This window comes from Pinus tabuliformis, chromosome 8 (assembly GCF_031772625.1).
Source record: "Pinus tabuliformis cultivar Carrire ecotype Pingquan chromosome 8, CPIR1, whole genome shotgun sequence".
NCBI classification, from domain to species: Eukaryota; Viridiplantae; Streptophyta; class Pinopsida; order Pinales; family Pinaceae; genus Pinus; species Pinus tabuliformis.
In genome coordinates, this window is record NC_142294.1 from 302,693,799 (window position 1) to 302,765,887 (window position 72,089).

At 37.2% G+C, this 72,089-nt stretch overlaps 1 pseudogene across 1 annotated transcript; it reads left to right on the top strand.

Annotated features, from left to right (window-relative positions):
• The first annotated feature begins 22,359 nt into the window (after window positions 1-22,359).
• Window positions 22,360-55,942, top strand: LOC149235330 (heat shock protein 90-5, chloroplastic-like; annotated as a pseudogene). The gene is made up of 14 exons (XR_016245873.1): window positions 22,360-22,544; window positions 37,391-37,516; window positions 37,607-37,700; window positions 37,812-37,892; window positions 38,095-38,238; window positions 38,325-38,441; window positions 38,602-38,709; window positions 48,147-48,251; window positions 48,371-48,508; window positions 48,633-48,729; window positions 49,163-49,239; window positions 49,641-49,892; window positions 49,990-50,094; window positions 55,782-55,942. The product of XR_016245873.1 is annotated as a heat shock protein 90-5, chloroplastic-like (transcript).
• The last annotated feature ends 16,147 nt before the right edge of the window (window positions 55,943-72,089 follow it).

The window sequence follows — 72,089 nt, forward strand, 5'->3', positions numbered from 1 at the left end:
AACAAAAATTCAACAAGTAACCACGATGAATGATCTTATCTGTATTGTAGACCATCTCCCTCGAATCCTCTATACCATGACGATACTTACTGTAAAAAAAAGATGAGCTACATTCCATAAAAGAAATCACGACAATTATACTTACTATAAAAGAAGATGAGCTACATTCTATAAAAGAAATGAAGAGAATGTGGGTAACCCTTGATGACGACACTCAGAGCTATAAAGTGCAGGAAGGAAAGGGGAAGAACAATAGAAACGTGAAAACGGAGGAAAATATTTCAAAAAGTCAGTTTCAGAGCGAAATACATAGAGCCAACGAAAAATGAGACGATAACAATGAACCATGACTCTGGATGGGATATGTCTGAACCCCAAACATGGACGTGTTGCCAAGCAAATCAATCCAACGTCCACCTGTCTAGCACCCTTTTCTGGGCCTCGGATCGACTTGGTTAGGCCTGACAATGAGTCGTCATTACACCCACAGTAAACTCTGCATCAAGGAAGAAGGGGGATCACCATCAACCTTCCCATCAGATGATCCACAGAATTCGAAGCACGTGAGCAGGTGCAAGGTAATGAGGATATAAAAACCCAAGTGACATGTTAGAAAATCTCAATCATGTCAAAACAAGAATAATACATGTGGCGCGCGGTTAATCTATGATTGTTCTCGACGTGGCATGATGAGCCACCAACTAAATTGCGGGTTCGTGTGGCTGGTCAACATTTGAGGACTCAATTCATCTCTATGGTCATCTTAGACTCTCGTACTTAATTCATCATTCTGGTTGTTTTGGAATCTAATTCATCATTGTGGTTATTTTGGAATCTAGTCTCTCGATTAGGAATGTGCTTCTTTTGGCTGGTCGAATACATAAAGTAAAATAAAATTTATAGCTATCATATTTCATATTGGCTAGTTATTTATAATTGTCCATAATAGAATTTAGACAAAATCAAAACTATGGGTTCTTATTAGTCTCTTGGCATCCTTCAGTGGTACACATCATAGCTTTTATTGTATACATCATAGCTTTTAATAGATTAAGGTTTTTCATTTTTTGGATTTTATACAATAAATCAATCCCATTACAACAATAAATAATGCATATAAGCCTCATGTTAACTATAAAACCTCTTATTAAACCCTTGATGTTGAGTGATTACATTTCCATTAACATATTGTTATGTAGGATAGGAAATTACATGCCACACATTCTATTGTAATTGTATCATTTGTCTCTAATACATATAGTAAAGAGACCAAGTCTTAGGATCATCAAGTCTTTTCTTATACATTGTAAAAGTTGGTTTTCCCCTCAAAAAAGGCTTTAATTATTTGTTTCTCATCATTTTTAAGACACAATATTCAAGACATTTAGTATCAGAGCTTATGCTTAGAGGGTTTTGTTGCTTCAAAAGAATCATTTCGACATTTCTCGCTAAAAGAATTTTTTTTTATGCTTGATATGGTGAATTTGGAGAATATTAAGGAGAAATCTCACGCAACATTTGATTAAACTTTTAGATCATGGTTTTTTCTAATTTTTTAGGGAGTGTTTTAGGCTATGAAATTTTGAGGGAACGGTGAGGTGAGGTCAGTAGGTACTAGTTACAAAAATTAAAGACTTTTTTTCTCTATATTTTTGGATATATACTCTAAAGAAGTTAGAGCTACTTAGTGCTCTTAAAATTAGTTTCAAACAATTATGTTTCTTGCATTTTCACTCTAATTTTTGCATTTTTACTACAATTTATAGTGAGAGTATCACATATACTTATTCCACACATATAGAAAAAAAAAATTACTTTCCCTAATGGTAAGTCCAGGAAAAATATCCATACTTGATTTAAAGGCTCTTCACTCTAAGCTATGGCTATCACATAACATAGGTGTACCATGAACCCGTTGCCTCAATCAAAGTCATGAGCATACAATTTCAAAGATATGGCAATGAAAGCTATTGGGAATTTTCTGTTTAATTCCAAAACAAAATAATGAATAGAGAACAATGCTTTGTTTTTGCACAGGGAAGCCAAAAAAAAATTGTTTGCTGGAGAACAGAGTTTCACCACACACATAAAAGATTTCTATTCATTAATAAAATTGCTGATACAAAAGCATCTTCCTCTCCCAGAGGGATTACAACCATAGACTGCTTCAAATGCAGTGCCAAAACAATAAAATTTACTCTGTCTTCTCCTGAAAATTTACTCTATTTCAACTGCAAATTTTAACACACTGTTGTGTAAAGATTACATGCATTTACTGCTGTGAAAGAAATCTCCTCATTTCATTCACATTGCTGCATATTTCATTTCTACAACAAAAAGCTTTCTCTGCACTGCTATGCATTACTGAGAAAAATTACATTTACACTGCTGTGTAATTTTTTTCATATGCATGTTGTTGCATTCTTCACTCTACACTTAACAAACAACACTCAAAAACATTACATACTTCTATGCTATACTCATGTAAAATAAAAAACATTAAAATTAAAAACATTTACCAACATTCTACCAACCGCTGTAAATTCCATTAATTACTTTTACTGAAAAACTGGCGGTCAAAATGAAACCTTTACTTCACGTCAATTTCATGTTGCAGGCCTGTACTTCAACCATTGAAATATACGATTTGCAATGTGCAATTTGATCGCATCGCGAAATCGCATTCGGCGGAAGAGCAAAAATGGAGCAATAATCATATGGGTGCGATTTGCGATTTGCGATTTGGATCGCATCACAACATCGCAATCGGCAGAAATCAAGTGAACAGATGGAGGTAGTGGGCATGCATGCGATTTGCGATCTGCGATTAGATCGCATCGCAAGGAAAAAAACATGTAGTTTTCTGAAGTGATAACGTGATAGTTTGAAATTAGATTTCAACACTCCCCTTTAATTTCAACTGCTGGGTTATTAGTCATACCGAGACATTTCCTCAAAAAGTCAAAACTTTTCTGCCCCAATGGTTTAGTCTGAATATCCGCAACCTGCTCCTGAGTTTATCATGTTTTAAAACAATTTCTCCTTTGTTTGCCAATTCCCTGATGTAATGAAACTTTGTGTCAATGTGTTTCGTTCTCTTATGAAACACAACATTCTTGGATAATGCAATAGCTGAGCTGTTGTCACAAAAAATCACAGTTGCATTTGTGTGCTCTTGGCATAGACTCTTGAACATCCTTCTCATCCAAACTGCTTGACATGTTGTTGTTTTAGCTGCCACATATTCAGCCTCTGCTGTAAACAACGCTACAATAGGTTGCTTTTTAGAAGCCCATGAAATAGCTCTTGAACCCATGTGAAAAACATAACCAGATGTGCTTTTCCGATCATCTACACTTCCAGCCCAATCACTATCAGTGTATCCAACTAAATCTGAATATTCTGAAGTAATATATAAAATGCCATACCTTTTAGTACCTTTAACATACCTTAGAATTCTTTTTGTTGCCTGCCAATGTGCTTCTTTTGGCCTCTCCATGAATCTGAAAAATTAAACTAACAACAAACATTATATCCGGCCTAGTTGCAATCAAATACATCAGGCTGCCAACTATACTCTTGTACAAACTACGATCAAAATCCTTGCTGCTGTCATCTTTGCTGAGTTTTAATCCCATCACTGTGGGAGTGATTGCTGCCTTGTTGTCCTGCATATTGAATCTTTCCAACACTTCATTAACATATTTTGCTTGTGAGATAAAAATCCCATTTCCATTTTGTTCTACTTCTATTCCTAAGAAGTATCTCAGCAAACGCATGTCAGTGATTTCAAATTCTTCTTTCATGACTGTTTTGAAATTTTCAATAAAATAATCATCATTACTTGTGAAAATAACATCATCAACATATAACAAAACAATTAGAATTTTACCATCATTTTCTTTGATGTAGAGAGTGGGTTCTCCGTCACATTTTTCAAATCCATTTTCTAGTAGATAGGAATCTATCCTACTATACCATGCTCTTGGTGGTTGCTTCAGCCCATAAAGAGCTTTTTTCAATCTACACACTTTGTGCTTTTGGCCTTTCTTTTCATAGCCTAGAGGTTGTTCAATGTAAACCTCTTCCATTAACACTCCATTTAGGAATGCTAACTTCACGTCCATTTGGTAAACTTTCCACTTGTTTTGTGCTGCTATGGACATCACTGTTCTCACGGTTTCCATTCTAGCAACCGACGCAAAAGTTTCCTTATAGTCTCTCCCATACTATTGCTTATATCCTTTGACAACTAGCCTTGCCTTGTGTGTTTCTATTTTGCCTTCAGCATTACTCTTGGTCTTGTAGACCCATTTAACTCCAATGACTTATTTTCCTTTTGGTATTTCAACTAAATCCCATGTCTTGTTTCTTTATATGGCATTGATCTCCTCATCCATAGCTTCTATCCATTTCCTATCCTTAATTGCATCTTCGAAATGAATAGGGTCATCAACATGACAGTATAAAGAAAACAAAGAATTCATACCTTCATCATAAATGTCACTTAAATTTCTGAACTTCTTACCTCTTTCATTTGGTGTACAAGTGCTTGAAGAAGCACTTGAATTTCCTCCTTGTGGTGTGCTTGAAGAAGCACCTTCATTTCTCCTCAAGGGTGTCCCTTGCTGTCCTTGTGTTGGTGCTGCTGTTTGGGGATGTATTTCAGCCATCTCCTCATCATCTTCATCATGTGACAAAGAGGTTTTAACATTCACTGTCTTCTCTATGCTTCCATCCCAAGCTTCTTCCTCAATGAACTGAACATCTCTACTCACAATGAGCTTCTTGGTGGATGGGTTATACAACCTGTAAGCTTTGGATTCCTCACTGTATCCAATAAAAATTCATTTCTCCCCTTTGCTGTCCAACTTCTTCCTTAGCTGATCTGGAATGTGTGCATAAGCCACACATCCAAAAACTTTCATGTGGGTGACTCCTTGCTTTCTCCCACTCCATGCTTCATCCGACACTCTGTTCATGACTGCTTTTGTAGGGCATCAATTCAAAATATACGCTGCACAGTGTACAGCTTCAACCCAATAATCATTTGGCAAATGCTTTTCCTTTAGCATACTCCTTGCCATATCCATGATTGTTCTATTCTTCCTTTCGGCAACTCCATTTTGTTGTGGAGTGTACCTAGCTATAAACTACTTATGAATTCCATTTTCTCTACAAAAACATAGAAATTCTTTCGAGATATACTCACCTCCTCTATCAGTTCTTAAAATTTTGATATGCAGCCCGCTTTGGTTTTCCACAAGTGCCTTGAAATTGCAAAATCTTTCAAACACTTCACTTTTGTTCTTCAGGAAATAAACTCAAGTTTTTCTGGTAAAATCATCAATGAATGTTAATATGTAGTGGCTGCCTGCAAGTGATGGAGTTTGCATCGGTCCACATAAATATGAGTGGACAATCTCTAAAGGTGCTTTTGCCCTTATGCTTTTCCCTGATGGAAAACTTTCTCTGTGTGGTTTTCCCAAGATACAACCTTCACAACGGCTGTCTGGTTTCTCTATCAATGGTAATCCTCTTACCATTCCTTTTCTACTCAACAAGTTAAGACCTCTAAATTTGAGATGTCAAAATCTCAAGTTCCATAACCAATTTTCATCTTTTGGTTCGCTTTGGAAAGCCTCTTGTGTAACTACTACTATTTCTACTCCATCTTTTAAATATGCTTTCATTTTGAGAGGGAACATCCTGTTCCTTGTCATCTTCACTTCAACAATACATTATTTGCTAGGTGCTCTATCCATGATGGTGCATACATCATTCAGAAAGAAAACATTGTAACCCTTTTGAACAAGTTGTCCAATACTCAAGAGGTTACATTTCATTCCAGGAACATAATAAACATCTGTTATGGTTTTCTTTTCACCTCTCTTTGTTAAGATATTTACCTCTCCTTTTCCCATAACAGAAACTTTACTATCAGTCCCAAGTGTGACTTGTCACTTCACACTCTGATCTAACTTAGAAAATATGGATATGTTTCCTGTCATATGGTTACAGCAACTGGAGTCTAGAAACCATATATCATCACTCTTTGTTTCAGCCATATTACAAGCTAACAACAAATTATCTTGGCTGATATTTTCTCTAGTTAAATTTGCACTATATCTATTATTCATATCATGCTGCTTCTTCCTACATTAATTTGCATAATGCCCATATTTTTTACAATAATAAGATTGGACATTGGATTTTTCATACCTTTGTCCTTGAGCATGATGTTGTCCACTTTGTTGGCTGCTGCCTTGGCCTTGGTTCTAATTTGGATTGCTGCCTCTTCCTTGAGCATTTGCTGAACTATTTTTTCCACCTTTGTTTTGACTTCTACCTCTTCCTCTCTTGTTTCCTCTACCTTGACCTCTTCCTCTTCCAAAGGACATCTGGGTCTTGAAGGCATGGACTAGAGATGAGTTTTCATTTCTACTCAACCTCTGTTCATGTGTTATCAGTGATGCATGTAGTTCATCAACTGTGAAGTTTGTGAGATCCTTTGTCTCTTCTATGGTAGTGACAATCACATCGAACTTTGAGGGTAGGACGCTCAACAGTTTCTCCACAATCCTCCTCTCTTCAAGAATCTCTCCATGAGACCTCATCTATGTGACCAGACCAATCACTTGTGTGAAGAATGTGTCAATATTATCAAACTCCTTCATGCATAAATTCTCAAAATCCCTCCTCAGCAACTATAGTTTTGTTGTCTTCACTTTCTCCATGCCTTCATAGGCTATCTTGAGTGTTTGCCATGCTTCTTTGGATGTCTTTGTTGCTGCTATCCTTGGAAACACACTCTCATGCACTGCTTGATACAAAAATACGAGGGCTTTTGAGTCCTTCTTCTTATTGCTCTTCAACAGATATTTCTTTGACTGAGTTAAATTATTAAACTCATTTTCATCTGCTGGTTCTTCAAAACCATCCTCAACAAATTCCCATAAATCTTGTGAGGCAAACAGGACTCTCATAGTTATTGCCCAGTAGTCATAGTTTTTTCCATTAAATAGTGGGAGCTGAGTATTACCCATACCCATGTTAGTGTTGGTGCTGATGCTGGAGCTAGCCATTCTTGCACTCTAAACTATGCTTCAAAATACAGTCAAGTATTTAAATAACTGGCTTGAGAAATACCTTTGAATCTTTCTTGACTGAGTCTTCACTTTGCTGGAGAAGCTGCTGCAGCAAGAAATCCTTCCTTCAGCTTCTTTGACACCTTCAAAGAGCCTGGACAAGCTCTGATACCAGTGTTGGGAATTTTCTGTTTAATTCCAAAACAAAATAATGAACAGAGAACAATGCTCTGTTTTTGCACAAGGAAGCCAAAAAAAATTGTTTGCTGGAGAACAGAGTTTCACCACACACATAAAAGATTTCTATTCATTAATAAAACTGCTGATACAAAAGGATCTTCCTCTCTCAGAGGGATTACAACCATAGACTGCTTCAAATGCAGTTCCAAAACAAAAAAAAAAATTACTCTGTCTTCTCCTGAAAATTTACTCTGTTTCAACTGCAAATTTTAACACACTGTTGTGTAAAGATTACATGCATTTACTGCTGTGAAAGAAATCTCCTCATTTCATTCACCTTGCTTCATATTTCATTTCCACAACAAAAAGCTTTCTCTGCACTACTGTGCATTACTGAGAAAAATTACATTTACACTGCTGTGCATTACTGAGAAAAATTACATTTACACTGCTGTGTAACTTTTTTCATATGCATGTTGCTACATTCTTCACTCTACACTTAACAAACAACACTCAAAAACATTACATACTTCTATGCTATACTCCTGTAAAATAAAAAACATTAAAATTAAAAACATTTACCAACATTCTACCAACCACTGTAAATTCCATTAATTACTTTTACTAAAAAACTGGCGGTCAAAATGAAACTTTTACTTCACGTCAATTTCATGTTGCAGGCTTGTACTTCAACCATTGAAATATGCGATTTGCGATTTGATTGCATGGCGAAATCGCATTCGGTGGAAGAGAAAAAATGGAGCACTAATCATATGGGTGCGATTTGCGATTTGCGATTTGGATCGCATCGCAACATCACAATCAGCAGAAATCAAGTGAACAGACGGAGGTAGTGGGCATGCATGCGATTTGAGATCTGCGATTAGATCACATCGCAAGGAAAAAACATGTAGTTTTCTGAAGTGATAACGCGGCAGTTTGAAATTAGATTTCAACAAAAGTTTGGAATACACAAATGTAATTTATTTATTCGATTGTTAACAGTTATATTATCCACCTAAACTGGTTCTTAGTTTGCTATGATGTTTGGTTAATTTTTGGTTAAGACTCTACTTGCAACACCTGGAGGCTGCTACACCATCAATCAGCCTAGGGTTATGATTTACGGTCATACTTTGCCAAGTGGGTTAAGGAGGAAAAACTACCTACTTTTCTCCCATTTTTCGACGGTCATTCACGATGTGAGAAAGCTGCGAGCTCTGTTGTGCATTGTTAGGTTTGTTTCCTCGCTTTGTTGCTTAAATGCTTCTTCTGCTATGATTTTAAAGAAATGTTTAATTGAGGTGGCTACACTAACAATGTTTTCCTTGATGCCACACTTATACCAGTCGAGGAACAAACTTACAAACATTTCCACTGAGTTTTCCTTTAAGTACAACTTCTGCAACATTTCGATGTATGTTCTAGTTAGTAAATGGGGTCTAATTTGTTTTGTTCTAGCTTATGTCTTAAACCCCTTCTCAGTAACTTTCATCGTGATAATTGTAATGTATCAGTGAGGATTTGGGAACTCGTCATTCTCAGGTATAATGTTCTACTGGTTTTTGGCTCTTTCCTAGCCTTGGTCATGTTTTTTTTTTGTGTTTCACTTACTTCCTGTTCTTTCATATGCAAGTTATTATCTTCTATGTGGGTAAAATCTTAAGAGCTAAAATATGCCTCCTCGGTTCAATCCTGATTCACTGAATAAACTTGAGGATTCCATTGGCTCTGTGTCTAGCTGATGAATACCTGTTGGTAGCGTGCTGCCTTTCCACAGCTAAGTGTAAAATTTGATGAATTCAGTTCCTTTCCTCCATTTCCTCCACCTTCCTCTCTGGTTACCTTCGCTAGCTTCCTCACTTGATTTTTTCCTCAAAAACCGAAATAGGAGAGAGATAACTAATTCTTTAAACTGTCTAGTAAAAAGAGTGTTCTTTACGGGTTACCGAGGGGAATTCCAAAATTCATGAATGGCTATCTTTTTAACTTAATTAGTAATGTAACTGCAAGTTAAAATCACAATGTCTAGAGGGATGATTTACATCATGAAATTTTGAGGAGATAGAGAAGAGATCTCTAAGTATCTATGGTAAAATAATTTGACGTTGGTTCACTAAAATTTCTAGAAATATTCCTATCTAAGTGAGAGATTATGAGTGGTATTGAATGCAATTTTTAAGAATTTAATGTGGTATTTTTTCTATATCTTTTTCTTTGATACTTTTAACTCTAGAAAAGTTTTATTGATTATAGAAGACATATAAAAGTATTTTAGATAAAAATTTTAAAATTTTATTTGAAAAATTAGATATGTGATAGCTTATACAAGTTTACTTGAGGGAAAATAACAAAATCAACAAGTTTTGGGAAATTTGCTATGTCTTTTAGTTGGCATATCACATTTTGGTCAAACTAGTAGAAATGTAGAGAATAGTCTCAGATATATTGAAAAAGGTTATTCATTGAGAGATTTTCCATATAAATTTATTAAAGATACACAAATTAGAAATAACAATATTTTTTTAATTAAAAAACTCATTTTTATGGGGACTAGAAATTCTAATAAAATAAAAAATATTATAGTGAATGTGTGAACATCAATTTTCTTTTGGTATCTTTGAATGAATAATGAGGACCCTAACACGGGGTGCGATCCCTTATAAAGTAGACACCATGTACATCCTAAAATAACTTAGAGGAACCATGCTGACCAAATGAATAATGAGAACCCCTTACAAAGTGTGTGACCCCTTATAAGGTAGACGCTATGAACATCCTAAAATAACTTGGAGGAACCATGCTTACCATACTCCCTATATTAAGGTGAATATGTGAACAACAATTTTCTTTTGTATCTTTGAATGATGAAGACCTCGGTAGGATTCGATCTCCCTCCTCCATTGTGCTTGATGCCATTAGCCCTTTTGATTGAACCATGATATAAGTCATTTTCATTGTTCAGATAAGTACATATTAACATATTAAATTAATTTATAAATCTATATCTTCAACCCTAGACTGTTTTGAGCTCATTGAACTCATTGTAAGTTTTTTAAATTTATGTGATTGTGTGAACTACCTTTGATCACCTCATGTTTTGAATTTATGTGCTTGAGTGATATGATTAAGTATTTAAAATCTCATATAAAAGTCTTCATATGTTATGTATGTTTTATGTATATATATGGATGGGTGGAAAATTCTTGACAAACTATCTATTGAAATAGACTAAGAGTATTTTTCTAAATATGAATTTATAGGATGAATCTCTATTTTAAATATAGTAATGTCAAATTGCATTTAAAACATAAAAAATAGATTTTTCTCATATTTATTTGAGAAGATAAAAACAATATGGATGATTTAATTATCTTATGTTTTATAAATGTAAAATTATGATCTTTAATTATTTAAAATAATTTTTTACATAAAATCTAACATTTTAAAAGATATTTAAAATATTTAAACTAGTACAATCACATTAAAAATATTAATGTGGTTGATATAGCCAAAAGCTTCATAAATATAACAAAAAGAATTATTGCAACAGGAAGAATGCATTACCAATACAGACATTTACCTTATTAACCATGTATAAAAAGGTTATAGGTCAACACTAACTTGAGGAAAGAAAAGAATTATACATCTTAGTGTAAAATGGATCATTTTGCTAAATAAAATTTGCTTATATATAAATGAATGTAAATAATCATGAGGAAGTTATTACAATTGGAATAATCTTAAATCCCTAATAAATTGGTGGGGGGAGCCACTTGGCATCAATCTAATTTTTAAAAAATTTTAAAGTAATGGACCATTTTGTTAAACAAAATTTGCTTATATATAAATGAATGTTATAAATAATAAGGAGGAACTTATCATGTAGGATGGGAAGCCACTTGGCACAAATCTAATTTTTGTAAATTTATTAAAAGTCAATGCAATCTAACAAGTTCAATAACACACACTACAACTATTGATAAACATTAATACTCAACATACGGTGACCATATTCCCTTCAAAATCAATTTAAACTATCTATTAAAAAAATAAATTAATCCACAAATCTTCATTCACCTTAAATTAAAATAGAACTTAAAACAATTATACCAATTACACAAACTCAATTTTAACGAATATAAAAAAATTCCCAAAATCAAAATGGATGAGCCAGAGAAATCGGAGAGAGTTCCTCTCTAATCTGATGGGTTGGCTTCAAAAGTTTTGTCGAAGATCCCGTGAATGAAGAACATCCAGACAGATCATGTTGGTAAAATATGTTTATTTCGATAAAACAGTAAGTTTGTGAAATATGTTCTTTTCGATAAAAAGAAATATCGCTCTTTGTTTACCGGATTGTTGATTGTTTTTGTTTTTTTGGTTTGTATACTATTAAAATTATAGAAGTCAAGAATTTCAAACATTAAATATTTGTTTTTCGGTTTGTTTGTGATTAAAAATATAATTAAAAATTATCAAAATATAAAAGTAAAAAGAGATTTTTTTATGAGTTTTAAATAAACAATAATAATGTAGTTCGTTATGGCATTTTTAATGAGAAGGTAACAGTTCAATTTCTCATTTAATTATATATTAGACATGTTAAAGATATAATCCTAAAAAAAAATTAAGTAATTTAATTTTTTATATAATTAAAATTATAATTAAATAATCAATAACTTCAAAAGTTAAAAGAATTAAACCATTCCTTCTTATTTTATTGATAATTTTTTAGATTTAATATTATATTATAATTTCAACATATTAATATTATAAAACAATTTCTTTGCATAATTAGATTAGTTAACTCAAAATTAGTAAAATCTTTGAAACAAGACACACACATTCAAATCCCGACCTTAATTTAAGTTAAGGAAGACCAGGTGTAACCCACATAACTTTACTAACTGGTAAAATCTTTGAAACACAGTACACTCAAATACAAATCCCTCCCTTTGTAAGGACTCTAATTTATGTTGAGGGAAAAAAAAAAAGCCTAACCCACACAACTTTCCTAGTTGGTGAAAATTTTGAAACAAAGTATAAACCATTACTTTACTATATAAGTCATTCTATTTTACTATTTAGCACATTCTGTAGACCTCCTTCAATACGCATTCAACAACTTCTCCTTCATCGCTGGTGATTCACATGAATAGTTGACGGGGTGCCACCGTCGAGGCATTGTCAGAGCCGGAAAAGTGTCACCGGATTCCCATTTCGTTGAAGCAATAGACTACACCCTAAATTTTTATTAAATATATATTTTGAACTTCATATAAAAAGGAAACCAATGCTAACTTACAAAATACTCTACCACGCATTCACGCAAAATAAGCAACCTATAAACCGGATTTGGAAATTTGGAAGCAAAACCAGATGACGTACACTTATAGTATTAAAGTCCACGTTGTAATATCCCCATAATGTTGTAAATATTTTGTTGAAATCTAATTTCAAAGGTCGTGCAGCTGAAAACCACCAGACTCCATCGCACTGCTTTTCAGCGAGCGGTGGTATTTTCTGGAAGGGACGCGATAAAACCCTGAGCTGATTCGTGTTGTTAGTACTTTTCCAAAACCATTTTTCATTGAGGCGTAATGTTCGTTTGGTTTCGACAAGCGATATCCGTCTGATTGAATTCAACCCTGTCCACCATTGATGGAAACTAAAGTTGCATACAGTGCAGTCCATAAACATTGCGTGAAGTTTTTGTTTGGACCACCAGTTTCTCCGTAAAAGTAATTAACGTAAATTTATTGTGATAGGTAAAAGTTGGTAGAATTTTAATGTTTTTTTTAATCCACGGCAGTATGGGACGAGAAAACATATATGTTATATTTTTTGTTTGTTGTTTGTTGACTTTTGTAATGGAATGAAAAACGCAGAGCAGTGCGAATATAGAAGAATAGGGGCAGCGTAGAAATTTTTTTTGGTTGATAAAAATGTTATGTAAAACTCGCAGCAGTGAATGAAAAGAGGAATTAGGAATTTTACAGCAGGTTGATTTGAGAATATGGAATGTAATTTTCTGGTGGTGATGTATGTGAAATGAAATACTCAGAAGCGCAACAACGTGAATGTGTTTTTTGTAGAAGATATCTTGGCTCATTTTTGTTGAAGCGATGAATTGTAATACGCACAGCATTGCAAAAGGTAAGAAGTGAAAAGTTTTTTTTACACAACAATGAATGTAATTTTCTGTAGTTGAAGATTGTTTTTAGAGTAGTGAATGTAAAGAAATTTTACACACAATAGTGTAAAATTTGCAGAAGAGATAGAGTAGTCTTTTTGTATGGAACTGGAAGCTCTTGGTGGATCCCTCTATTAAGAGGAAGAACCTTTTGTAACAGGTTGTCTTATTAATGAATACAAAGAGTTTTTATGAGTGTGTGAAACTCTGTCTGCTCAAAAACTAGTTTAGCTTCCTTGTGTTAAGATCCCGTGGAAAACAGAGCATCATTCTCTGTTCTGTTCAGTGAATTTGTTTTGGAATTAAACAGAAAATTCCCAACAGTGGTATCAGAGCTTGTCCAGGCTCTTTGAAGGTGTCAAAGAAGCTGAAGGAAGGGTTTATTGCTGCAAAAGCTTCTCCAGCAGAGTGAAGACTCAGTCAAAATCCAAGGTATTTCTAAAGATTTTTTTTGTGTTGAAGATCGTCAGTGATATTTAATACACAGTCAAGTATTTTTAAGAGTGCAAGAATGGTTGGCTCCAGCACCAACACTAGCATGGGTATCTTTAATACTCAGCTCCCACAGTTTAATGGGAAAAACTATGACTATTGGACAATAACCATGAAGGCTTTGCTTGCCTTACAACATTTATGGGAATTTGTTCAGGATGGTTTTGAAGAACCGACAGATGAAAATGAGTTTAATAACTTGACACAGGAAGAGAAAGATCTGTTTAAGAGCTATAAGAAGAAGGACTCAAAAGCCATCGTATTTTTGTATCAAGCAGTGCATGAGAGTGTGTTTCCAAGGATAGCAGCAACGAAGACATCCAAAGAAGCATGGAAAACTCTCAAGACAGCCTATTAAGGTGTAGAGAAAGTGAAGACGACAAAACTACAGTTGCTGAGGAGAGATTTTGAGAATCTTTGCATGAAGGAGTCAGACAATGTTGACTCATTCTTCACACATGTGATTGGTCTGGTCACACAAATAAGGTCTCATGGAGAGATTCTTGAAGAAAGGAGGATTGTGGAGAAACTATTGAGGGTCCTACCCTCAAAGTTCGATGTGATTGTCACCACCATAGAAGAAACAAAGGTTCTCACAAACTTTTCAGTTGATGAACTACATGCATCACTGATAACACATGAGCAGAGATTGAGTAGAAACAAAAACTTATCTCTATAGCATGCCTTCAAGACCCAGATGTGCTTTGGAAGAGGAAGAGGTCAAGGCAGAGAAAACAAGAGAGGAAGAGGCAGAAGTCAAAACAGAGATGGAAGGAACAATCCAACAAATGCTCAAGGAGAAGGCAGCAATCCAATTCAGAACCAAAGCCAAGGTAGTAGCCAACAAAGTGGACAACATCATGCTCAAGTACAAAGGTATGAAAAATCAAATGTTCAATTTTATTATTGTAAAAAATATGGGCATTATGCAAATGAATGTAGGAAGAAGCAGCATGATATGTATAATAGAACTAGTGCAAATTTCACTAGAGAACATATCAGCTAAAATAATTTGTTTTTAGCTTGTAATACGGCTGAAGAAAAGAGTGAAGATGTATGGTTTCTAGACTCTAGTTGCAGCAATCATATGATAGGAAACATAGCCCTGTTTTCCATGTTAGATCAGAATGTGAAGTCACAAGTCACACTAGGGACTGAAACAAAGTTTCTGTTATGGAAAAAGGAGAGGTAAATGTCTTAACAAAGAAAGGTGAAAAGAAAACCATAGCAGATGTTTATTATGTTCCTGGAATGAAATGTAATCTTTTAAGTATTGGACAACTTGTTCAAAATGATTACAATGTTTTCTTTGTGAATGATGTATGCACCATCATGGATAGAGCACCCAATAAACAATGTATTTCTAAAGTGAAGATGATAAGGAACAGGATGTTCCCTCTCAGAATGAAGGCAGATTTGAAAAATAAAGAAGTAATTGCAGCAGTGACTCAAGAGGTTTTTCAAAGCGAACCAAAGGATGAAAATTGGTTGTGGCACTTGAGATTTGGACATCTCAACTTCGGAGGTCTTAATTTGTTGAGTAGAAAAGGAATGGTAAGAGGATTACCATTGATAGAGAACCCAGACAGCCTTTGTGAAGGTTGCATCTTGGGGAAACAACACAGAGAAAGTTTTCCATCAGGAAAAAGCATAAGGGCAAAATCACCCTTAGAGATTGTCCACTCAGACTTATGTGGAATGATGCAAACTCCATCACTTGCAGGCAGCCACTACACACTAACATTCATTGATGATTTTACTAGAAAAACATGGGTTTATTTCTTGAAGAACAAAAGTGAAGTGTTTGAAAGTTTTGCAATTCCAAGGCATTTGTGGAAAATCAAAGCAGACTGCATATCAAAGTTCTGAGGACTGATAGAGGAGGTGAGTATATCTCCAAAGAATTTCTATGGTTTTGTAGATAAAATGGAATTCATAAGCAGTTTACAACTAGGTACACCCCGCAGCAAAATGGAGTTTCTGAAAGGAAAAACACGACAATCATGGATATGGCAAGGAGTATGTTAAAGGCAAATCATTTGCCAAATGATTATTGGGTTGAAGCTGTACAATGTGCAACGTATATTTTGAATAGATGTCCTACAAAAGCAGTCATGAATAGAGTGTGGGAAGAAGCATGGAGTGGGAGAAAGGAAGGAGTCACGCACATGAAAGTTTTTGGATGTGTGGCTTATGCACACATTCCAGATCAGCTAAGGTAGAAGTTGGACAACAAAGGAGAGAAATGTATTTTCATTGGATACAGTGAGGAATCCAAAGCTTACAGGTTGTATAACCCATCCACCAAGAAGCTCATTGTGAGTAGAGATGTTCAGTTCATTGAGGAGGAAGCTTGGGATGGAAGCATAGAGAAGACAGTGAATGTTAAAAGCTTTTTGTCACATGATGAAAATGATGAGGAGATGGATGAAATACGTCCCCAAATAGTGGCACCAACACAAGGACAGAAAGGGACACCCTTGAGGAGAAATGAAAGTGCTTCTCCAAGCACACCACAAGGAGGAAATTCAAGTGCTTCTTCAAGTACTTGCACATCAAATGAAAGAGGTAAGAAGTTCGGAAATTTAAGTGATATTTATGAACAAGAGGCAGAAAATGAAGGTATGAATTCTTTGTTTGCATTATATTGTCATGTTGATGACCCTGTTCATTTCGAAGAAGCAATTAAGGATAAGAAATGGATAGAAGCTATGGATGAGGAAATCAATGCCATAGAAAGAAACAAGACATGGGATTTAGTTGAACTACCAAAAAGAAAGGAGGTCATTGGAGTCAAATGGGTCTACAAGACCAAGAGTAATGATGAAGGCAAAATAGAAAGACAAAAGGCAAGACTTGTTGTCAAGGATATAAGCAGTAGTATGGGAGAGACTATGACGAAACTTTTGCACCAGTTTCTAGAATGGAAACCGTGAGAGCAGTGCTGTCCATAGCAGAACAAAACAATTGGAAAGTTTATCACATGGACATGAAGTCAGCATTCTTGAATGGAGTGTTAAAGGAAGCGGTTTACATTGAACAACCTCTAGGCTACGAAAAGAAAGGCCAAGAGCACAAAGTGTGCAGATTGAAGAAAGCTCTTTATGGGCTGAAGTAAGCACCAAGAGGATGGTACAGTAGGATATATTCCTATCTACTGGAAAATGGATTTGACAAATGTGAGGGAGAACGCACCCTCTACATCAAAGAAAATGATGGTAAAATACTAATTGTTGTGTTGTATGTTGATGATGTTATTTTCACAGGCAATGATGTTTATCTTATTGAAAATTTCAAAACAATGATGAAAGAAGAATTTGAGACGACTGAGATGGATTTGCTGAGATACTTCTTAGGAATAGAAGTAGAACAAAGTGGAAATGGGATTTTTATCTCACAAGCGAAATATGTTAATGAAGTGTTGGAAAGATTTAACATGAAGGAGAGCAAAGCAGCAATCACTCCCACAATGATGGGATTAAAACTCAGCAAAGAGGACAGCAGCAAGGATTTTGATCCTAGTTTGTACAAGAGCATAGTTGGTAGCCTCATGTATTTGACTGCAACTAGGCTGGATATAATGTTTGCTGTTAGTTTAATTTCCAGATTCATGGAGAGGTCAAAAGAAGCACATTGGCAGGCAGCAAAAAGGATTCTGAGGTATGTTAAAGGTACTAAAGGTTTGACATTTTATATACTACTTCAGAATGTTCAGATTTAGTTGGATACACTGATAGTGATTGGGCTGGAAGTGTAGATGATCGGAAAAGCACATCCGGTTATTTTTTCATGTGGATTCAGGAGCTATTTCATGGGCTTCTAAAAAACAGCCTATTGTAGCATTGTCTACAGCAGAGGCAGAATATGTGGCAGCTACAGCAGCAACACGTCAAGCAGTTTGGATGAGAAGGATGTTAAGGAGCTTATGCCAAGAGCAAGTAAAAGGAACTGTGATTTTTTGTGACAATAGCTCAGATATTGCATTATCCAATAATTCTGTGTTTCATAAGAGAACGAAGCACATTGACACAAAGTTTCATTACATCAGGGAATTGGTAAACAGTGTAGAAATTGTCTTAGAACATTGCAGAACTCAGGAATAGGTTGTAGATATTCTAACCAAACCTTTGGGACAGAAAAGCTTTGAATTTTTTAGAAAATGTCTGGGTATGATTGATAACCTAGCAGTTGAAATTAAAGGGGAATGTTCAAATCTAATTTCAACTCTCGTGCAGCTAAAAACCACCAGACTCCATCGCACCGCTTTTCAGCAAGCGGTGGTATTCTCCATAGGGGACGCGATAAAACCCTGAGCTGACGCGTGTCCTCAGTACTTTTCCAAAACCACTTTTCATCGGGGCGTAATGTTCGTTTGGTTTGGGCAAGCGATATCCGTCCGATTGAATTCAACGTTGTCCACCGTTGATTGAAACTAAAGTTGCATATAGTCCAGTCCATGAACCTTGCATGAAGTTTTTGTTTTGACCGCCAGTTTCTCCGTAAAAGTAATTAATGTAAATTTATTGTGATAGGTAAAAGTTGGTAGAATTTTAATGTTTTTTTTAATCCACGGCAATATGGGACAAGAAAACATATATGTTATATTTTTTTTTGTTGTTTGTTGACTTTTGTAATGGAATGAAAAATGCACAGCAGTGCGAATATAGAAGAACAGGGGCAGCGTGGAATTTTTTTTTGGTTGATAGAAATGTTATGTAAAACTCGCAGCAGCGAATGAAAAGAGGAATTTTACAGCAGGTTGATTTGAGAATATGGAATGTAATTTTCTGGTGGTGATGTATGTGAAATGAAATACTCAGAAGCACAGTAGCGTGAATGTGTTTTTTTGTAAAAGATATCTTGGCTCATTTTTGTTGAAGCGATGAAATGTAATATGCACAACAGTGCAAAAGGTAAGAAGTGAAAAGTTTTTTTTACACAGCAGTGAATGTAATTTTCTGTAGTTGAAGATTGTTTTTACAACAGTGAATGTAAAGAAATTTTACACACAGTAGTGTAAAATTTCCAGAAGAGACAAAGTAATATTTTTGTATGGAACTAGAAGCTCTTGGTGAATCCCTCTATTAAGAGGAAGAACCTTTTGTAACAGGTTGTCTTATTAATGAATACAAAGAGTTTTTTATGAGTGTGTGAAACTCTGTCTGCTCAGAAAACTAGTTTAGCTTCCTTGTGTTAAGATCATGTGGAAAACAGAGCATCGTTCTCTGTTATGTTCAGTTAACTTGTTTTGGAATTAAACAGAAAATTCCCAACATATTTTATTTACTGTAGTGAAAACAAACTGAAGGATTGTGGTTACTATCTGTTTGAATTAATTAATGTTGTTACTTTATTGAAAAAAATGAGAAAGGATTTCTTGGTGAAGAGGAGATCAACTAAATTCTGAGGAGGGAAGTTAAAAAGAAACAGTTGCTGAAACCTAACTACCTCCCCTAACCATGCAGGGCTTCCAAAAAAAGGAAGATGGGGGGAGGAAAAACTACGCTATAGGGACAGGTAGTGGAAAAAAAAGGGAGTAAGATTGGTATGTCTGGTGATGATCAGATAACAAGGGCGCAGAGTGCAAGCAACCTGAAAAAGACAGTACGTCTTTGAGCAAGCTAAGGGGGAGATTTAGTCTCGAAAGATAATCTCATGGTTGAGTGGTTTGACTAGCTATAGAGTCAAAGGTGACCTCTTCTTCTGGAGTTACTCACTTGGAAGCAACCCAGGTATGAGGTACCAACCGAATTCTGTGCTATTATCTGAACTGAGTTAGAAGTGTTATTTTTCTGCAAGCAACAGGTTCCTAGAGCTATAACAAAAATAAATATAGCAAGTTTCTTTATAAATAGAGTTACTATTTCCCAAAGATACTAGTTGTAAGTGCCACCGTCTAGGTGGGACATTCCCATTTAAGAAATTGGTTATATTCTTTGTTTAAAAACTTTGTTCAGACTAGAAAGTTAAATTTCTACTTTATTCAAAAACTCCATTTCGACAGTCTATAGAATGCTGGTAGAAAAGTTATGTAGCAAAGAGAGATATAATTATGTAACAAAGAAAGATTATAATTCTCTTACAGTTCCATTCAAAACGGAAATGAAAGTTAAGACCATAGTGAGGAAAAGCAAGATAGGCCACCTGGGCTTTTGTAATTTCAAATATTAGAACTGCATGATAAAATAAGAACCCTAGGACCTTGTTTAGTTCTTAAATAAAACCATGGAAGCGGAAAAGCTTTCTCTGACGCATGACTAATAAAGAATTGATATTAGATGTCTCATTAGTACGTAACCTAAAGATAAACGCAGAAGCAGAATAACCAAGTTCTGTAGCAGATAACAAGTTCGGGGTATGCGAAGATGGGTCGCTCTGCCCCATGGTCAAGGTTACGAACCACAAAAGGGTCCAAGAATCCCTGAATCCGGAGCAACAACGAACCTATCGGGTCGTAATGGAACTATTTGAGGGATGAGAACCCTCATGATTATAAAGCCATAGGAATTGCAAAATAGAAGGCAATCTTATAAAAGAAATTGGTTTCCAAGGGAAAGTAAAAACACAATGATCCTGTAATGTACAGGCTCTGATATTGACAAACCAGATTTACGCTCAGTAAGAGTAAAGCCAAAACCCAAATGCGGTTATAAAAAAAAAATAACTCTGTAACTGTCATTCAACTTTATAAGTAATGAACAAAATTCTGTGTTGGCCGGAGGCCACATCTCAACTTAAAAACACATAGTTGGCACGAGAATATTTCCATGAAAAATAGAATAGACCCAACAAATAATCACACGAGTTTATAGATAGGCCAAACAAATGTGATATATTAATAACAGGAAAAAGGGTTCAATGCATGTGGGCGAAGCCCAGCTATGCACCCGCTCATTCACATTTAACTGAGAGAATTTTAAACAGTTCTTCAACTTGGAATCTTGATATAAATACAAAATAATAAATTAACTAGAGACAGGATAATATTGTGTAGCAAAAATCACCGAATCCATAATAGGAACAACGCTCTTAACTAACGAAAACATATATAGAAGAAAACCCCAGAAGGAAAGTCCCTTCACTGAACTTGGGAAGAACCCCTTGAAAATCCTAGCCAAATGATTCTGGGTGCGGTCATTAAGACCGAGAAGTCATAAAATTTGCTGAGAACCGTGACCCAAATATCACCCTAAGTCTTATTCCTTCAGCCCGAGGGCACCAGGCCGGGATGAACTCATACCTGGAAACCCTTAGAGCCCAACGCTGGAGGAGCGCCTTCCCACCAGATGCAGCCAAAAGATTTGAGGTGGTCAACAGGCATCCTGCATGGAGCCATAGCCACATGGTATTAGAATAATGTGACTAATAAAAACTAATACATAACAGCTGAGACAGACAGGAAAAAAAAGTAAGGGGAAGACGCCAGAAAGCTTCCAATATAAATATGACTTACCTGGGAGATGTCGAAGCTGCCACTGAAGGAGCATCCCTTCATCTGGTATAGCTTAGAGCCATAGTTGTACCCAGAACATCCTGCGAGCAGCATGAGTTCCACATAAATGAAAAACATATTTAGATAAATTGTATACGAGAAGCGCTTACAGATATGTAAGTTTATGAGGGTAGCATGAATAGTCAGCGAGGAACACATTTTACCTGAAGAGTATTGAACACTGCCAAACCTTGAGTCTGAAAAAAAACTGGTAGATTGATCAAAATCTTGTGCGTCTAGCACACTGAAGCTGCTAATGGAAGAGCCAAACCAGAGCAAGCTCCATGGGAGTATTTCCCAACAAATGAGGTCATTCTCCTTGCATTCCAAAGATGTGGTGGGTTCTTAGAAGATCACTCTCGTCGGATCGCGGGAGATGTTTTGCACCATTGATGAGGGCGAGTTTCTAGATGGCAGATGAGACCGGACAACCTACCCGGCCATGTACAGGATGGAGTAGGCAGAGTTAATAACATTCACAGCAGGCATGGCAAGCCACGTGATGGCCTAGCATAAAGTGCAGAATGGAGTATATATATGCAAGCCGCGTGGACTCCCCGGCATGAAACCAATCCTTAGAATTAAATTACGTATAAATGATGCTAGTACAATAATGATTAAACCAAAATCTAGAGCTACGTATTTACCAAGATTACATAATGTGGAGAAACTTTATAGCCACAGTAATTTATGAGATATGTAATTTCCATAAATTAATAAGGTGGAGACATTACAAGTGGTATCAGAGCCAAGTTTCAAAAATTGTGGCCTCTGGAAAAAAAAATAAACAGATAAAGTGCATTCATTTTATTTCCATTTCTATTGTGTATTTAAAGAAAAATAGTTAATGCGTTAACCCTTCTTCTGTTACTTTTCTTATGTTAAGTACAGGAAAATAGAAGACTGCCAATATGAGAAGAGCAGACAATGTTTCACATAGGTTTGTGGTGGGTCAAGGACCTGCAACAAGCCCTGAAAATAACCTAGATTTATGGGTACAGCTTGGAGAGGAGGCTCACAATACGAATCTTGCCATATTAGAGACAGTGCAGGAGTTGAAAAATGAAATGGCTCGATTGCGGGAGGATAACGCGAGGTTAACCATGGAATAGGAAAGGATTATAAAAAGCCTATCGGACAAGGAGAATCAACAACCCCTGAATCCCAGCGCTGAGCAGCAAACACCACAACAAATCGTTGTGATTAGCATCCCTTCTTACTTCTTTTTTTGCATATAGAGCCCATTTTTGGTGTTATTTGCATCCATTTATCAAATATGGTGCAAAACTTGACACAAAATTTTCATCAAGTTTTGCACCAAATATTACACCAAGTTTAGCACCAGGTATTGCTATAGGTTTTGCACCAAATTTTATGCCAAGTTTTGTGTCATCCTTTGCACCAGGTTTTGTTCCAAGTTTTGCATCAAGTTTGGCACCTAATTTTGTTTGACATACTTTTGCATCCACTTTTTGCACCTACACTTGCATCAACTTTTGCATAGACTTTTGCACCCTTTTTTGCATCCTTTTTAAAATCATTTTTTGCATCCTTTTTCCACCAATTTTTACATCGCGTTTTGTGTCTAGTTTTGCATATAATTTTGCATCTAATTTTGTTGCATCCACTTTTCCATATTGTTTTGCATCCATATTTACATCCTCTTTTGCATCTATTATTGTGCCCACTATTGCATCTAATATTTTTGTACCACAGTTGGCGCCTATTTTGGCACCTCCTTTTGCACCAACTTTTGCTTATAATTTTGCATCCACGTTTGCATCCTCATTTGCGTCTAGATTTTCATCAAAATTTACATCTATTTTTGCATCCCTTTTTGTATCCACTTTTGGATTAGGATTTGCATTGGGTTTTGTGTTTTGTTTTGCATCTAATTTCGCATCAACTTCTATTGCATCCACTTTTCCATACAATTTTGCATCCACTGTTGCACCCATTTTAAAGTCCACTTTTTGCATCCCTTTTTACATCTTCGTTTGCATCATAGTTTGATTCTTTTTTTGCATCTATCATTACATCCACTTTTGTTGTGCCACAATTTGCACCATGTTTTGCACTAACTGTTGTACCCACGTTTGCTTCCAATTTTGCATCCATGTTCACGTCCTCTTTTGCATCAAATATTGCATCTCTTTTTGCATCCACTTTTATGTCAGGTTTATGCATTGCGTTTCACATCTTTTTTTGTATCTACTTTTGCATCTACTTCCATTGTATCTATTTTTTGCATATAATTTTGTTTCGCCTGTTGAATCAATGTTTGATTCCACTTTTACATCCCTTTTTCATCTTATTTTTCATAATTTTTTTGTCTATTGTTACATCCACTTTTGTTGCGCCTACCATTGCAACCACATTTTCTTCCACTTTTGCATCCACATTTGCACCTTATTTTGTGTTCAAGTTTGCATCAAATATTGTGTATGTCTTTGCATCCCTTATTGCATTCACTTTTGTTTCATCCATTTTTGCATATAATTTTGTGTCCAATGCTGCACCCATGTTTGTGTCCATGTTTACATCCCTTTTTTCATCTTATTTTGTATCCATGTTTTTCTCTTTTTTGCATCTAAGTTTGTTTCCTTTTCTGCGTCCGTTGTTGCATCCACATTTGTTTCACCAAAATTTGTGCCAAATTTTATGCCTACCATTTGACCCATGTTTGCTTCCACTTTTGCATTCATGTTTGCATCCAAGTTTGCATTGACAACTGCATCTACATTTTCATCCACTTTTGTGTCAGGTTTTTCATGTCGTTGTGCATCTACTTATGTTGGATCCACTCTTCATCGAATTTTACTTCTATTGTTGCCCCCATTTCTGTGTTCACTTTTGCATCCCTGTTCCAACACTCATCATATTTTCTGCATTGATGATATTCCTTATGGCATTGACAATTATGAACAATTGATGACAATGTCAATAATATTGACAATGATGAAAATGAAGATCATGGCGATGACATGAACTGTGATTATGATGATAAATATGATAGTAGTTACAATGACAATGATGATGATGGCAATGATTATGACGATGACAATGCTAATGACCTTGGCGAATCTTCCCAATTTTTAAATGTTGTCATTGTCATAATCATAAGCACTATCTTTGGTGTCGTCATCATCATCATTATCATCATTTTCATCTAGGTCATCATCAAAAACAATAATGGCATGAATGATGATGATTTCCATGATGACGATTACAACAATGATGAAAGAAATTACATTAATGATGATGACGGGGATGATAAAAATGACAATGACGATGATAACGGTGGTGATGATGATCATCATTGATCATCTCTCAAAAATAGAGTTATTATTTCTCTCACGTATATCAATGTGTCCTAAACAACCCTTTTTTAGCACTGATCACATTTTTTTGGTTGATGATATTTCTTACAACATCTATAATTATGAACAATTGCAAACAATGTCCATAATGATGATGATGATGGCATGAATGGTGATTATGATGATAATGTAATGATGGCAATAACGATGACAAGGATGATGGTGATGATGATGAAAATGATTATGATAATGAGAATGACCTGAAAATCTTATAGATTCGTGAACAATTACTAGTTTCAATACCATCTTCTGGATACGTATTACTATCATACTTTTTACATTTTCTGTCTCTCTTGAGGTATCTTACTATAATGGTGTTGTCAACACTAGAAAGATATCTTGTTGTAATGATGGTTCTAATGTTAGCACCCGCAAAGTTTTTGTTAAATTTTGGTTAAAAAAATTGATTTATGCAATTATTTTGACTGTAGTCCCATTTATTATCATGAATTCGCCAGTTTGAAGACCATCTTCTATGTACATATTATTATTAACTTTTGCATTATATCCCTCTTATATCTTGTTGTAATGGTAATATTAACACTAGAAAAATATCTTGTTGTAATGGTGATGTTAGTATTAGCACTAAAAAGATCATTAAATTTTGGTAAAAAAAGTTGATAAATTTATTTATTTATTTATTTTTAATTTGGGAAATTTTTGTTTTTGTTTTTGTTTTTTTTGTTTTTAATTCTATTTTTAAACAGTAATATTTTTTTTGGTTGAATTTTGGTAGTATCTAGTTTTTGGTCGAATCATCCGTATTAACCATGTTCTTTGTACTACAAGTCTAATTGTTGGGACAAAATTGCTCTTTCAAATAAGTTACAAAAAGCATATAAATGGAAGAATAGTGATGGAAACTATTTGTATTGTCCAACTGTTCAGGATATCATGTATGAAAATATTCAACATTTTTAGAAACAATGGATTAGAGGTGAGTCTGTAATTGTACATAATGTTTGGATGATACATAAAACCAAAGTTGGTTTCATTGATGTGCTTAGGATATCCTTTGGATATGAAACCCTAGGTTTTGGAAGTATGCAAATAATTAATTTGGTTTACCTTTGATAACCAATGAAATTTTATTTCTTTTTCCTTGTAAAACCAAGGAAGATATGGCAATAATCCTCATTAGAAAAAACTTCTTGTTGAAGGTTTATAATTGGTTGCAGAAGTTCAAGAACCGGGTATAGAAGTTTTTAGTTGCTATTAGGGAAACAATGTGATTATAGGTTTCAGTAGACATAGATCACTCTTGGTATTTGATTCACTTTGATGATGACCTCTTTTGACCAATATATGAGATTGTGAATTTGTTGATATTTTTTAGATTACCAAGTAGAGATAGTTGTTTATAGGAATTTTGTAAAACCTGAAGTATTGACAAGTGGTTTTTTCACTGTTAAGCATGTTTATGTCAAATTGGGTTGCAAAACTTAAGGAGAAAGTAAAAACAATTGTTAGTAGTTGTGAATTGATATAGCCATTAAATGATTCCCAACCATTTTCTTTGTGCTACAAGTCTAGTTCTCAAGACAAAATTAATAATTTTGTTCAGTTACAAAGAGCATATAAGTAGAATAATATCAACCACGAAAACTATTTGTATTGTCCATTAACTATTCAGTATATCATGTGTGAAAATATTTAACATTTTAAAAAACAATGAAAATGAGAGGTGAACCTTTCAATATACAGAATGCTTGGATGATACATCCAAGACAAAGTTGGCTTCATCGATGTGTTCAAGATCTACCTTGGAATATAAACCATATGTTTTGGAAGTGTGGAAAAAAATAATTTGATCTACCTTTAAAGATATTCTAAGTATGGTAACCTTTTATGACCAATGATTTTTTTTCTCATCATCATCATCATCATATATATATATATATATATATATATATATATATTAGAAACCAAGGAAGATACGATGATAATCCTCATCAAAAAATGACCTATGATAGTGGTGGTGATGGTGAATATGATGACGATAACAATGGCGATGAGGATGATGATTAAATTATGATAATGATGACAACAATACAATGATATGGACCCCATGCCATCAAGGATTCCCTATATGGGGAAAATATTACCTGCATGTGGGAAAGTTATTATTGATCACAAAAATGAATAAACTCATTAGACAATTTGAATTCATCTTCATTACCCATCCAAATATCCTTAATAATTCGAATTTTTATTGTAGTGTAGTTTAATATATTTGTGTTAATTAATTCCATAAATTCAACTTAACAAGTTATATTTGTGTGTTAAGTTCTATTTGTCTATATGCACAATATGTGACATTTTATACGCACATAAATTATTTTCATTTTGTCTTGGTCATAACTTCATATCATTTCTAACCATTTTCAAATAATAGATGAAACTAACCATAGTAACTCTTATCTAACCTATAATTAAATGCAACCATTATTTAATGTTAGATAGAAATTACTGTATAAAACATGGATCCATTTCAAAGATATACGCAATAAATTACTCAACAAAACAATATTATACATATATACAATAAAATAAAAATATTATTTTTGAACATATTATTTTAAAAACAAGCCACATCAATTTCACATTCTTAGATTTTCTACCTTAGGAACATCCAAAAACAACAATTGTCTCAAAGTATTCATCCATTCATGTAGTATCATCATGACCAACCTCTTGTTCATTGTGTTGATTTTCTATTGCATTTACAAAATCCATTGTCATATCCTCTTCCACCCATTTCTTTTTCCATGATTTAATTGTACGGCGTAGGCCACGTCCATACACAGGTATTTGTATTGGTCTATCAAAACGATTATACTCCTCATTTGTTCTGATTCCATTTCCAACCTAAAATAATTGATGCATGCTTTATTTTTTCCAAGGTTAGAGATTAGACTATATAATGTACTTATATTGTCCATTAATTTATAGCTGAACTTATTTATAACACCCACAAAGTATAAAAATTGTATCAAAGTATTCATTCCATGTATTATCATCATGACTAACCTCTTGTTCATTGCCACAAATTTCTATTGTATTTGCAGACTCAATTGTCATATCTTCTTCCACCCACTTTCTCATGCAATGTGATTTAACAGTATGGGGTCCACCCTTGTGTACATATTTTGGTTGTTTTACATTAAAAGGGTTCAACTTTGTATTTGTTGCAAACACATTTTCCACCTAAAATAATCCACGACATGCATTATCTTTTTCCGAGTTTGAATAATAAACTATATAAATTACTAGGTTTAGGAAAACAAGGAGTGGAAACTAAATTTCATTTTATTATATTTCATAAATTAATGTAATATTTAAGTACGTGATGCCCTAAATGATGTTGTGTCTCTTCATTTGAAATAAATTCATTTGTTTCCATGGCCTCTCCTAGCACCTACAATACACAACAATGATAACAATTTTCATTAAAGTCATCTATGGAATTGTTATAGTCTTATTTCTTATTCCATTATTTTAACCGTTCTAATTTTCATGTTAGCTCTTTGCATTTTCAGTTATGAAATTCTCAACCATTGTTGTGACACTCTTATGATAATGATTGAACCCGAGTTGAAGTCTTAACTTTTCACGTAGATCTACACTTCTGATTATTAGGGCCATATCTATTGAATTTTGGATACTAGTTTTTAACGTGGATATCAAGTTGCTTTTCTAGTTTGAATGTACATTAGGAACATAGTGGTACTAGACTCTCATGAAATTGTTTGAATCCTATGGAGATTTCGATATTTATCAAACATTAGATGTTGAACATATTATACTACCATGTCATACATGTGAATCATATTTAATATATGTTAGATGATCTAAATTACACCTTTGCATTAATATTAATACACAAATGATATTTTTTTCTTATTGGAAAAAAAACACTATGGCATTTCCAACCTAAGTCAATAAAGACTAAAATAATTATTGCATAAATCAATAAATCCTAAAATGATGCCTAAGTGATCTGTTCCTCCCAAAGAGATAGGAGTAAAGTATAAATGGTACAACTATGGGCACTACAATGTAAACAACACATGTTCAAACCTTTACAGGGGTAGAGCCTCTATGCATACTGTCGGGCGGATAAATCCTTCTTGCGGGCAAGACCGATCTCCCTAGTATCTATGGATATCTAGCAACAAGCAAGACAAACAAATTCTATCTTTCTCTAAATATTGCGATTTATAAATAAAAGCCAATAGATGTTTTAGACCCTATCTCAAGTCCAATGCCAGTTTTTGGAAGCCACACTCTGTTCGTCCAAATGAGCTCCCTTTTAAAGAACTTGTAAACACAAATAGGAACACATCAAATAACACCTGCATAGCCAATATAATAAACCATATTTATCATGATGATCAAGGAATTCATGAAATAAACCATAGAAGATAGCTTATTGAGAAAAATGAACTTGATTGTATTAACTTTAAACAAAGAAGAACTTTACAACCTTGGTGCCTGGATGTTGTACAAGCTCCTCCCAGGGTCCAGCAAGAATCTCTTATACTTTGACAAGCTTCACTCTCTTCCCAAATAGATCAAAAGGTATGTAATCTCTCCTCTCAAACTCAATTAGTAAGTCTAAATTCCAACAACATTTACCCTAAAAAATATTCAGCTTTCAACCTCTCTAGCAACCAGCCCAATGCCTCATTTTATAGTGCAGAGGAAGGAAGTTACTAGGTCCACCTTCAAAGGGATAGAGTCCTCCTTCAAAGGGATAAGCTCCTCTCATCAAGGGGTTAGCTCCTTTAGTTATGGGATGCATGAACCACCTAGGAGCGAACTTGCCACCTCAAGATTCCTTCTAGAAGCATCCAGAATTAATCCAAAGTGAGTTTTTAATAATAAACTTGCGCCTTTTTTACTTTTACAGGGGTCCGCACCCATTCCTTTAGAGACAGAGCGGGCAGGTCCACAGGTGACATGACCAAGGGGTGCGGGACCGCAGGTAATGCTAAGAGAAAGTGCGGAACCAGAGTTTTAGAGATTTTCAAGAACTTTCTCTCATTTTTAAGGCTTAACATGAAGAGCTAAGGTTTAAGACTTGCAAAGGAGGACAGTATGAGTGGTGATAGACTCACACTGACTACAAAAAGTCATGGTGACAATATTTTGTGTAACACACACTGTGCATGAGGGAAGATGTTTGATATCTTATAGTTGGTTTCCCTTCATCACCAAAGTGGATTAGGTTATGAGTGGATTGGAAAAGCAACCCTTATTTGCTCCTTTCAGTTTTTGGGAAATCTCAAGTTCAACTAGTGCTAGTAGATGGTTTCAAAGATGTTTGCTATGGTTTTTCAACAAGGTCACTAGATCCCAATACAACATAGATACTTTAGATTTTTTGAAAAGTAAAACCCCCACATAGCACCAAATAGATCATTAATGACTACCTAGAGAACTTAGACTAAATTAATCGTGGAAGTAAAAACTACAACCAAATTAATCATGAAAGTAAAAACTACAATTGAAAAAAAACATACACTTGGTAATATACTAGAATTCATCCTCGTCCAATCCAAAGTTGATGAATAATATGTTAAATCTTTAATGAAACTCATGAAAAATAATAAGCATGTTATCGATATAAGAGTGCATGAACTTGCTTAATGTATATTTGTTAATTGGAGATGATGAATATCCAAAGTTGATGAATAATATGTTAAATATTTGATGAAACTTATTGAAGATAATAAGCATGTTTATCCATATAGAAGTGCATGAACTTGCTTAATGTGTAGTTTTTAATTAGAGATGATGAATATGTATATATATTTATTTATCTATTTACTAGGGATTATTGTAATTTCAAGAAATAAATATACATAGCCAATAAATAGGATATTTTTTTTGGCTTCCCTAACTACGTTGGAACCTATGGCCCTCATTCCCATGTTCAATGCGCTGACCATAGATCATTCACTCCAGAAAACCCCGATTCGCTCCAGGAAACCCCAATTTCGAATAGAAAAAAGGGTGGAAGTGTTGGGTTGTGTTATATCATTTACATGACTAACCCACGTAGTGAACCGGGGGGTTAGAGGGGGGGTGCAGGCCCCCCTTTGTTGCGCCGATTGCGCAGCGGGGGGGCGGCAGCCCCCCTTGTCTAGGGGGTTTGAGGGGGGCGGGTAGCCCCCCTCTAGCCCCGGGAAATTTTTTTTTGGACCCTATATTAAGTTGGGCGAACCTACCTATGGTTTTCGGTCCTTGGTTTTGGACGCGATGGTTTTTGGTCCATGGTATTGGATGCTTCGGCATGTATAAATATGTATTGTAACATTGAAAGGAATATAATGAAAAATCAAGCTGGTAGTCCCAGTTTTGGGATCCAGGGGAAAATCTCTGTGTATATGTGTTTTATGTGTTATGCTCTCGCATTGTTTATTTTTCTATGATTTAATATTCGTATATAGGTAATTTTTGTACAGGGTTAAAACCTACATTTGGTATCAGAGTTGTTTTGGCTTCAAGGGGACGCCTTTGTTGCTGAGGGGTTTCGATCGAGGCTGTGGTAGACCCTGTTCAGTGGGAGATCTGCGAGATCGATTCTGGTGGTGAAAGAAAATGGCGAGCAGCGGAAAGATAGAGATCGAGAAGTTCAATGGTCAGAGTTTTGAGTTGTGGAAACTCAAGATGGAGGATCTGTTGGTGAATAAAGATCAGTGGATCGTGGTAGATCCAGGTACTAAACCAAGGGGAGTGACCGATGAAGAATGAAAGAAGTTGGATCAGAAGGCAAAGAGCATAATACGATCATGTGTCTCAGATTCAGTATTGCTGAATGTATCAGGGGAAGCTACGGCGAAGGCTTTGTGGGACAAGTTAGGGACTTTGTACCAATCTAAGTCTCTGGTGAATAAACTGTTCCTGCGGAAAAAGCTGTATAACCTGAGGATGAAAGATGGAGACTCGGTGACAGAGCATCTAAACGCATTTAATACTGTGGTAAGTCAGTTAGCGTCTGTTGATATTAAAATTTCAGATGAAGATAAGTGCATCAGTTTGTTGTGTTCTCTACTAGATTCGTGGGATAGTCTGGTTATTGCAATAGGTAGCAATGTAACTGCTTTGCAGTTTGATGAAATAGTCTCAGCCTTGCTGACGGAGGAGATGAGACGGAAAAATATGGAGAGCCAGAATGGTGATGCCTTCTCTGTACGAGGACGGTCCCAGAATAGAAACAAAAATAAGTCATCGAGTGGGAGATCTAAATCTAGAGGGAGATCTAAATCTCCAGGAAAACCTGTAAAGGTGGTGTGCTAGAAATGCGGAAAGGAAGGGCACTTCAAAAGGAATTGTAAATCTAAAGCTCCTAATAAAGGAAAGGGATCTGATGATGCTCCTTCTACAGAGGTGAAAACCACCTCAGATGAAGGTGGGGATGTGTACTTGGCTTCTTCAAGTACACATGTAGATCATGAGGCATGGTTTATTGACTCAGGTGCTTCCTTTCACTTCACTCCCCATAGAGAGTGGTTCTGCGAGTATGAGAAATGCGATGGTGGTGATGTCTTCTTAGGAGATGATAGGAAGGCTAGAATCATTGGTCGCGGAAAGGTAAAGTTGAAGTTGCAAGGTGGAAGGGTTAGAACACTATCGGGTGTTTTGCATATTCCTGCATTGGCCAGAAATCTGATTTCTGTAAGCAAGTTGGATGATGCAGGTGTAAAAACAGTGTTCAAGAAGGATACCTGCAAGATGGTTCGGGGAGCACTGGTATTGATGCGGGGAGTTCGGACTGGAACTCTGTACAAGCTGCAAGGTAGCACTATTGTTGATGGGTGCAACAGTTCTGTGGTTCCTGAAAGTGGAGCTGAAAATCTAGTGGTCTCTGGAGAGAAGACCATGCTGTGGCATCAAAGGCTTGGACATATTGGAGAGAAGGGCCTTCGAATGCTTCATGGTAAAGGTATGGTAGAAGGTATGAGTAATAGCTCTCTGGATTTTTATTTCTGTGAAAATTGTGTATATGGGAAGCAGAATCGAGTGAGTTTCCCCTCTGGTTCTAAGAGGGCGAAACAGATATTAGAGCTTGTGCACAGTGATGTGTTTGGACCTGTGAAAGTTCCATCACTGGGTAAGTCTGTGTACTATGTATCATTTATAGATGACTTCTCAAGGAATACATGGATATATTTCCTTAAGAAGAAATCTGAAGTCTTTGACAGGTTTAAAGAATTTAAGGCTCTGGTGGAAAATCAGACAGAGAAGAAGATAAAGGTGCTGAGGACAGATAATGGTGGAGAGTTTTGAAGCAAGGAATTTGAAGAATTTTGTAAGAAGTGTGGTATAGCACGGCAGAAGACTACTCAATATACACCTCATCAAAATGGAGTCGCAGAAAGAATGAACAAGACGTTGATGGAAAGGGCAAGAAGCATGCTCAGTGGTGCCGAGTTAGGACAGGAATTCTGGGCAGAAGCAGTGGATATTGCATGTTACTTGGTCAACAAGTCACCTTCATCAGCGTTGGAGGATAAGACTCCACAAGAAGTATGGACTGGTAAGAAACCCTCTCATTCACATCTGAGGGTATTTGGATGTGATGCATATGTACATGTTCCAAAGGAGAAATGAACCAAGTTGGATAGTAAATCTGAAAAGTGCATCTTTATTGGGTATAAGGATGGTTTAAAAGGTTATAAGCTTTGGAACCCAATCAGATGGAAGGTTGTGTACAGCTGAGATGTGGTGTTCAGAGAGGTAAAAGATGTTATTAAACATGAAGTCCAACCAAAGGAAACTGAGAAGATAGAGTTTGATTTGAAGGGGGAAGAATCAGACTCTGCAGCAGAGGAGGAATTAGAAGATGAAGAGCCACAAAATTCGGTTGTGAGAAGATCAGTTCGAGAAATAAGGCAGCCAGAAAGGTATAGTCCTTCTGCTTTCAGTTCAAATTTTGCTTTGTCTATTACTGATGATGATCCCAGAACTGTGAAGGAAGCAGTAGATTCAGAGGATGAAAAATTCTGGAAAGAGGCCATGGTTGATGAAATGGCATCTTTGCACAAAAATGAGGCTTGGGATCTAGTGGAGTTGCCAACGGGAAGGAAACCCATTGGCAGCAAATGGGTGTTCAAAAAGAAGACAAATGCAGAAGGGAAGGTGGAGAAACACAAAGCTCGGTTGGTAGCAAAAGGATATTCCCAAGTGCCGGGAATTGATTTTGGTGATATTTTTTCTCCTGTTGCTAAGGTAACTTCTATTAGGTTACTTTTATCTGTTGCTGCTGCTTTTGATTTTGAGGTAGAACAGATGGATGTGAAGACAACATTTCTTCACGGGGATTTGGAAGAGGAAATCTACATGACGCAACCTAAAGGCTTTGCGGTGAAGGGTAAGAAGGAACTGGTATGCAAGTTAAAGAAGTCTTTGTATGGGTTAAAATAGTCACCAAGGATGTGGTATCAGAAATTTGATACATTTATACGGGGACTTGGCTTCACCAGAAGCAAAGAAGATCACTGTGTGTATTTTAAATTAATTGGTCACCGTGTTATTTATGTGGTCTTGTACGTGGATGATATGTTGTTGGTTGGAAATGACAAAGAAATTATCCAGGATTTGAAGACCCAATTGTCCTCCAAATTCGACATGAAAGATCTTGGTGTTGCAAACTATATTTTGGGCATGGAAATTAAAAGAGATCGGGCAAAGAGGAAGTATGTCGAGACAATACTGCAGAGGTTTAATATGTAGGATAGTAAAGCGGTGAAGGTTCCTATTCCTGTAGGTGTGAGGTTATCTGCTGAACAGTGTCCCAGGACACAAGAAGAGGAAGACGACATGTCCCATGTTCCATATGCGAGTGCAGTCGGTAGCCCTATGTACGCAATGGTCTGTACTAGACCAGACATTGCACATGCAGTGGGAGTATTGAGTAGGTTTATGTCAAAACCAGGGAAGGAGCACTAGACAACAGTGAAGCGGGTTTTTAGGTATTTGCGTGGCACTAGTGATTATGGTTTGTGCTACCAAGGAAGACCAGGATTGGACAGAGTGTTGGGTATTCATGGCTTTGTTGATGCAGACTGGGCTGGAGATATGGATCCGAGAAGATCTACAAGTGGGTATGTGTTTAACCTATTTGAAGGTGCAGTCAGTTGGATGAGTAAGAAACAATATGTAGTGGCACTATCAACTGCAGAGGCAGAATACATGGCAGCCACTCATGCAAGCAAGGAAGCAGTTTGGTTGCAGAGATTGTGTTCAAGTATGGGGTTAGTATAGGGAGCTATAAGAATAAACTGTGATAGCCAAAGTGCAATTTTCTTGGCCAAGAACCTTGCTTATCATTCAAAGACAAAGCAAATTGATGTTCAGTATCACTTTTGTGAGAGATATGATAGAAGACAAAAAGGTGTTGCTAGTAAAGGTGGACACTTTGAAGAATACTGCAGATGCATTGAAAAATCTGTGAGCTCTGATAAGTTCTCTTGGTGTAAAGAAACAATGGGCATTTCAGGGCTGGAAGAATGACTAAGCTCTCTTGTGGCCCCCTGTGGAAAGAAAACAACAAGTGGGAGATTGTTGGGTTGTGTTATATTCTTTCCATGACTAACCCACGTAGTGAACCGGGGGGTTAGAGGGGGGGCGGAGCCCCGCCTTCGTTGCGCCGATTGTGCAGCGGGGGGGGCGGCATCCCCCCCTGTCTGGGGGGTTTGAGGGGGGTGGGTAGCCCCCCTCTACGGGGTCCAGGCAGTGCCAGCGCTAGAACCTATGGATCTTGCTCCCATCTTCAATATGCTGACCATAGATCATTCGCTCTGGGAAAACCTTGATTTGGAATAGGAAAAAAGGTGGAAGGAGGGGACTTGGGAGGATAACCAGAAATAGAAAAAGACACAGTGGGAATGAAAAAGGGCCAGCAATACAGATCATCCATAGATTGAGGCTATTGTTGGCAAGAGAGAAGGAAAGTGCATGGGTTGGGGAGGCAATGGGACAAATCTGCGTGGCAGAAAGACGCACCACAAAGGTTAGTTGATCCATCTGAACTTACCCTCACCAATTTTGACATTGTCCGTGTTGTTTATATAGATTATGTGAAAAACTGATGGAATCCCCTAAACTTTCTGTGTGTAGAGTTATTTTTCAGTATTGTTAATGAATGGATTATTATAAGCCCTAACTTCTATTGCTAGGTTAGCATTATTTTATCCTAGGGCAGAAGAATTGCAGACATTCTGTTAGCTAGCCACTTCTAACAGAACAAAATTTATGATTATCTGAGACAATTATTGTATCCTTTAACATTGAAAAATACATTGGAACCTTTTTCCTCCCATTAGACATAGTTACCAGTTGGTTCTTTAGGGTTCTTAACTGAACTGAGGGTGGAGGATCCAAACTCTTCTATGTATCAGTTGACTCTTTGAAGTTGGGCTCCATCAACTCCTCCTAGGCTGATGTGGTCTCTGTGCCATCAATTTCTGCTTAGAAGTTGTGGCCAGTAGATGGAGTGATGATCTGACAAGATTTAAATTGGTTGCTACATTGTCTCCTATCTCTATCTTAGGTGGGATTTTTTTTTTTTTGGTTAGGTTTTTTGTATGGCTATTATTTCTGCTACATCCCTTGATTTTACACCACTCAAAATTTCTCTTGGTTGGTGAGGGTGATTTGGTAATTTGGCTCCTCCTTTCCAGCCAATCACTCTTCCTCTTTATTCATCCATCAAGCAAAGGAGGGAAAGCAAAAGTTATATGGAAGAGTTTGCATGACATACTTATATGGAGTATTCAAGGCCCAAGAAGATCATAGCAAGAACCTCATTTCCAGAAATTTATTCTGGCATGTGTTCTGTAGGTTTGATGTTTTAACCATCTAACACTCACAAAACTCTTCATGAGAACTTTTATCTCGAGTTTCTGGAGAAATTTTGATATAAACTTTGTTAATGGTATAGTGTTCTACAAGTGCAACCATTGTTTCTTGTGACATTCATTGTAACACACTTACAATCTTCTTGATCTCAATGATCTGCACACAACCATGAGACTCAGACTAAGATCTTAGTTGACCTTGATTTTGTGTCTGAAATCTAAGTGAAAAAATATGAACATAGGAGACATATAACTGAATGATTACTGGGCTGTAAAATACACAGCTGATCTTCTGAAACAGAGGAATTATTGATAGATATAACACTAATTGTCTAAAACCAAATTAAAAACTCTTATCTTCTACATATACAACTGAAATTTAGGTTGCATAAATTCAGGAGTTACTTAAATTGGAAAAGTTAGTGTAGTAGTAAGCAAATTTCTCTTTTGTTTTCCAGATTTAAAGTTTGATATGTTCTAGCACATCTCATATAATTGTGTGCATTGCCTTTTTGGTCATTGTTGGATGTGAGGGTTTTTGGTTTGGTTTCTTGTTAAATGGACATATATTGACCTGTCAGAAATACTGGTTTAAATTTTTATTAAGAATGGAATTATCCCATGTAGTTTCTACATAGATTATCAATAAAATATGTCTAATACAAAAGAATGATCATTTGATTGTTGTGCAACAGTAATGCAAGTGATGCTCTAGATAAACTGCGGTTTTTAAGTGTGACCGACCCGAGTGTACTTGGAGATGGTGGTGACTTGGAGATCCGCATAAAACCAGATAAGGAGAATGGGACCATCACCATATTGTAAGTTCTGTATGCTGCGCTTTTCAAATAAACTTCTCATGTTCTTGTAACTGATGACTTACAAGAGTTGGCTCTTTGTGTGGTTTACAGGGATACTGGCATCGGTATGACCAAAGAAGAATTAATTGACTGTCTTGGGACTATAGCTCAGAGTGGAACTAAAACGTTTTTAGAGGCTTTGAAGGTTGGACTGTTTTAACATTTTTTCTACTAAATCAGTTGGTCCAGTCCAGCTTTGAGACAGTAGTTTATGCTCTACATTCTTGTTTTACAAAAATGTACGTCTTGTTTGCAGGAAAATAAGACTGGCCCTGACAACAATTTGATTGGTCAATTTGGTGTAGGCTTCTATTCTGCTTTTCTTGTTGCTGATAAGGTATCTTTTTATATTTCTTGGATAAGTTTTCAGTGATTAATGGCTGATAAGTCTCTGCTATGCTTAATTGTTCCTTTTGGTTAAAGACGAGCTACAAAGACCTTCTGAAGAAGTGATGTCATCATTACCAAAAAATCTTGTTTGGAAATGTTGGAGTTTCTTTTGGTTGTTGTGAGTAATAATGATCCTCAATGTGTCGCAGGTCACCGTCTCAACAAAAAGCCCAAAGTCTGATAAGCAGTATGTGTGGGAAGGAAAAGCTGATACTAGCTCCTATATAATACGGGAGGAGACAGATCCAGAAAATCTCATTGTTAGAGGGACTAAAATAACCCTTTACCTAAAGGTAGAGGGCATTTCTTTTGCATGGCATTGTTAAATTTCTTTTATACTACCATATGTTGATATTCCATTTGTTGTCCTTCCATGCAGCCTGATGACAAGTTTGACTATGCTGATCTGGAAAGGGTTCGTAACCTGGTTAAGAATTATTCACAGTTTGTCTCTTTCCCAATATACACATGGCAGGAAAAGTCCCAAACGAAGGAGGTGAGCAGGATAGGTTTTGATGTACTCCTTTCTGTATGTCTATAAAAGTGAAGAACTAATTCCCTTGCTCGTCAATCATATGTGAAACAAAGTTTAATAGTGTGTCAAAGCTAGCTGTAAGCCTGATTTATCTTCTGAAAGAAGCTGGGATCTTTTGAAGGTTGAGGATGACAGTGCTGAAGTAAAAGAAGGGGAGGAAAAGAAAACTAAGACTATGATAGAAAAGTATTGGGACTGGGAATTGGCAAATGAAACAAAGCCTATCTGGGTAAGCCATCTATATGTTATTGTGCCAATTTGCCAAAGGATGTTTTAGGCTGCATTGGGTTTTATCTTTTTGTTTTTTTTGGGAAGTTTAGCAATGGTGAGGCTACATCATGGTCATTGCCAAGAATAACACTCAAAAAAGGCAGGTAATTGAACCGGTTGTTGTGGGGAAAAATGCCTATGCAGGACGATCCTATCCACCTAAGGTGTGATAGTGCCTTAGCAACAAACAGAGACAACTATTCTAGTGTTCTTCCTTTATGAATTAAGAATGAAGAGAAAGATAGATGGACTCACCGGTGTCTTCCGTTTGTCCCTCGATCCGGCTTCTCTTCTCTTGGAGAGTTCCCAGCTACTTGCCTTCTCGCTCGCCCAGCTTCAAGAGGTTTCTGCAAGATCACAAGAAGAGAACACTACACAAGACATGGATTCATATTCATAACTAGTTCAGGATTAGAAATAAACTAAACATACTAATGCAATCATACATCAAGAATACACCAGCATATAGGAGAAACCAATATAGCTTTATTGATGAATAACAAGTTTCAGGAAGAGATACAACCCAGAGGGCTCCAATCCAGCATCTCCTTCCCAGCAAATGGAATTCCTATCTTCACCCCCTTCAAAGCATTAAGCACCCAATGATTCCAATCTCAAACCAACAGCAATTCTTTGCAATAACAAAATTCCAGCCTCCAGATCTCATGGAGGAGAGATCCATATATAGATGTTTGGAGAGAGGATGAGTCAGCTTGAGATCTGACTAGTGTCCTCTCCCTCTGTCAGTTCTCAATTCCACTTGGAGGTTCTTGCTTCCACTTGGAGATTTGGAACCTCTTACTCATCACCAGTCGAATTCCCTGAGGCAAGTGTCATTTTGGAAGCATCCTGGGTTCTGACACCTTGAGAAATGAACTTGCCACATGTCCACTCTCGCTCAGCGCAGGTAGCCAGTGTTCCCTTTGACATTCAGCGCAGGTAGCCAGTGTTGGCTTTGACATTCAGCGCAAACATCTAGTGGAGCTACTGAAATGATCCTGAATTGACTTGTTTTTGAGCAGTTTCTGGTGGAGAACTTCTGTGAATTGCTGTAATTTGTTGACCTTGTTCCTTTAGGAGTAGGAAAAACACTTTTAGGGACTTTGGATCCCTTGGTTTATGGACATTTCATGCTTAGAGCTGTAAGGCACAAAAATGTCTATAACAGTTGCCCCCTAAAGTATGAGGCCGTTTATCGGGTGAAATGCTTTATTAGGAGGATCCGAAGTTCTTCCAATGCTAGGAGGAGACCTGTAATAAGATACAATACAATACATTATTTTTCATACTGCTTTCATGATCTAGCTGAGGCGGGCATTCCCATGCTCAGCTTTATAAATTCATTTTTCTGTACATAGAACAGACAATCGTCTCATGGTAGACTGATGATTTTGTTGAAATCATCATCCTTTTGGTAGGATGATTATCTGCTGCAATGCTGTACATGTAAATGTCTTTATTTTTCCTGAATATATATCGCAACCCGGATGGATGAAACTAGATCCGGGGTCTTCAATCTTGTCCGATCTTCACTCTAAGTACAAGTTGATCCATGTGAGAAATGTTCTGAAGTCGAACATGGAAAGACATCGCTTGATTACCGGTCAATGAGGTAAACCGTTAACAAGCGCGAGAGGAATCACCGATAATGATAATGACCCTCAAGGTACTGCAGTACAATTCACGTGGTGTGAATAAAGGACTTGGCGTCGAACACCACGCAAAATCTTTTGGTCGAAGGTCATTGATGTATACCTGTCGCCGGAAGTGAGAAACTTGCCATTGAGGCATGCAAGCTTCAAAGTACTGAAAGGGGTTGTTCCTAGATCAACTTCTTGGATAATGAGTTGATGTCGACAAGAAGTGATCCGTCAAAGGAGGGCCTTAATGAATCCCTCATCAGTGACACGAAATGGAGCAAATGATTTTGGTGGAGGTGAAAATGATCTGATGACATATGATTCAGGGTGGCAGTCATGAAAGGATGAAGGATAATGTATGGCAATGGATGGGACACGGTTGACTTCTCTGAACGACTTCTCTTGAACATATGGCGACACTTATGCGATGGATTAGTAGCATTACCCCAAATATGGATGGTATGGCGAGACCATGGTGATGTGACCGGTGAATGAAACAACCCAACCCGATTGTGGTACGGAGGAAAAGTGTCATGTTCAAGAGCGACTTGCTACCATCAAAGTTTTCTTGTGTTTCTCCCAATTTTTCCCCAGTCATTGCTGACCAGTACCTCTTTATTTTTGTCAAGCTTGAGGAGGATAACATATGCTTGTTCTATAACTTGCCCTTCGGGAAAGCCCATCGCTATGTTTTAACGAGCCTAGCGATAGTGAAACTCGTTCTCGTCTAAAGACAAGTTTGTCGCTATTTCATGCATTTAACGAGTCTAACGAAAAAGATAACTCGGTCCTTTTCATTTTTAGAGAGTCTGAAAAGGTACGTAAAGTCAACTCCGAAAGTCATTTTTCGTCATCTAATCCCTTAAGTCCGAAAAAGTATAAAACAATACAGAAGGGATGAGTTTTCGATAGTTTTAACGAGCCGAACAAAACAAGCGCTCGATCTTTTTGTGCAATAATCCCTCAGGTCCAAAAAGATTAAAATCTAGAGGAGGGATAACACTTCCGGTCGCTTTAATGAGCTGGAAGGCCAAAACTCGGCAATCTTTTCATATTTTACGAGTCAGATGAAAAGAGCTTAAAGAAGACTCGTCTTTTGAGGAACGAGTGATAAAACGGGTTAGCAGCTGATTCCAGGTAAGGCTAGGAATTTTCCAATCACGGCAGTGTCACAAGGATGGCTAGTGAAATCACTCTTCGCAACTGTTCCTCAAAATGGGTAAACAATCAAATGGAGGTGAATGATCGGCCAATGGAAAAGTGGAGGTGATGGTGCAAACACGACCAAGGCTTTAGTGGCTGATAATTTACGTTCGCAGTGGTTATTTACCGGGTAGTTCATTTTTTAACGAGCTTAAATGCGGGTGGAAACATTTGCTTGGTCTTATGTTTATTTTTTAGCGAGCATGAACTATGTGCTAAAAATGCTCGGATCTTGCGTTTATTTTTTAACGAGCATGAATTGTGTGCTAAAACTGCTCATGATAAGTTTGCATGCCCCCAACATAATAACGCAAATCGAGGTGCATGCCCCCCAAGCTTCATTGCATTCAACTCGGTGGTTGGAATGAAGGTTTACCTTTGAGACTCGGAAAGGGGATTTGTTTCATTTTTTAATGAGGTTGACACAGTAAAAGAACTATCCTCATGACTCCTTGTTTCATTTTTTAACGAGGTTGACACGAGATAAGATCCGTCCTCGGAGCCCATTGTATTTACAGTATTTCTATTAGCGCGATGATCCATGCTGACAAAATGTTTAGGAATCTTCCGAATCCATTAGATATAGAAGATTTCATATTGTAGGTTTCCACTGTGGCTACTTCCGCCAGATTACTCGCAGGCGGTAGGGAAAAAGTACCCATTAAGGCAGGGTCTTTTAGGAGACCTACTCCAATGTTTTGAAGCAAATGATTGCTTCCATGGATCGTTGGAGTGCTTCCCGTAACTTGTGAATTGTCGGGGAGGAAAGTTTGTTCGTCGACGACTGTAATTCCTCCTTGAAAGGGAAATGCAATCTTCCTGAAGTAGGTCGACACAACTGCAGCCATGGCATATATCCAGGACCTTCCTAGTAGGATGTTGTAATCGAGGTTTCCATCGATTACTTCAACATCAACTTCTACTGTTTTGCCCCCCAGTTCAACTTGCAAGTTACTTAAAATCCCGTATGGAGTGTATGATCGTCCATCAAATGCTTTTAACGTCGTTGATGATTTCGACAAGGGTGGTGAGCCTAAATTTTTCCAGCAACTCATCGACATAAGACATGTAGATGCCCCCTCATCAATAATTGTTCGATGAACAGTTTTGTTGAGGGCTTTCACTTGAATAAGGAAAGCTACTTGAGCTGGTAACTGGGGGTCATATTCTTTATGATCAAAGGCCACAAGATTGGAATCCATTGGGCCAATCCCACCTATTGCTGATAATAAAGCTTGCTCTTGGGAGGGGCAATTTTGCGGTACCTCAAGTGTCGACATAGCGGACGACGATTGGGCCAGGTCCTCTACTATATTATAATTATGTGCTACTTTGGCACGAGGATTAAATGTCGATTTGTGTACTACTCCCTTTGGCGACTTTATCATTGGTTCAGGAATGATGGGTGGCACAACTTTGGTTAAAGTTGTCATCGAACTACTAGGTTGTTCATTAGCCTTGTTATTCGACAGCCGTCGATTCTCGTAATCTTTATTCCTTGTCAAAGCATCATTTTGCTACCTTGAGACAGACAACATAAGCACTTGGGATCAGGAAGAATTTTGATTAGCAAGCAGTTTGGTTCCCGGGCTTGGAAACGGATCAGTTAATATCGTTGGGGTTTTTGAACTCTTAAAGAGTTTCTTAAGTTCAGCTATATGTGGACAATCTCTCGTCCAATGATCCTCATCGCATATATGACACCCCGCAGGGGGTTTCCTTTTTCTCCCTTTCTTTTTCTTCTTGCCCCCTGGTTGCTTTAGTTGTTTGCCCTTGTCGGTCGACATGACATTTACTTCCGAGGCAAGAAGTTCCTCATTTGCATTTTGACTAGAAATCTTACAGGCCTTTTTAGATGTAGCCTTTGTCGATTTCATATCTGTTTTGCCAATCACGCCATCGTCGGCGTGAGAGTCATTGTTTGATTTAGGAGGAGGAGGAATTGAGAATTCCGGTCTAGGGGCGTCAGGTATTTTGTCGTAGAGCATGCCAGACTGAGTATAGACCAAGTCTAGATATTGCGCACGAGCGATGACTTGCTCTTTTGTTACGACTCCCCGTTTTGCCACATCTTCCGTGATTGTAGGAAGTAAGGATTTGATAAACCATTCAGCTAATAGCTGATCGGGAACGTACGTTTTCACCATCCTACGACGACGTCGCCACTCATGTATATGATCAGATATGTGAGTGGCCGTTGTCTGTTTGAAGTTGGTTAGGAGTTCCGTTCCCATTTCATACCTTATCGGTAATTGAAAATGGGTTAAGAAAGTCGTGGCTAAGGTATTGAAGTTGTCGAACGAAGCTCTAGGCAACTCAATATACCATTTTGCCGCTGGACTCGTTAACGTCCTCTGAAAAAGGCGAAGCCTTATCGAATCATCGTTTAGGGTGTTTGATGAACACCATAGATGAAATGTCATCACGTGATTCGATGGATCTTCACCTGGATTTCCATTAAATTTAGGAATATCTGACGGAAGTTTATGCGGAATCGCTGGCCACCAAGGGGCATAAGCAATTGGATCATTCTTCAGGCGGTTTAGATCTGGTAATTCTAGAGTTTCTACAAAGGGCAACTGTTGATTCAGGTTAGGCGAAGCATACCCAGGATACGATGGAATTGCCTGAGCAGTGGGTCTTTGCATACCAGCATAATGCTGGCAACTTTGACAAGGTTGATGGGCATAACCACTATAATATGGTTGCCCATTACTTACAAAGACTTGTTGCTCAGGTCCTTGATATGATTGCTGGAATGGCGGTTGTTCTGATTGAACCAGCTCTGGTTGTTGGACCATTTGCTGTTGTCCAATACTAGATGATTGACCAAGATGAGGAGTCATAGTACTTGTTTGAGCCTGAGTCGCTCCAGATAAGGAGGCACTAACCTGAGGTTGTGATTGAGTCGTTGAGACAAGAGGCTGTTGTATTGAAACCTGAGGCTGTTGGGGTTGACATACAACAGGTAGTGCTTGTACTTGCGACGCAGTCACCATACCAGGTATAGTGGGAATATTCGACACAGGGTGGACTGGTTGCATTGAATATACAACCCTTGGTTGCTGAGGCAGTATTGGTACCCAACCACTGGATGTAATTCCAGTTTGACCTGAACTTTTTTGTAAACTCCCATATGGTTATTCTTCGGGAGGGAACAATGAAAAGGAATACTGCCCTCCATATGGCGGAAATCCAGTACTTAAAGGGTAGATTGGCCTTTGAAGACACATTGGATCAATTTGTTGAGTTTCAACGTAAGAAATACCAGATGATAATCCGGATGAAGAAATAGGAACTAACCATGTTGTCGAAGCAGTCCCTGATGGGACTCCGGCTTGTTGTTGATAACTTGCCGGGACAGATGGTATACCATTGAACATCGTTGGAGTAGCAGCAGGAGGTTCTGCTGCTGCTGTGTCGGATGACACAGTCCTAGATGTCGACGGTTGTTCAGACATATTTAGTCTATCCAAAAGATTTTCTAGTGATTCTACAAGAACTTGCGATGAAAAGAGACTAACTTCGAAGACCAACGAGGGAATGGTGATGATTATTCCGTTTAAAATAAATTTTAATGATGCTTAGACACAACTTGCTTTTTCAATTTTAAAGAGTCGAGAAAAAGCTAAAGATGACTCTAGTCTCCTTCAATGTTTTAACGAGCCCAAAGTGACAAATGCTCAGCTGGACTTTTTCAGTTATAGAGTCTGAAAAAGGCCAAAAGGAACTGCTATGGAGTTCTAGGTAGAGGGTGTGCCAAACTTTTCGCAAAACCGCAGAATACTTTTTAGGGTACGGGCGGTCGATCTTCCTGAATGCTGTGTTCAGTGCATTGCGATCAGTAGGGCGGCCGACACGGCTTCCTAAGGATAAAGGTTTTATGCCTATAGGGGTCTCCCAATATATACACGACGGTACGTGGGAGCACAATCCGTACTGGCGCTATCGTCTCTCAGGAGGAATCACCCACCATCAACGAGATCGACAGTCACCAGGCTTTACGACGCCGGAACACGTCTCTAGCCTAGACCTCTATGTTGTGCATTATGTTGCAAAGCGTTGTTAAGTTCATTCAATTTATTTTAGAGTTGATCTTTTTAGAAGTTTGCCTTTCAAGGTTCACCACGAGATGTATGAAACAATTCCTAAATGCAGTCTAAAGATGATAAGCAAGCTTTATATCTTTTCAACTTTGAAAATCCTAGCTACTAAGGGAAAAGAAAGACACCATCTTTTCTCAAAGAGCAATCAGCACACTCTAAAGCACTTTTCCTAAATCAAACATGAAAACTATCAAGATGCAAATGCACAATGCAGGTGTTTGTTTTCCGCTTTCTTAGTATTGATGTCTACAAAAGAAAGCTTTTTGTACTACTTGGAATTTGCTTTTAAATGACAAATACAAACAAGTTTACTTTTTCGAAATCAGAGAGGGTAGAAGAGATTACAACACTTAACGATTTTCGAAATGAATACTTGTTTTGACACTTAAAAGAGACAAACTCAAACCAATAAGCAAGAGTAAATGTATAATCAACTGCAAACAGCCAATGAACTCTCTCCTAAGATCACAATCAACAGATCTGAATCAAGGGCTACAGGATGATTATTTCACTCATGCAAAGGAAAATTGCGAATGATGCCACAAACAAATAAAAACACTCACATTCTTTCTGTACAAAAGGAGGCGGAATTTAAGCAGAGAAAAGGGGTTATCAGACTGGTACCTATGCTAGTTACAGGCTGCAAAAATCAGAGATCAAAACAAGGCAAAACAGAGCAGAGAACCCCAGCTGCACAAGGGCAAACTGGTTCAACGCAACCTCAACACAGGGGTTTTGACATTCAGCGCAGGTAGCCTTCACGGGACCTGCGTTGAAATGCAGAATCCGTTCACTGGGTCTGCGCTGAAGGAGAAACTCTCGTTTCTCACTGGTTCTGGGTCACATATTGCTATTTAATCTACTGTTTCAGGCCAAATAAAAGCAACAAACAAGGTACAATCAAAGGGATGCTTTGAGGGAGTACTAAGATCTATCACAAAGGATCATCAAATCATTTGTGAGTCCATTGTTCAGATCATAGACAAGTCCAGCGATTGGATCAAAGCAGCAACCGTCTACTTTGCATCCGGGAAAAGCAGATGCAGTTCGATTGTTGTTGTCGAGTCTATGAAACAAACAATGATGGAAACACAAATAAAATGACTAAACAGATTTCCCCAGTGGAGTCACCAATTTGTTGTAGGGAAAAATGCATATGCAGGACGATCCTATCCACCTAAGGTGTGACAGTGCCTTAGCAACAAATAGAGACAACTATTCTAGTGTTCTTCCTTTATGAATTAAGAATGAAGAGAAAGATAAATGGACTCACCGGTGTCTTCCGTTTGTCCCTCGATCCGGCTTCTCTTCTCTTGGAGAGTTCCCAGCTACTTGCCTTCTCGCTCACCCAGCTTCAAGAGGTTTCTACAAGATCACAAGAAGAGAACACTACACAAGACATGGATTCATATTCATAACTAGTTCAGGATTAGAAATAAACTAAACATACTAATGCAATCATACATCAAGAATACACCAGCATATAGGAGAAACCAAGATAGCTTTATTGATGAATAACAAGGTTTAGGAAGAGATACAACCCAGAGGGCTCCAATCCAGCATCTCCTTCCCAGCAAATGGAATTCCTATCTTCACCCCCTTCAAAGCATTAAGCACCCAATGATTCCAATCTCAAACCAACAGCAATTCTTTGCAATAACAAAATTCCAGCCTCTAGATCTCATGGAGGAGAGATCCATATATAGATGTTTGGAGAGAGGATGAGTCAGCTTGAGATCTGACTAGTGTCCTCTCCCTCTGTCAGTTCTTGATTCCACTTGGAGGTTCTTGCTTCCACTTGGAGATTTGGAACCTCTTACTCATCACCAGTCGAATTCCCTGAGGCAAGTGTCATTTTGGAAGCTTCCTGGGTTCTGACACCTTGAGAAATGAACTTGCCACATGTCCACTCTCGCTCAGCGCAGGTAGCCAGTGTTCCCTTTGACATTCAGTGCAGGTAGGCAGTGTTGGCTTTGACATTCAGCGCAAACAGCTAGTGGAGCTACTGAAATGATCCTGAATTGACTTGTTTTTGAGCAGTTTCTGGTGGAGAACTTCTGTGAATTGCTGTAATTTGTTGACCTTGTTCCTTTAGGAGTAGGAACAACACTTTTAGGGACTTTGGATCCCTTGGTTTATGGACATTTCATGCTTAGAGCTGTAAGGCACAAAAATGTCTATAACACCGGTGACTTAACAGCTAGGAGTGCCTTAACAACGCACCTGATCACCATCTATCCAAGACCCTATGGATGCATTAGGTGTTATCTTATTCTGAATAACCATTTCGTATATTTTCTGGCTAATTGTGAACTCAAAATTCTATTTTATTTCATTTTAATATTGCTTGCCTGAATCCTTTATATATAGCAGAATCATGGCCCATGTCAATCTCTAGTTGTACCTCTGGGGCTTAGCCTTATGTCTTTCTAACTTTCATGTTCTAAATGCGTAATCCCAAAGAGGTTGCATCAGAAGAGTACAATGAGTTTTATAAGAAGGCATTCAATGAATTTCTGGATCCCTTGACGTACACTCACTTCACAACCAAGGTATGGCCTTTTGGATAGATGTACAAAGATCTTTAATTAGGAAAATTTCTTCTTTTGGTTCACGTAATCGGTGTATGAAAGATTATTACAACAAATTGCCCCATACTGTCTGAATGCAGGGTGAAGTAGAGTTCAAAAGTGTCCTTTACATCCTTGGTATGGCTCCCCTCAGCGTTGAGGATATAATGCATCCAAAGAATTAGAACATTCGTCTAGTCAAGCATGTTTTTATTTCTGATGACTTTGATGGTGAATTGGTAAGTTGTATTGATTTTCTTTTTTGCAGCTACTTCACTCCTGGAATGTTTCCTCCAAAAATTATAGTCTCATTTGAGTGTATTGGTACTTATGTTAAACAAAATATGTTCTACATGTATGTAGTTTCCATGCTATCTGAGCTTTGTTAAAGGTTTTGTCGATTCAAATGATCTTCCTCTTAATGTCTCCAGGGAGATCCTTCAAGAAAGCCGCATTGTAAGTTCCGCATTCACACCTTCCTTTTCAAATATGCCATTGTATGAGGTTAAATTATAAGATTGAATATGTAGATCAGTTGGTGTTTTTTTGAATAATATTGATATGAAAGCATTAATATGAGCTTCTATGTTGGAAATATTTTGGTTTCCAAGTATTTCATGGGTTTAAAGAAGAAAAATATGGATTGTGTCTTTATGTTTGATTTAGTTGTAGATGGTAAATGTTTTGTTCTGGAGCTAGGTAGGGATTTTATATTGTTGTTACATCAAGTCATATGCCATTTGAAGTTTCAACAAGTCTAACTACAAGATATTGTGATTATTTTCTTTCGTGTCTTTAGCAGTAGTAAATGTTTGATGCAATCGCATTTTAGTTGAACATTTGTATACTCATTAAGTTTAGTTGTGACTAAATCCTTGAATGTGCATGTCAAGTTCGTATAATGAAGAAGCGTCTTCTACGGAAGACATTTCATATGATTCAGGGTATTGTGCAAAGTGAGAATAAAGATGTAAGTCCACAACATGTAAATTTAGAGGAAAGTTATTAACCGTGTCATGGTCCAAGAAATATTGTTATGCTATTCTAATTTCCACCTTAAATTCAATGTGAGGTGCTCATTAAACACTATCTATTTGAATGGAGTTATGTTTCGTAGATTAGTAGAATCTAGTTAATATCTCTGCCATAATTTGAGTTGTTTATAGACTCCTTACATCTTTATGTTCCTGAACTTTCTTCTTAGAAATGGAAATCATGTTTTGTGACAGTAATGTTGATTGATTCTTGTCAGCTTAATGAAATTGAAGTATTATTGCATTGTCTTCTATCATATTCTTTGATGTTGATTGAGTGAATGCATTTTGAAGCTTCTGTAAAAGGAATTTACATTATTTTGGATTATTAATGTAGGATTACAAGAAATTTTGGAGAACTTTGGAAAGTATATCAAATTGGGCTGTATCGAAGACTCAAATAATCATAAATGGATTTCTCGTCTTTTACGGTTCTTCTCATCCATGCATGATGAGGAGATTATTAGCTTGGATGATTATATTGAAAACGTGATTGAAAAACAAAATGGTATTTTTTATATTGCTTCAGATATCATTAAAAGTGCCAGGAGTGCACCATTTTTGGAAAACATTTTGCAGAAGGCTATTGAGGTATGATTTTACTTTTCCACATAAATGACTTATATATTTCATGTACCTTGATAGTACATAAAAAGTGACAACTGCAATGTACTGTGTTTCTTTACAAGTCCTCTATCTCGTATCCACAATTGATGAGTTCGCTATTCAAAATCTTCAGACATACAAAGACACAAAATTTGTTGATAATAGTAAAGAAGACTTGGACCTAGGTAAGTAATGTGTATGTTGTATTGATATACTTGATGATGGAACACAATAACTATAGTCTGGGAAGCTCTATACAGTCTGTCTCATTCTGAAGAAGCATGCCAATGAATGTGGTAGAAAATTACCCATAAATAAGAGCAACCCTCTGACCATCAGTTGTAGAGGAAACATGACCCTAAATGAAGCAAAATTTGTCAATTCCATTTCTGACATCAGAGAAAACTATGTTTTGTACATCTTGAGTGGGACTAATAGTTGATAACATATGCTTCCTTGTAAGAGGTCATAGGTTCAAATTCAAACCACAGGGGGTTAGAGTATGTACGCCTCAGTAGACTTTAGCAGTCAAATCACTGCACGGAGGTGGGTCACTTGTCCCACAAACAAGGGGGGTCTCATACACCTTAAAATTAGATTATTATTATAGCTTTCATCCTCTGCTTTCAAGGGATCATTATTTTTTCTTCCAGGTAGATCTATTATTTTAAGAGGAGAACAGACATGCATGTCTAGATTACATGTTTTGAGTACAGAATTGCTGTCTTTTTTATATTTTCAAAGAGATCAGGCATGCATGTTTGGATTGGATTTTTAGAACAAAATTGTTGTCTTTTTTATTTTAATTCTTTTTTTTGTTCTTGTCCACATTTATTCATATGGTCTAAGTGCTATGTTTTGTCTGATTGAGTACGTGTTATGAAAAATATTGAACTTCAAAAGAAGTGAGCTTGGTTTTATCTTTTCTTCTGTGTGCTTGCAAGCCCACATCACATGCTCACGGGTATCTTCATGTCTTCTTTGGGCACCAATGGCTCACTATTTCCTGCAACAGAATTTATTCTTACCTACAGATAAAGGTTGTGTAAGAGTCCTTGGTGTCCAGTGCAACATTCTTCATTGCTGGGACCTTGTACCATGTCCTCAACAATAGACCTGTAATGGTTGGTTAGTACATAACCAAGGCATACACATACATGCAGAACCTCTATCATATGAACAGACATCATTTACACAACCTATCCCTAACTTTTCTAACCAATGAAGAGGCTTGCATTCATACAAATACAAACATAGTTTCACTCAGAAATATTGCTTTCTTTTCTCTAATACACATATCATATCCTCATGCACACATATTGATCACTGATATTCCCCCTCTTGGCCTCTCAATGCACATTCCAGCATCTGGCTCTCAGTAGGAACGTTCATAGGTATTACAGGAAGAAATATGCCGATGTTATTGATATGCATATAATTACTAATACTATCGATTTGTTGTGTGTCTGAGCACTCTCTTCATCCATGGAGTATACTGTTTAACACCTCTATTATACTTCATGTACTCAATCCCTCTTTAGAGGCATCACAACCTTTATTATTATCTTTGTACAACTATTTCTAAAATTTTTGGAGGCTTTGCCAGGCCAATGACAATGGCAGGCAGTGGTCTTTGCCTCTGTAGCCTCTTTTGTCTTTTAACCTCTTTTGTTTGTGTTGCTACAAAATCTATTAGGCCTTGGAGAGGGGTACCCTACAAGGAAGGCACTAGACTAAGTGACAACAATGGTGTGGCGGGCCATTGTGACCACAACCAAAACTCCCTACTCATTATGGATTTTCACCAATGGGAGGAGTCCCTATATATAATAAGTCACCTAATAGGTGTTCTAAGCCTGGAGGTGTAAGGTGACAAAGAGGCCTCCAAGGGAAAGGCACAATTTAGGCATAAGGCATCAAGAGGAAGAAGTTCGCTTTCCTTGAAAAGGCCAAATTAGGGCAACATAAGACCTAGGGTTTGATTTTTTTAGGTTGAGAGTTGGGATGACTAAAGGTCAAGATGCCAAGAAAGGGCTTCCTACAACATATTCCAACAAGGTTAAGACACACGAAACCCTCAAGAGGCCCCCAAGTTGAAGCTATAACTAAACTAGGGTTTACGCTAGGGAAAATATCTAGGGCAAGGGATATTATTCATAAAAATAGAATGAATGCCCACCAAGGGGAATGATTTTTTGGCAACCACTCAACCCTTGATGTTTAGACTTTCCATGACCCAAATTCCCTCTCCTTGTCATTAAGAGCCCTAGTTGGTCACTTGGCCATTCAGAGGACCATGAAAGGTAAGAGAGAGAAAGTAAACTTTATGGATGAAAATTGACTTTATCACCAAATAAGGATGGGTGATGCCTATTCCTAGTGTTGATGGAGTGTATGGATTCTTTAGGTTGGCTAAAACTGGCAAAGGAGTAAGGATATTTTGATTCCCTAACATCATAACCCTAAGTATTTTCTTTGTGCGGGACCAAAATTCACTTGGGAGAGCTAATGTAAGATCACCAAGGTATCATACAATGAGTAATGCATGCATAATATGACTTAGCATCCACAAAGTTGATATTCAACAAAATTAAGGCACAATATTTAATCTAGATCATCGATATATTCTATATATTAGACATGAAATCAATTTTTTTCAATAAAAGAGTACTTGCAAGACAATATGCATGTACAATCCAATCATTAATCCAAGGAAACTTCTCCAAAGACAAGAATATAGCTCCAATGCAAAGTATTCTCCATAGATCACATCTCTCCAATAGGAAAAGAGGCTCAAATTCTCAAGTAGAGCCGTTGAATTCACAAGTGATGATGATGACAAATGAAAAAATCCTTTCCTTTATTTATATCAGGGGGATAAGTATAATTTTTAGTCTAAAAGCCCCTAAAAGGAAAGTAAAATCATAATGATGCATTGGGTTACAAGTTAACCCATCTAGCTTATACAATAAATTAAATGAGAGCCCACATGTTTGAGTAGTGAGGCCTCAAAAGGTTGACATCATCCAATAAATGAGCTCCATGTGGCATGCGTTGAGCCTTTTGGGTGGAAAGTGTGGTGTAAAAGCCTTTAAAAATCATTATTTGGGGGTTTCCCCTCAAATCTCCATCAATATCACTCTGCGGTTCCCAAAATTATCATTTGAGGGTTGGCATTTTGATATTCTTTTTATATTATTTTGTGGCCATGATATGCTCTTTCTTTTTCTTTTAGCTGCATCAAAATCTTAGGGAAAATTTTATGGCCCAACCTAGGTGTGTATATGTATGGCTGTCAAATCCCAGAAAACTAAGGGTCAACGGAACCTGAAGAATGGAGGTGGAACATGGTGTTGTAATGTAAGATGAAAACTGGAAAGTATGGAATAGGGATAAATGGAACAATGCTATCTCAATCAACCCCCCCTATACCCATTAGGCCATTAGGGGAGGCCCCATTGGACTAAGATCGAAGATTAACCCCCCCAATTAAGGTGAGGGAACAAGATCATAGTCAAATCCCATCTTTCTTCCAGGTCATCCCATAATACATATAAAATGTCCAAATAAAAACAAGAATAAGCACCAGATTGCAAAATGAATAAATTAGCCTTTGATTGGAAGCCAACCTTCATTCATGTGCTTTTGTTGGATGGGTGAGAATGTATATGATTGATGCAGGTGGTGGGGATACAATGGCAGATTGTCAACTAGTGGTGGCTGTTAGTGGCTGCATGGTTGGTCGGATGGATGTGAAGATTGGGAGAAATTTTTTCTCCTATAGGGCCACCCACTTTGGTGGGTAATGTTAGTTTTTGTAGCATCAGATGGTGTTCTAGTCTTTGCAGTTGTCAGAGAGGCTAAGAAACACTAGGACTCCATAACCCAAAAAAAGTTTTAGGAAAATCCACCTAGAAGTGCCTTAATTAAGTTAATTAATCAGTAATTAAATTTTTCCTAAGTCTTAGGGAAAATGATTAATTAAAAGTAATTAATTGAGGAAGGTGAGATTTCTCTAGAAACTCACATTGATCAACTAGGAAATAATCTTAGTCGTTGATTAAGTTTTAATCTTGGCCGTTGGAGTCCCAACTAGAGATTATAGGAAGAAGTCGATGGGTAGATGGAGGAATACACTTGAGATTGATTTCCTTGGGTAGTTTGACTTTCTAGAGAGCAACAATTGTTTGCTGGAAGAGTTCGAGCCAAAGAAGGGAAGCAGGGACAGAGAGAGGTAAAGACAGTGAGTTCGAAGGAAACTTTCTAGATCCTAAGAGTAGCTTGCAGAGAGGCAGAGATAACTACAGAGAGGATGACACAAGTGTTGTGCATACGTCTCTAGAGGGAAATACGATTTAGCTAGAGGAAGGGTCGTTGCAAGTGCTAGTGGCTAAAATAAATTCCAAAGGGCCAAGCCAGAGGCTTCCAGACCAATGACAGTCAGTCAGAAACTAATCAGAGGCAGTTTCAGGCCAGTGAGTTTCAGGCATGTGCATAGTTGGTGCAGGGCCTGTGCAGAGGTGTTGGAGAGCTAGCTCGATGGCTTGATTGAGCCAAGATTTCTTGTGGGGATGAGGAAAATTTCCTCACAATATTTTTACTAACATTTTTCTTTGTAGGATTAGCAAATTTCAACATAGAGTTATACTCAGAATTTCTCACTATTGCTTAATAATAAAAACCTTCTGGTGCTGCACCGATTTTCCCAAGTTGGGTTTTTTCTAGGGACTTTTGTCCAAAAATAACGATGTTATACTTGCGTATGCTAGTATTTTCTCAGTTTCCAGTTTATCTTCCACAATGTTTAATTTTGTGCAATAGAATTTCAGTTGTGAAATTTTTGCAGGTAATAATTTGTAGAGTGGACTTTCTTTTATCTTTGTCTCCCTCATCGCATCTGGTTCTGTGTAACTATTGAAATGACTCATGGAAGTTTTCCTTCTTACCTCTATGAATCCTTCGTGCTTAGTTACCTAAAAAGGATGGTGATACAGGACATAGAGAATGAATTTGGTACTAGATGGTCGGTTAAGAAGATAAAATTGCAAATGTTGCTCAACTGTAAGAGGTTTCGTTGCAACCAAACAAGAAAAATTAAAAAAATGCCTCAAGATCAAAGACTGAAACAAATACCATTTGACATATCTTTTAAATTATGGAAAGTACTTGTAAAATCATATGATAAGATGGATGCACAAAGAAAGGTCGGCGATGAAAGCATTCAATTATTAAATTTTTCATTAAACGTTATTTGGAATGTATTAATACTTGTAAGTATCTGAGATGCGTATTTGTGTGAAAATAAATTGAATTGGTTTATGTTTAAGGACAGGGCATCCAAGGCAAGGTTAACCAAGACAAAAGTCACTTATTGTAGTGGCCAGAAATGTTTAAAAGCACTGATAACAACCTTTGTAATTATATTAAACTTGTGATATTTTTTTAATAAAATTTGCACTAGAAGAAAGTCATTGTTATCTAATTTCTCCCTATTTACTGATTGACAGGAACTAAAATATGGAAGACCTCCAAATCATTTGGAAAAGGAGGTGTTACAGCAAAAGAGATGGGTTGAATTTGTTGTTTGGATGGACTCTATGGTATGTAATCTTAGTTGGATTTCTAATATACTTTTGAACCCTTTCATTTTATTTTTTAGTACTATTAGATATAATATCTTACCTCATTTTATGGTTAGCATTGTATAACAAAAACATGCGTTGTGTTATGTAATTAATACTAACATGTAATATTGATTTTTTTTTCCAGAATGCTATAGGTAATGATTGCCAAGACGATGATCACGATGATGATCCAAACTATGCTCAACATATATCAGGAGATGATGAGGATGAGGATGATGGTGGTGAAGGAGGGGATGATGAGGATGAGGATGATGGTGGTGAAGGAGGAGATGATGATGATAGTTGTGGTGTTGGTGATGATGTGGATGAGACTAATGAGGATGGTCAAGATGATCATGAGGATGATCTTGGTGGTGGTAGCTAGGCATGCACATGCATTGTTTTTTATGAAGAAATTATTGTATAGAATGAAATTGTTATGTTTAGATGGATGTTGTAAATTTACCCTATATCAATGAAAAATTTTGATTTGGTAATCGTACAATGAGCTTGATTTGATTAAATATGATGATGATATTATCATTATCATTATTATATTTTTATTTGATTTATATATTGGAAAGTATCATCATTATTTTGATAGGGAATTATAATCTATGGTGATATTACCATCTTTGGATGTATGTTGTCAATTCATCGTAGAATGATGATATTCATGAAATATTTTGATCTATTAATCATATTTTAATCTTAGTTGTTTTGATTAAAAATAATTCTAATCTTATTAGTATTATGTTGCTATTTTATACATGTGTTTAAAATTGTCAATGAATCATTGTATATGATGACATTGTTATTTTTTTGGATGGATGTTGTCAGTTTCCCTTAAATTCCTTTACAAATGATTTTGAATTGTGATATCTTCTTTAATGATATTTAGAAACTATGATATATTTCACTATGCAATTGAAATTAGTAAAATGAATCTATAAAGGGGGTCATATATGTAAAGAAAAATATACTCTACATAAGAAGTCAAATGCAGATGTAACCATGGATGCAAAATTGAAAGTAAAATTGGATGTTAAACTAGGAATTAATACAAAATGAAAACAATGACATACAAAGTGTTTTAAACTAGAAGTGAAAAATTGTGCAATAGTTGACACAAAGAAGGGAACAAAACATGGCATACAAAAGGATATCAAATTGGGCAAAAACAAGGACACATAAATGGACACCAAATTAGATGCAAAAAAAGACAAACAACTAGATGTAAAATAAGATGCAAAGTTGAGTGCTAAAAAGAAGCAAAAAAATGTTACAAATTAAGATGCCAAATGATGATGCAAATAATGTGTAAATTTGGGATGCAAACTTGGGCGCAAAAAAGGATGTAAGAAAAGACATAAAACAAGATGCAAAATGGGGCTGAAAAAAGGTGAAACCAAGGATGCCATGTTGGATGTAAAAAATGATGCATAATCCGATGCAAATTTAGGCTCAAACTTAGACAAAAAATTATATGCAAATGTGGACACAAAATGAGGTAGAAAAAGATGTAAATTTGGATGGTGAAAACGATGTAAAACTAGACACCAAAAAAAATGCAAAATTGGATGAAAAAGTGGGCGTAAATAATGGTGCAACATTGGACACATAAGTAGACACAAAAAATGGTGCAAAAATGAGCATAAAAATAGCTCAAAATTGAATGCAAAAAATGATGCAAAACTTGGTGCAAAAACAAATACAAAAGTAGACGTAAAAATGACTCTAAATTGAATGTACCATTAGACACAAAATAAGATGCAAAGGTGGACACAACACATGACTCAACATAAAATGAAAATATAAATGGAAATTTGGATGCTCAAAATGATGTAACATTGGATGCAAGAAATGTTGTTAAAAACAATGCAAAATTGGATGCAACAAATGACACAAAATATGGTGCAAAATGGGATGGGAATAATGGAGACAAATCAAATGTAAAACTGGACGTAAAAGATGGTCCAAAAAAAGATCCAAAAATGGGCACAAAAATGGATGCAAAATTTGGTGCTAAATGAAATTCAACACATGGTGCAAAGATAGGCACCAAAGCTGGTGCAAAAATAGGTACAAAACTAGAAGCAAAAACTAGTGTAAGACTAGATACAAAAGCTGGCGTAAGACTATATGGAAAAGTTGACACAAAATGGAGGCAGAAAAAGACGTTAAATTGGATGCAAAATATGATGTAAACTTGATGCAAATGATGGCACAAAAAAGGAAGCAAAGAATGACACAAAATAGGAAGCAAAAGACGATGAAAAATAGATGCAAAAAATGACACAAAACTAGAAGCAAAACCTGCCATAAAATAAGATACAAATCTTGGTACAAAACTTTACATAAAAAATGATGCATAATTTGGTGTAAAAAATGATGCAAAATCTAGAGTGAAAAAGGATGCAAAATCAGGCGCAAAAAAGGACACTTTGAAAGTTGTACAATAAAGCCAGATTAAGCGCCAGGTTGTTCATCACAATTACAAAAAAAATGCACTAAAATCTGGGGCTAAATCTGGCGCAAATCACTGGTTTTGTTGTAGTGAAAGGGTGTTTGAGGAGAAAAATAACCACACAGAACCAGAAGAGTTAGAAGGAAGGGAGGAAGAACGAGAAGAACGATCTGATAATGCTTCTAAGCAACAGACATCAAAAAGGCAACAGATAGAGTTGCAAGGGGAGTTTCGTAAAATCAAACCACCACACTTTGATGGAGAATTGGAGGAGGCAGCTGAGGCATGGTTGATTAATATGAACAAATACTTCTAGCTATATGAAGACGATCACAACCTCAAGGCATGGTTGGCCATTTTCCAATTACAGGGAAAAGCCACCCTGTGGTGGGAAGAAGTTAAAATTGTAAGAGGAGTAAGCGAGCAAAATATAACTTGGGAAAAATTTCAAAAATACTTTAAGGAAAGATCCTGACCGAACATTTTTATGAAAAAAAGCAAGAGAATTCCATGACTTGCGACTAGGACAACAAACTATGGATGAGTTTATCACTTGTTTTACTTCATTGCTCCGTTATGTGCCTTATATTTGAGAGGAAAAGGCTAAAGTACAAAGGTTTGTTAGCAGTTTACATCTGAACATGAGGGAAAAGAATTGAATTTGACAACCCAAAGACGATGGATGAGGTAATACGTAAAGCCAGGATTTGTTACCAGCAAAGTAAACAGAAGGGAGAAATTGTGGGTAAAATGTGGATTGATAAGAGAAGCAACAAGTTGGCTAGAAATAATAAAGGAAATCGAGGTGGTGGTAACAAAGGATTTCCCAAAGGGAAAAATAGCAGAAATATACAGAAGAATCCACTCAGATCAAAGCCAACCGATGAGTCCATAATCAGTGAAAAACTTCAAAAAATAGACAATGAAGGGACAGCAAGGCGTCGAGTGCAATGTTGGGGCTACGGTGGGCCTCATTACATTAAAAATTGTCCTCAACGAAAGGGAACCGAACAAGTTTCCCAGATCGATGAAGCATCTATAGTCGGCGATGTAGGACGTAGTTTACCAAGGATTAATGCTACTCTGGAAGATCATCAGGCAAAGTACCAACCAACCATGGTGGAATTTGACGGTAAGATTTTAGACCTTGCTGTAACTATTTTAATTGATCCTGGACCTACGTTAAGTTATATTAGTCCTAAGGTGGTGGAGCATTATAAATTGCAACCTGTTAAATTTAAGGATCCTTGGCTAGTACAGCTGGAAATAGGGGCAAAGAGATGAGTGCTTGCTAAGGTCAATAACTGCCCTTTAAAGATAATAGGACAGCCAGTGATGGCAGATTTAAACATGCTTCCCCTTGGTTTGTATGATGTACTAATTGGTATGGACTGGTTAGAAAGACACTGGTCCATAATTAACAGTAAAACAAAGACTATCTGTTACAAATATGAGCTTGGAGCAAGGCAAGAGATGCAAGGAATTAAGCGGCCAGTGCAGATTCGGCCAATAACTACCTCTTAGTTAGCAAAATGCATTAGGAAAGGATGTCAGATTTATGCCATCCAAGTGGGTTATGCCAACTCAAAAAATAAAACAGCCGCATTGGAAAGAATTCCTGTGATACAAGAATTTGTTGATGCGTTTCCGGAAGAGATTCCCAGACTGCCACCCAAGAAAGACATAGATTTTACCATCGAATTGGTGCTAGGGGCAGCCCCGGTATCCCGAGCACCGTACAGAATGAGCATATTATAATTGACAGAGTTAAAAATTCAATTACGGGAGCTATTAGACAAAATCTACATTCACCCTAGTGTGTCCCCCTGGGGAGCCCTGGTGTTGATCGTTAAGAAGAAAGACGGGACCCTTCGCATGTGTATGGATTATCGTCAATTGAATAAGTTAACCATCAAGAATAAGTATCCTCTGCCCCGTATTGATGAACTTTTTGATCAAGTAAAAGAGGCAACGATATTCTCTAAGATTGATTTGCGATCAGGGTATCACCAAATTAGGATTAAAGAAGAAGACATAGCTAAAACTGCTTTTAGAACAAGATATGGCCATTATGAGTTTGTGGTGTTACCCTTTGGGTTAACCAACACCCCCGCAACCTTTATGTGTTTAATGAACAACATATTTCATCAGTATTTGGATAAGTTTGTGCTGATTTTTATTAATGATATATTGATATATTCCCAAAATATGGAGGGGCATAATGAGCACCTCAGATTGGTACTGCAAACCCTCTGAGAATACCAGTTATATGCCAAGTTCAGCAAGTGTGATTTATTTAAGGAACAAATACAATATTTGGGACATATAATCACTAAAGAAGGGATCGCGGTGGATCCCGAAAAGATAAGGATTGACCATAATGGAATGGCTGGTACCAAAGGATGTGGCAGACATCAGATCCTTCATGGCATTAGGAGGTTATTACAGATGGTTTGTAGAAGGATTTTCGAAAGTAGCTTATCCTATCACTTCCTTACAGAAAAAGGGGAGAACCTTTAGGTGAACCCTAGAATGTCAAAAGAGTTTTGAGTAACTTAAGCATCTGAACATCACCGCACCCATTCTAAGCATAGCCGATCCCAGTAAAGATTATGTGGTGTGCATGGACGCAAGTAAGGAATGGGTAGGAGGTATGTTGATGCAAGAAGGGAAGGTGATTGCTTATGAGTCAAGAAAATTAAAAGAGCATGAGCAGAAATATTCTGCTTATGATCTGGAGTTGGTAGCCATCATTCACACCTTAAAAATGTGGCAACATTATCTTATGGGAAGAAAATTTTTATTATTGACATACCACCATAGTCTGACCAATTATTTCAGCCAGCCCACCTTAAATGCTAGGAAAGCACGGTGGGTGGATTTCTTAAGTGGTTTTGATTTCGAGATCAAGCATTTGAAAGGGAAAGAGAACCGGGTGGCGGATGCTTTAAGTCAAAAATTACAATGTATATATGAGATTTCTTGTAGTAAAGGGAAAAAAAACTTCAAAGAAATGATTAAGAGGGCTGCAGAACAAGACACCACATATCAACAAATAAAACAACAAATGCAGCACTCAACCAACAAGGAAAATCAACAAGGTTATGCTATGGATGTTGCTGGAATTCTATATTATAAGAAAAGGTTGTTTGTGCCCAGTCAAAATAGCTTTAAAAACCTGATTTTGGACGACTTTCATAGAAGTCACTATGCTGGACACCCGGGGTATCAGAAAATGATCACTGCGCTCCGAAAAGAATATTATTGGCAGGGTATGAAGAAAGATGTGGTTGAATACTTGGCACATTGTTTGGAGTGCCAACAAATTAACGCAAAACACCAACACCCTGTGGGGGTATTACAACCATTACCCACTCCGGAATGGAAGTTGAAAACCATCTCCATGGAGTTCATAACGGGCTTGCCCAAGTTAAAGAAAAATAACGACTCCATCATGGTGGTGGTGGACAAGTTAAGTAAATCAGCACATTTTATACCTGTGCAATCTACTTATAGAGTTGTGCAGACCGCCCATGTTTTTATGCAAAATATATTTAGGCTGCATGGGTTACCAAAAACAATAATATCAGATCATGTTGTAAAATTTACATCAGTCTTTTCGAAAACGTTGTTTGAAGAATTGGGGACTCAGCTGAATTTCAGTAAAGTTTATCACCTTCAGACTAACGGACAAACAGAACGGGTGAACCAGGTGGTGGAAGACATGTTAAGAGCATATGTAATGCAACAACCAACCAAGTGGGAAGATTATCTGCACTTGGTCGAATTCGCATACAATAATGGCTATCATACATCATTGCAAATGAGCCCATTTGAAGTATTATACGGGCAGAAGTGTCGCACGCCCTCAAGCTAGGGTCGACCGGAAGACAAATTGATGTTAGGTCCCGAAATGCTTAAGGAAATGGAGGAAATGGTTAAGAAGGTATGGTCCAATCTAAAGGCAGCTCAGGATAGGCAAAAGAACTTTGCTGACTAGAAAAGGAAGTTTAAGGAGTATCAAGTCGGTGATCATGTGTATGTGAGAATTCGAGTAGAAAAGAGCACATTACAATGGAGCGGGTGCTCTAAGTTGGCACCACGATTCTCTGGATCGTTTCAGGTCTTATCAAGAATTGGGCCGGTAGCATACCAACTTGCTCTGCCGAGTCACATACAGTTCCACAATTTCTTCCATGTTTCCGTGTTAAAAAAATATATTTATGATCCTAAGCATGTAATTAGATGGCACGATATACAGGTAAGAATTATCTCCGGTGGATCAATCTAAATGTTTTTTTTTTTTTTAAACTAATTTAAGATGTTTCATGTTTCAGGTCAAACTGGAAGGAGAAATATTGATCGAGCCACTGAGCATTCTCAACTGGAGAGAAGTAATGTTGTAGAAGCTACCTATTACCCAAGTTAAGGTGCAGTGGCAGTGCTTTGGGCCTGATGAGGCCACCTGGGAAGATGAAGAGCTCATGAAAAAAGTCTTACCCAGGGCTGTTCATGGTTGAAAGACATCGGGACGATGTCCAATTTCAGGAGGGGGAGATGTAATATCCCCAAAATGTTGTAAATATTTTATTTACCATAGTGAAAACAAACTGAAGGATTGTGGTTACTATCTGTTTGAATTAATTAATGTTTTTATTTTATTGAAAAAAATGAGAAATGATTTCCTAGTGAAGAGGAGATCAAGTAACTTCTGAGGAGGGAAGTTAAAAAGAAACAGTTGTTGAACCCTAACTACCTCCCCTAACCATGGAGGGCTTCCAGGAAAAGGAAGAGGGGGGAAGGAAAAACTGCGTTGTAGGGACAGGCAGTGGAAAAAAGAGGGAGAAATATTGCTATGTCTGGTGATGATCAGATAGCAAGGGCACAGAGCACGAGCAACCTGAAAAAGACAGTACGTCTTTGAGCAAGCTAGGGGGGAGATTTGGTCTCGAAAGACAATCTCATGGTCGGGTGGTTTGACTAGATATAGAGTCAGAGGTGACCTCTTCTTCTGGAGTTACTCACTTGGAAGCAACCCAAGTATGAGGTACCAACCAAATTCTATGCTATTACCTGAACTAAGTTAGAAGTGTTATTTTTCTACAAGTAACAGGTTCCTAGAGCTATAACCAAAATAAATATAGCAAGTTTCTTTATAAACAGAGTTACTATTTCCGAAAGATACTAGTTGTAAGTGCCACTGTCTAGGTGGGACATTCCCATTTAAGAAATTGGTTATATTCTCTGTTTCAAAACTCTGTTTAGACTAGAAAGTTAAATTTCTACTTTATTGAAAAACTCCATTCCGACAGTCTATAGAATGCTGGTAGAAAATTTATGTAACAAAGAGAGATATAATTATGTAACAAAGAAAGATTATAATTCTTTTACAGTTCCATTCAAAATGGAAATGAAAGTTAAGACCATAGTGAGGAAAAGCAAGATAGGTCACCTGGGCTTTTGTAATTTCAAATATCATAACAGCATGATAATATAAGAACCCTAGGACCTTGTTTAATTCTTAAATAAAACCATGGAAGCGGAAAAGCTTTCTCTGAAACATGACTAATAGAGAATTGATATTAGATGTCTCATTAGTACGTAACCTAAAGGTAAATGCAGAAGCAAAATAACCAAGTTTTGTAACAGATAACAAGTCTGGGGTATGCGAAGATGGGTCGCTCTGCCCCATGGTCAAGGTTATGAACCCCAAAAGGGTCCAAGAATCCCTGAATCCAGAGCAACAATGAACCTTATCGGGTTGTAATGGAACCGTTCGAGGGATGAAACCCTCATGATTATAAAGCCATAGGAATTGCAAAATAGAAGGCAATCTTATAGAGGAATTTGGTTTCCGAGGGAAAGTAAAAACATAATGATCCTGTAATTTATAGGCTCTGATATTGACAAACCAAATTTACACTCAGTAAGAGTAAATCCAAAACCCAAATGCGGTTATAAAAAAAAAAACTTTGTAACTGTCATTCAATTTTATAAGTAATGAACAAAATTCTGTGCTGGCTGGAGGCCACATATCAACTTAAAAACACATAGCTGCCATGAGAATATTTCCATGAAAAATAGAACAGACCCAACAAATAATCACGCGAGTTTATAGATAGGCCAAACAAATGTGATATATTAATAACAGGAAAAAGGGTTCAATGCATGCGGGCGAAGCCCCAGCTATGCACCCAGTCATTCACATTTAACTGAGAGAATTTTAAATAGTTCTTCAACTTGGAATCTTGATATAAATACAAAATAATAAATTAGCCAGAGACCGGATAATCTTGTGCAGCAGAAAGCACCGAATCTGTAATAGGAACAATGCTCTTAATTAACGAAAACATATACAGAAGAAAACGCCAGAAAGAAAGTCCCTTCACCGAACTTGGGAAGAACCCCTTGAAAATCCTAGCCAAATGATTTTGGGTGCAGTCATTAAGACCGAGAAGTCATAAAATTTGCTAAGAACCGTGACCCAAATATCACCCTAAGTCTTATTCTTTCAGTCCGAGGGCACCAGTCCAGGATGAACTCATACTTGAAAACCCTTTAAGCCCAACACTGGAGGAGTGCCTTCCCACCAGATGCAACCAAAAGATTTGAGGTGGTCATCAAGCATCCTGCATGGAGCCATAGCCACATGGTATTATAATAATGCGACTGATAAAAACTAATACATAACAGCTGAGACAGACCAGAAAAAAAGTAAGGGGAAAATGCCAGAAAGCTTCCAGTCTAAATATGACTTACCTGGGAGATGTCGAAACCACCACTGAAGGAGCATCCCTTCATCTGGTATAGCTTAGAGCCATAGCTATAACTGGAACATCCTACGAGTAGCATGAGTTCCACATAAATGAAAACATATTTAGATCAACTGTATACGAGAAGCGCTTCCAGCTATGTAAGTTTACGAGGGTAGCATGAATAGCTTAGCGAGAAACACATTTTACCTGAAGAGTCTTGAATGCTGCCAAACCCTGAGTCTGAACAAAACCGACAGATTGATCGAAATCCTGTGCGTCTAGCACACTGAAGCTACTAATGGAAGAGCCAAACTAGAGCAGGCTTTGCGGGATTGTTGCCTAACAAATGAGGTTATTCTCATTGCATGCCAAAGATGAGGTGAGTTCTGAGAAATTTGTCACTGTCAGATCGGATGTTTTGCACCATTGATGAGGGCAAGTTTCTAGATGGAAGATGAGACCAGATAGCCTGCAAGCCACGTGATGGCCTATCATAAAGTGCAAAATGGAGTATATATATGCAAGCCACGTGGACTCCCTGGCATGAAACCAATCCTCAGAATTAAATTATGTATAAATGATGCTAGTACAATAATGATTAAACCAAAATCTAGAGTTTCGTATTTACAAAGACTACATAACGTCGAGAAACTTTATAACCACGCTAATTTTTTTATGAGATATGTAATTTTCGTAAATTAATAAGGTGGAGACATTACACACATCCAGTGCATGCATGAGTATTGTTGGTCTAACATGATAAAGTGACTTAGTCCAATTCTCTAATTCTGATAGGAACCCACAAATAGCTACAACTAGCTACTAGTCTTATAGGAAAGTACAATAATGTGCTCTTGTTCAAACAATTGCGCCATTACTCCCGCGAGTTCAGAAGCACGATTGCCTGAATTTTCTTGTTAAACTGCAATTTCTATATCTTATTTTAGTTTTATTTTTTATAACATGAACAATAAGATAAAGCTTCAAGACAAAATTGTAGCATATAATTTACCCTTGAGTTAATGTAATTGTTGCTTCTCCAAATATTAAGAAATCAAACAAACATGGGTGCAGCGATCAAATAATTGACAACCCCATATCCAAAATCAACAATCGAGATAAGGATGTGCTTTAATAATTTACTTGAAATGGATCGGGCATGGATATTAGTAAATATTATACGACTGCACTCAATGCATCCCACATAAACTACATCCTCTCCACTGAAATATATTTAGCATAAACGACTTTCATTCATTCAATATATCGTCTGTTTATATAAAAGTATTTGACAGTTATCGAACATTAGCCTATGGCATGCAAGAATCCCTGCCATGTGATGGAAATATGATAATAATTCGAAGTATTGACGGAGGAGGAGTCTGAGGGATTGTTCCAGCAACTATCCTTGAATTCTTGCAGGCAAAGCTTCAGGTATTGATTAATCTAACCCGTGTTCAACTTGGAAAAGGTTAGATTAGCTTTCAATAACAATGGATATGGTATTATTACATATGAAAAGGTGAGTTGTGCCAATATAATAGGAATTAGACGGTCCAGACATAAGGATAGCTGATTATTTCTACGTTATTGCAGGGACAAGCACTTGAGGTTTGGTCACTACCATGTTAGCCACTCTAAATGAAAACAATCATCCTCTATTTGCTGCAAAGGACATTACAAAATTTTATTTAGAACAATCTGCTTCTATTTTTCCACAGACCTCGTGAGAGTCCAATATTTTATTCTAGTTTGGTTTTTTTTAATGTTCCAAACAACAACCTTGTTTATTAAAATGAGTTATTGACAGAGGTTTCCTGGAATTTGTGCGGGCTCTCTTTGGCCCCATATATTCGGGGGAATACCTGCACAAGCTCATCAAGATGAATTTGAAGAATACACGATTTCACAAGATGCTAACTAATGTCCTCATTCCAACATATGACATCGTGTCTCAGGAACCCGCCATATTCACAACTTTTGCGGTAATCTTTTTTCTGACATAATTGTAAAGAAGAAATTTTTTCCAATTCTAGTTAGTGTAATTATGATATCATAAATCTCTTTGTAGGCCAAACAGCAGGTCTTGAAAGATGCATTTATGTGTGATGTCTACATTGGAAGTTCAGTAGCTCCAACATATCTTCCTGCTTATTACTTTCAAACAAAGATTCTACAGGAAATACTGAAAGTTTTAATGTCGTTGATGGGGGAATTGCGCCAACCAATCCAGTAAGTAATGTTTGGGGAATCTAGATGTTGGATTTGGGACATGGGTGAGATTAAACAATTAATTTGTGTTTTTCAAATTAGACAAATAATTTATGTTTTCAGATTTCTCAATATTCTCTTAAATTATAATTTAGTTAAATTTTCATGAATTAATTCGTAAATTATATGACAAAAATCTAAAATCTGAGTGCCAGTAATGAGTAACAGAGAGGTTACGTGATTTGGTGTTGCAGACGTTAGTCGGTATAAACGAGGTGACTAAAGGAGCTCTTTCAGGCAACCCAAAATTTCGGGTCAGTTATATTGAAGTGGATTGATGCAATCAAGACATGCTTGATAATCACTGATCATGCTATTTGTTTTAGACAGGACAACAACAACATGTTTCTGGTGGTTTCTCTTGGAACCAGGGAGAAGGCAGTTACATGGCTGTTGTTTCAATGGTTGTCATACAACGGCAATACCCCTTACTTGACATGTATATGAAAGCAAGTGCACATATTGTGGATATTGTCTCCAACATGGTATTCCAAGCATCGAAATCGTAGAAGCGATATCTAAGAATCCAGGTCCCTTACTTTCCCCTCTTCTAAATAACACATTGGTGAGGTTGTTTACATGTTCTAATAATCTGTTACTGTTGGCATATATTAGATATTGGAGAGTTTTAAGTTGCATCTTTATTAGTCCCTGCCATCTGGCAATGGCCACGGACTATAGTAATCGATTATGCCCATCTTAGCATTAGTTCACCTGTTTGTTAATCCCACTGATGATGATATAGCCAAAGTTTCTCGACAAATACCGATTCGGCAGCCAAAGTGCAGCCAAAGTTTTTCAATACATATTTATTTTCCTTCTTATTTGGCCTCTTCCCGAGGCCGAAGAGCAAAACCATATGTTATAATTAGTAATTTGTTTCGTATTTTGAAACTAGTAAATACTAGCTGAATTAATGCTAGCATTAGCGGAGCACATTAAATGCCAGTTCTATTTCACCGGCATACATGGAAAGTTTAATATGTTTCTTTTCCTAGCTTTCCCTTTTTGATGTCTGGATCTTTCCGACACTGCCATTTGGGCCTTTGTAACACTTATGTGGCGTTGGGATCTCCAGAGCTAGGTTTAATACCTTATTGCTGAGAATCCCAGGTCTCTGTCTTCATACCATAACAATCTCGGATCTCCAGAGCTCGTTCAAGGCATGGCTGTTAGCCGAAGAACCTTGTTTTGCTTCCAGAATACCCTTCTTTTGCTTCTGTTTCATTGCTAGTTTAGGGCATGGCTGGATCTTAATGTCAGGTTGAACAAATCAATGTTTTTCTGGATTGTTCTTGACTTGATATGTTCTTGGCATTTTTCCAGCGCTGCACCTCTGATGATCCCCAAAATTGGGTAATTAGATGGGCTCATTCAACCTCGTAATTCGACTTAATCCACCATTCTCATTAGTTTATTGCATGTTTTTTATTATATTTATTTTAATAGAGTGAATTGGGTTAGTCATTATGCCAACAAGTCTAATGTGTGCTTCGTGTAGTCTTTTTGGTCAATTTGGAGACAAAATCAAAGGTTTTAATGAGCACTTGGCAGCCAAATTCGTGGGAGAACAAGGGAGAGGATTTTTAGGTGTCCCCTTCATTTATGGGCCCTTACCTCGAATTCTCCACCATTAGCTTGGAGTTCAAGGGCCACCAAATCAATCATCATAAGGGCAGCCGAGCAAGTGCTAGTAAAAGTGTTGTTAACTACAAGTTTTGGCAGCCGAGTTCCTAAAGTTTAGGAGGGCTATTCGGGTCCTCAATTTGTATAAATAAGAAGGCTTAGGGCCTCATTTTGGGGTTAGCCAGTAGTTAGTCACTTTGTAGGCAAAAGTTAGCTAGTTTGTAGTTTGATTTTAGTCAGTAGTTTAGCTTTGCATTTCATCACATTTCAAGCTTTCCCTTGTGGAAAGTTTTTGATGTAACTCTTATTTTCTTGCTCAATAAAGATGAATCCAACTTTGCACCAGCCCTAAATCTCTCTTAAGAGGCTGTAGCTCTTGGGGTTGGGCCCATCTCATGTGCCCAGTACCTCCTTTGTTTATCTTTATGTGTTTTTGTTGCATCCTTAGAATAAAATCTGCTATTTAGATTTAAATCTTGTTTTGTTATTTAGGTTTATTTTTATGATTAAAGTAGCTTTTCATGTTCAGATTGATTTGATAGGTTAATAACAGAAAGGATCCTAGGAAAAAGGCCTCAAGCACCTTTGGTCTCACCTCTCCCTCAGTGGGATCGTGAGATGGGACAAAGGTGACATTGCTGCCAACAAAAACACTAGTTTGCTTTACCATGCAATCCTTAGTGTACTGTTTTCATTTGCAGAGGTTGGTTACGTGTTCAGATCTCTGAAATGTTTCATTGCATAGTTGATATACATGGTTCTCTTCCAAATAAAGCTATTGTTCATTCACTTTATTGTTATTTAGATTAGATTAACTAGGACTTTGATTACTTGCAAGACTTTGTTGATTCAATTGAATGTATACGGTGCAGAGCATCTCTACCACTGTTTCATCCACCTAAGCTTCATCAAAGCCATCTGCTCCATCTCCTAGCTAGGTTCTCCGTCGCACATCTGTCGTCTTGCCCACGTAACCCTACCTTTTTGTGCAATCATTGTTTCAGCCTTCTTTGAGCCAATTTATCCATCTACACCTTCTCACCACTCCATCCACCAGTCCCTGGGCCACTTCAGACCCCTATCCTACCTCCATATCCCTTCATGCATCTTCCCTCACTCACCCATCCTCCAAAATCCAATTTTTAAACATCCTGTAGAAATTTGTGAACATCCTGTAGAAATTCCTGAACATCCTGTAGAACCCCTGCAGACTTCCTGTAGAAGCTCACAAATGAGGTTTCTTGATAGCCAAACTTTGTAAAACTCTTTGGAAGAGTGTTAGGGACTCCTTAGACCCTCTCTGAACCTTCCCAACCTCTTCCAAGCATTTCTCCTCCTTGATCCACCCCTGCACAGTCAAAGAACAGTGAAAGCATATGCATGATGAAACTAACGACTTAATAAAAAATACAAAAAGATGTTTTCTTCAGATAGAGGTAGTCTAGACACATGTATTTTACTTTCTTAGAAGTCAATGGCATTTCATTCAGTAGCTTGCATCTTCCTTCTTGCATCAGTAGGACTAGCTGGTAGAATTAGGGTTTGTTAGTGTTTGCGTTTCTTTTTTGGCTTTCAGTTTCTTTCTGCAAATAGATTAGCCTTCTTTGAGTTAGCTTTTGTCCATCAGTTAAAAATCTTCTTCTCAGAGCTCATAGAAGTTGGCTTAAGCTCCTAGCAGACTTGTGCCAGCTGACCAAGTGACAGCTACACCAAGAGCCAGTACTTGTGCATACAGCGCCGCCGCTTCCAAGTTTGTTACGAACTACCGGGTTGATAAAATTAAAGAAGGGACTCCCAGGAGTTGTAGCATCATTGCTACAATACTGGGGCTCACCATCTTTTTGGCATCATTGCCGGGAAAGCGTCAGAGTATTGGTGATTGCTGCTATTCTTCTATTTTCCACTACAACCTTCTGCTAAGTAGTTTATTTCATTTCCATTATGCAATTTCGTTTCTACAAAAGTAGATTAGCATTTCCTGCTTTCATAGATTAGCATTTCAATTCCGCAATTTCAATTCTGCAAGCGTAGATTATCATTTCAATTCCGCAATTTCAATTCTGTAAGCGTAGATTAGCATTTCATTCCTATAATTTCACTTGAGCAAAATAGATTAGTCCTTTCCTCCTTTCATTTCAATTCCTCATTTTCATTTAAGCAAGCTAGTTAGTTGCAGTTCAATCTATTTTATTTTTGTAGGTACAAGCAGAAAAAAGCAAAAATCAACCAAAAATATTTCCTTTCATGCCTTGTAGGAGTATAGATAATTAAGAAAAATGACTGCACAACGCCCCAACTGCTTCACACGGCCAACCTTCTCTCTTCTTCGCTATTTGTGAGTAAAGAACCCTTAGGTGGACAACAAGACATAGTTGAAGAACCTCAAGGGAAGAAGAAGAAGAAAACATTCCTCTGGAGCAAATGGCTACAAGCAGAAATGTTGGGAGCAATACCTTATACAAAAATGAATTTGCAAATCAGATGGAAAATTTCAAGAGCGAGGTAAGGAAGTTTCTTGCCATGCAACTGGATACCTTGCGGATCCAAGAGAAGCAAGAACAAGCCAAGAGGGCTTTGGCCATTTTTTGTCCTAGGTGCACTAGAAAGCATCTTAGGAACGAATGTCCAATGCACTCTCTAGAAGTGTGTTTCGTCTGTGAATAATACCATCCTACGAATCAGTGCCCTTCCTTGCCTGGACTTAAAGCTGCATACCAGAAAGCCAAAGGAGCCACTAAATCACTCTATTATATGAACCAAAGGAGGCCACATGGACCCATACCCTACCAGCAGGGAATGCAAGGTGCATCCCAGACCTGTTATGACCCCTATGAAACCACTCCCATACCTTCTTAGGGTCCCCCTGCTCACCCTTCCTGGTTCACACCTCCTCCCTGTTCCTTCACAGATCGATATTATGCCCAACCAACTACACATTTGTTTCACTCTTATGCTCAGCCACAGCCTCAGTGGAATGCACCTAATCAGATGTGGAGGCCCCAGTACAACACTCCTCCTGCTTCTTTTCCTCCACCACCTGCTCATCCACAACCATCGCCTTCTGCTCCACCAAGGCAACCCCAAATGCCTGCCCAACCACAACCCCATCCACATCCATCTCGAATATACACCCCCACTCAACTATCCGTACCACCATCTCCAAACCCACACATTGGAATAGCTCAACCCAATTGCAAAGCTGAGACACAACATGTCCAAATGACTCTTCTTGAGCTCGATGATCTTCACCATAGCTCAGGAAGAGTGTTGCAAAACAGAGATTATATTGACAACATTGAAGGACCAAAGGCAAAAGAAGATTCGAAAGAGAATATCAAAGGACCATGGGTTGCACTTGATGAAGAGAAGGCATCAAAATCCGAGATCGAGAGAGTTCCCTCATGGTTACATTCAAATCCTCCATGTACTCAAAAGAA